The 71,859-nt window shown below is 42.7% G+C and overlaps 1 protein-coding gene across 4 annotated transcripts; it reads left to right on the forward strand.

Moving 5' to 3' along the window:
* Nucleotides 1-1,640: 1,640 nt before the first annotated feature.
* On the forward strand, nt 1,641-56,209 carry CACUL1 (CDK2 associated cullin domain 1; the record flags this gene model as incomplete). 4 transcript variants are annotated; one of them, XM_084245173.1, is made up of 9 exons in its annotated part: nt 1,641-1,980; nt 23,948-24,074; nt 24,980-25,082; nt 42,048-42,143; nt 45,529-45,631; nt 49,626-49,715; nt 50,888-51,026; nt 55,239-55,286; nt 55,750-56,209. In XM_084245173.1, the coding sequence occupies 9 exons, from the start codon at nt 1,641-1,643 to the stop codon at nt 55,784-55,786; spliced, it is 1,083 nt and encodes a 360-aa protein (XP_084101299.1). In that variant the 3' UTR covers nt 55,787-56,209. The 4 variants fall into 4 exon arrangements, with proteins under 4 accessions (XP_084101299.1, XP_084101297.1, XP_084101298.1 ...); XM_084245171.1 differs by having other exon boundaries at nt 55,239-55,282; nt 55,737-56,209; XM_084245172.1 differs by having other exon boundaries at nt 55,239-55,282; nt 55,746-56,209.
* Between the last annotated feature and the right edge of the window lie 15,650 nt (nt 56,210-71,859).

A 71,859-nucleotide genomic window follows, 5' to 3' on the forward strand; every position in this document is an offset into this window, starting at 1 on the left:
CTATTTTGTGACCATGTTATTACAGACACATTTATGTATCTTCCTTGTATATATTTTTTATTATGTAGAAACTTTTCTTATTCACACAGACACACCCTACCTAGAAAGTTTATGGATGACAAACTATCAGTTGTCTGAAAGACTATGAAGTTTTCTTTCTTTCAGCCCTATTGTGCTGGGCATTCTGAGGTTACAGTCTTTTACCCTGCAGCATTTCACTCAATTGTGTTTTAATTAAAAAAAAAAATTTTCCCTTTTTTTGTATTCCCCCCCAAAATTCCAGGACACGTTTCAGGTCCAGGTAGTAAAATAAATAAAAAAAAGTATATACACCATTAATTTCTATGAGAACTGTCTGAAATTAAATGATTCTAAATGATTGGTAACAACTTTTAGTGCAGAATATATTAGGGAAACAGGTAGACAAGCTGAAGCAAATGTGGACACTGAGATACATCAGAGACACAATTTCTCAGGGACTGAAGAGATTCTTCTCCCCACACTAATTACATATCTGGGGAAATATTTATTATCTACTAGCTTCAACGTAATAATCGATTTTCCAAGGCAACTTCCTTATCACCAGTATCTAGAATGAGCAATAAACAACACATATTCTCATATAATATGCTGCTACGGCTATAATTCGAGAACGCAGATCTCCTCTGAGGAAGGGAAGAAATTAGAGCTCATCCTCTTTCTTCCACACCCAAGCCGCTCACGGGTGTTTGTAGTCACATTTGCAAAGCAGCGTACTTGGCATTTCTCGCTTTAAAATGTCTGGTCTCCGTGTGTGGCGGCGTTAAGGAACATATCTCAAATGCATTATTTTTTTCGCTAACCAGCGACGTTTCGCTTTCTATTCTCGTGTTTCTGGGTTTGCATCCAGCAGGCTGAGGCTCGCGGTCAGGCGCCTCAAGGGCCGCCCCGGGCGCTCCCACCCATTTAGAAAGCGCGACCCGGGCCCTCCGGCGGCCCCCGGGCTCCGTCCTCGAGCAAAGGCCGGGCTTCCAGCACCTGTGCGGCGCGAGGGCCCCGAACCCCGAGAAAAGCACCGACAGCGGCCCAGAGACCCCGCCGGGCCGGGCGGCTCACGGCCCGCACCTTCAGCGCCCGGCCCGCTCCCTGTTGTCCTGGTAACCAGAAACACGCATGCGCAGACAAGCTCCCTTGTCACGTGAGGCCGAGCCGGGGGCGGGGCCGACGACGGTGCTCCGGGCCCGTCGCCCCACCCCTCCGGGCGCGGGGCCGTCGCAGGCCGCGGAACCTCTGCCCGCTCGCGTCCGGGCGCCTCCCGCCTCCTGCCCCCGGTCGCTGGGCCTTCGCGAGGCGCGCTCCCCGCACCACGTGCCCGCCTGGCCACGCCCCCGCCGCCCTTTCCAACTGCCTGTTGGGCGCTGCCGTAAAATGTCGTGAGCGGCGCCGCCGCTTTACGGCTGCCTCTCCCAGCCCCGCGCCCGGGAGCGCCGCCGCCGTCAGCGCGTCGCCAGGAGCCGGCCCCGCGGCGAGAGAGCGGCCCGGCGGCCGCTGCCCCTGCCCGCCGCCCGCCCCGGCGATGTGAGTCGAGGCGGCCGCCGTGCCCCTGCCCGGGGTAGAGCCGGGCGGCAGGTGCCTGCGCGGCGGCGGGCGCGGGCCTCAGGATGGAGGAGAGCATGGAGGAGGAGGAGTGGTGCAGCTACGAGGCGATGATGGACGACCAGAACCACAACAACTGGGAGGCCGCGGCGGACGGCTTCCGCCCGCCCCCGCCGGCGCCCGCCGCGCTCCCGGCCCCGGCGCGGGAGCCCCCGGGGGGGCCGCTGCTGGCGGCGCCCGCGGGCGCCGTGGACAGGAAGGGCCCCAAGGAGGGGCCGCCGCCGCCGGAGCCCAACGGGGTGATCATGATGCTCAAGAGCTGCGACGCGGCCGCCGCGGCCAAGGCGGCCCCCGCGCCCGCGCCCGGCGCCACCATCAACATCAACACCTCCACCTCCAAGTTCTGTGAGTGCCCGGCCCGGCGCCCCGGCGCGCGGCGCCCGCTCCTTTGTTCCCGGCCGGGGCTGCGCCCCCCCGCCGCCCTCCCCGCGCCCGGCCGCGCGCCTGGCCCGGCCTGGGGGCGCCGCGGGGTCCCCCCCCGTCTCCGACGCGACCCCGGTCGCCCCCGGCCGCCTCGGCGTGGGGAGGCCCCTCCCCGCCTCCCGCCTCCCCGCCCCGTGAAGTTCCACTCGCGGACGTGGAGGTTTGTGAAATGCGCTGCCCGAGGCCCGAGGGGCCTTTCAGTATTTTATTTTATTTTTTTTTTTTGCATCCAGAGAGAAAAGAAATCTGGCAGCTCGCGCTTTCAGGTTGTCCGCGTTACACAAGTCAGGAATGAGAAAGTTGACCCATATACCTGCGCCTCGCTCGCGCCTCCTGCGGCGCACGCCGGGCGCCCGGGTAGGGGGTGTGGGGGGGGGGGCTTTGGAGACACGTCGATGCAGCGGGAGCGGCCACATCCCGTTGGAAGCTAATAATGTATAAAATTACTTTCCAGAGCCTGCCCTGAGAGTCAGCTATTAAGCATGTTCACAAATCCAAGATTCTCTTGGATGTTGAACTTCAGGTTAGGGGTCCGCCGTGAGGCCCAGCTGCAGGCAGAAGGAGTCAAGACCAGAATCTGTTTTGCAATCTGAAGCTGACCCAGCCAGGATGTATGTCCGCTGCCCCAGCGAGGACAGGAATAAAGTGCTTTTGCTTTGGGTGGGTTGTTTTGGAGGTGGTGGTGGTAGGAATTGACCGTCACAGCCAGGTTTTTCTCTATTAATAACTGCAAGTTTTGAATGGCATCTGGTAAAGCAACTGGCGATTTCATTCCTAGTTACTAATTTTATCCAGCGGTACCAGTAATTGTCCAATTAGTTGTGCAGAGAATGTTTGCCTTGATTCGGATGTATAGTCACAGCCTTACACATTTTCTTGTGTGTGGTTTGGTTGGCCTTCACCGTGCTGCTTCAGTCAGAGACATAGGTAGCGATGGTTGGTCAAATTTACACGCCACTTTTACCACACTCTGCATACATAAGAAACTGTTTATATTACATAGTTTGTGTATTGAAGTTTATGTGATGAAATCAGACTTTGGACGTCTGGCAGGGTGACTAAATGCTGAAGGAAGTTTACTTTAGTGTTAAAGCATAGTTCACTTGGGAAATTCAAAAAACACCGTAAAACTAAGAGCAGATATGTGAAGTTAGTAATAAAAGAAAGACTTATCAAACCAGAAGATTGTTCTGTAAGGATTTGTAAGCTAGGCAGAACTCCGGTAACACCGATGAAGAAAAAAAAGCAAAGTCAATGAGTGAAAAAATGGGGAATGACTACAAATGAAATTTCTTAAAAGAATTTGATGAATTACTGTAGGTTAATTTGAAAGCCTAGGGGAAATGTATAAATTCTTAAAAATCTACAAAGCTGCTCTCAGAAGAAATGGATAACAAATTCATGAATTAAAAAATATTTAATAAGCTGACTTTTAAGGAGAAAACTTTGACACTTTAATTGGAACTGCAGAGGGCCTAATAATAAATGAAAAAGTTCCCTAGCTCTTGGTGTAAGGTGACTTAAAAGAATGTCAGTTTTCTCCAATTTATCCAGTCAGCCAAAATACTATCAAATTTCTAGTTTGACAAACTCAGTAACCTAAATCTAAGAGTTACATGGCAGGTAGGATAAAGTTTATGAATAGTTAAATTAATCTTAAAGATTTGTTTTGGTGAGGTTTTTCCTTATCAAAAAGATCCTGACCCAAGGTTGTAGTAAGAAGATTGTAGTATCAATGCGAGGCAGAAAAGCAGACTGGGAGAACAAATGAAGAGACTTACCTGTGTGTTCAGGAACGGAAGCTAAAGGTGGCCTCATAAATCACTGGACAGATGAGTCATGTTTAGGGAGAGCGCCTTCTGTTTGTAAGAAAAACAAACCTACCACCACAGACAGCATGGACTTTAGATAGGTTAAAGACCTAACCTAAATGTGTCAGGATAAACTGTGAAGTTAATGGAAGATCTCATTGAAGAAGTCCTTTGCCTAGGGACTTGGATGGACTTCTTAGAGCTTCAAAAACGGATAAAGGTGAAAAAGTAATAACTTTGGATATATACAAATTGAAGATTTTCATTCAGCAGAAGCTGAAAGAAGTCACTTGCAGTCACTAAAATTGGCAAGGATTATTATCGAGACAAGGAACTACACAGCAATAAAATGGACAAAAAATACTTCGCAGAAAAAAACAGGCTGAGGGTATTAACTAGTTTACAGAATTGGAAATCAAACAAGCATAGAAAGAGGTGTTTGAAATTATTAGAGAGGTGCAGATTAAAATAGCAATGTGATGTGTACCCCACCTGTCGGGTTGGCAAAAAGTAGAAATCTGTATGGTAACAAATGTGGGGACAGGGGAAAAGAGGATTTGCTAGTAGGACTAACAGCATAGCAGTGGGCGTGTGAGGTGTGAAGATGCTCCAACATTCTGTGGGCTAGTTAACGAATGACAGCTGCAGAGTCGGAGGCTGGGCTGTGACAGTGAAGGTGTGCTTCAGGACTGTCAGATGAAAAGAGCTTCTGGTGGTCTGTTTTTGGAAAAGACTGGAAAAGCATTTGTTAGTGTGATAGATGCACTCTAGGTCCCAGGGAATGTGTTGATCTGTCCTAGTACAGACCCTCCAGGAACAGCAGCTACGGTTGCAGTCTCCACTCGAACTTGATTTGCCAGTAATCCCATTATTCTCCAAGCCCTTTCCCCTCTTTGCTGGCCAGATAGGCTCGTGAAACTGAAACCAGGCTGTCCTGACAGTCACCATCTCTGTGTCGTAAGTCTCTGAAGTTGCTCTCTTCCTATGCAATTTCCAGAAGGGTCTGCTGTTGTCTTGGGTTTATTATTTTGGTAGGAAGGGGCGGACCTAGGGGATTTTAACCATTAGCCCTTATTTCATAGTTGATAGAGCCTTTAGCTGTAAATTCAGGAAAAGCGGGTCGGAGAAATTACGGGCTGGGTCCCTGAATCCCCTGGGCCCGCCGTGAGCGGGATTGAGGCCAGCACACTGTTAATCACTGTGACACCACAACTGATCTCAATGGCTCAGCACAGTGACATTTGGTCCCCAAGGGTTAGCATTGGCTTAGAGCCAGTGTTGAGCAACCCCTGAAAAGCCCAAGCGATTCTTTCTCAAATGCGCAGCCTCCTTGACACGTAGCTGTGTGTTCTGTGGGAAAAGACGAGGAGGAGGATGTTTAAGTTTGCTCTCGGTGGGACTTTATTGAGTCCTCGGGGGACCCCATCCTTTCCTTTATTCCGGAGGCTCTGTGTGTGCCGGCAGGCTCCGTCTGGGGGGGAGGGGGGGATGTAGCGCTCCATTGTGGCTGCTCAGTCAGACCCCTGCTTGATATGCCTCCTTCCCCCCTCTTCCCTCTCCGTTATACAGCTCGTCATACAGCTCGTCATACAGCTCGTGCAATTCCTGCCCGTCCCTTGTTCCTGAGGACGCCATGGTTAGCCGTCACCAAAGAGCAGGCCACTCAGAGACTTCGAGGATAGCCACACCCACTTCATAGCCCAGGGTCAAGTGTCTCTGGGGTGTCAGACTGTGATTCTTACTATCCTGCTGAGAGTAGGGAGCCCCTTTTAATGGCAGTATTGCCCATCTTTAACCCAGAACAAAAAAGGGACAGCCACGACAGCATTTTACAAGGATAGTTTTGCATTCTCCAGTGTACTTACTTCCTTGGTGAAGGGGCTCCTCAGAGACAGTTTAAAAGTGTGTGTGTGTGTGTGTGTGTCTATGTGTATGTCCATGCTGGACATGATAGACATCCTCTCCCTGTCTTTATGAGTCTGGATTCATTCCTCCATGCACTGAGGAATTTTTGATGTCCTGACTTCCTTCTTTCTTCTTCCTCATTTCCTTGCCCTTCCTCTTTTTCATTTCCTTTTTTCTCCTACACCTTTTCTCCTTCCTCTTCCATTTCTATTCAGTAAAGTGTACCCATTTTAGATAAGTAGATGAATGAGGTTTGCTTCATGTAACTGGTGTGGGCAGGCTAAAAGCCCCTTGCTGTCGTGACTGGATGCTGGCGGAAGCCCGGAGACTCCTGCACCAGACAGCAAATCATCCATTCCTCGGTAGAGCTGACAGCATGGAAATCACCACGTTTGTGCAGTTCCCTTTACCACCAAGAAACCCGGGGCGCCACACGGTATGGCGGCGATGGATGTGCCCTCAGTGGGCTTGTATTTCAACTGAATAATATTAAACTTGGGGCATTTACTCCTTTTATAGAAAGCAGCAAGGAAGCCAGGGGGAGACCTTACTTCATCTTTCAAGGTTGTCAGCTACAGAGAGGTCGAGGTGAAGAGCAGTTGGTCAGATCCTGGTGGTCTTTGCACAGTCAGCAAGCCATGTAGGAGTCCCAGGGGCCCCTGGAGGACTCTCTGCAAAGGCGACCGCTGCAACTGAGAGGACATTTCTACCAATGAGATGCTGCTTATGACGTTTTGCAGCCAGTACCCCTGTCCCTGGCCCCAGACACTGACTGATGTCCTTTCTGTTTTACTGGTTTTTGTGTAAATGGAATCATACATTCTATGTTTATCTTTGTTCTTTTTTGCATGCATCAGCAATACCTTTTTGTGACTGAGTTTTATTTTTGATACGCCACAAATTATTCATTAGTTGGCGATTACTTGGATTGTCTCCAGTTTTGACTGCGATGAATAAAGCTGCTATCAAAAATGCACACGGTTTTATGTTGATGTGGTTTTTCACATAATATCACCGGCTTCATCACCTATTACCTGTGTGTTTATGAGTGACTATCAAACTTTTCCAAAGTGGTTGGTTGTACGTAATCATCTCGACCAACGAAGTATGAGAATACCAGGTTGGTTGCGTCACGTTTACTGGAAACTTCTAGCCTGTGGGCTTCACATTCTTGATACTGCTAGTCTTTCTAGAGGGTGAGTAGTGGTATCTCAGTGTAGTTTCATTTTGCATTTCCCTCTTAAACTTGTAGTGGGCTTCATGTTATTGGCCTTCCAGGTGATTTTGTTCGAGTGTGCTTAGATCTTTGGTTGATTTATTGCGTTGTGTGTCTTACCGTGTGGTGAGAATTCATTATAAGTCTTGGCTACATGTTATGCCAGCTAACATGTCTTATCAGTGTTTTCTCTGTGGCTTGTCTTATTATGAAGAACAGAAAGTTTTAAATTTATACCTGCATACTTTTTTGTTGTTGAAATTATTCCTAAAACTTTTTAATAGTTTGTCACTGGTGTTTACGGACTGTTCAGCTAATCAATATTTTTGTCTGCTTATGAAACTGTTTAGTCTTGTTTCTGTTTATTCTGTAGAGTCACTGCACATGATGCCACTCAGGCACTTGGAAAGAACTGGAATGATTGTTACTTGATACCTTCCTTTTTATTGGTGTCTTTTCATGTGTGGGGGGCGTGGGTGGGGTGTGTGTGTACAAGATATATGCTGGTAGCCTCTGAAATAGTGTGTATGGATAGAAAGTTTCAGGTCTTGCATATCATAAAATGCTGCTTTCACATTTTATTTTGTTTTATATTTATTTATTTATTTTTAAAGATTTATTTATTGATACAAGCACTGGGGTACAGGCCAGAGGCTTGGGAGGGTGAGAGAATTCACGAGAGACAGAGCAGGGAGAAGGAGAGGCAGAAGGACCGAAATACACCGCTGAGGGGAGCAGCAGGCGAGGCAGGAGAGGTGTGTGGCGCCATGTGGGAATCTCCCTGGCCCGCCGGGAATGGAACCGGCGCTGCAGAGGCTGTGGACAGTTTCACGGCACTGTGCTCAACTTGCTTGCACCACCGGGGAGGTCCTGCTTTCACATTTTATTGACAGTTTGACTGGCTGTGAGATTATTAACTGAAAATAATTTTTCCTTGGAATTTTTAAAGTGCTGCCTCCTTCACTTTAAGTTTGAAGTGTTACAAAGGAGAATTCAGTTGACTTTTGAGAAAATTTCTTCCATATTTTCTTATATTAATGTGTCGGTATTTTTCTTGCTCTGCTTTTTCTCTTTTCCCTTTTCTTTGAAATTATTAGTCAGATGTGGAATTTTTTTTTAAATGAGTCTGTTAACTCTTTTTCTACATTCTTTTTCTCAGTGGTTTTGGAGCATTCCTTGATTTTTTTTTCCTTATTGGATTTTTTTTAAAAGCTGTATTTTTAATTTTAAAGGCATTTGAATTTCTTCTTTCACATGATAGTGTTTTTCATTTTCTGAATATAGCAAGCTTCTTTTTTTGAACGTAAAAAATTTTCTTCTGTTCTGTTTCTACCTTTTCTTCTGTCTGAGACTTTCTGCAAATCCTGGTGATTCTTAGTTATTAATTCATATTTAAAAGTGAAAAAGGCTAATTGTTGTTCTTTGTTTATAATAAGGGCCTTGTCAGGTGTAAGTGTTGAGATTCACTTTAGGCTAATTGGATGCAGAGCTGCTGCTGTGCTGAGAAACTGTCAGATGTTAGTATATGAATGTCTTTTCCTTGGGACTGTCCAATTTCTTAAGGGAAGACTCTTCCTTTCTGGGAGAATGTTGGGGGTGGGTAGGTGGAGCAGAAAGTAAAAGTGTGTTTCTCCTGGTGGTTGGCATTCCAGAATTAAAGAGAAGCGGGGTGAGATATTTGAGCATCTACTACAAACACACACCTACCCAGCAACCCACATAACTGTGTCTTGGCATCCCAAGCTGTTATCTTTGGTTTCCGCGCAGAATAACCCTTCTCTTTTCTTTCTACTGTTTAGTCTACAGACATCCAACCCCCACCTCCCTCCTTGCAGCACCCCCGCCATTGTATCCTTTCAAGTCTTGAATTTCTCAGGGTCTTGCAAGGCAAGATTAGTTCCTCCTCAGTAGCACTTATAGCTGCCTTATAGCTGCTACTTTAAGGTTAAACTTTACTGGTTTTGATGGCATGGAGAGATTGACTTGTTTAAATCTTACAGGAAATTACAGAATTTTAAAATTGGCAGACCTGCAATTAGCATGGTTTACACCTGTGTAATCACAGTTGAGCAGATATTTTCTATTGGAATTTGAATATTACGGGATTTTGGATTAGCTGGAGTTGAAGCCATAGAGGATGTGTTGATAGCCCTTGATCTTTTCATGCACTATCTCTTATATTCATTTCAGGAGCTATGTCACTGACTCAAGTATGATACTGTAATTATAGAAGAATGTTGCAGTAACTATTCTAAGAAATGTAGATGTCCATCTGCTGGTAGGTTGTGCTGGTTGAGAAGTCTGGATTTCGAGCCAGTAAAACAGTAATGGAATATATTTCCTCTAACGTCTTACGTTATTTTGGGGGGAAAAATGAGTTATTTGAAGCAATACAAAGCAGGTTATATAATTTTATATTTGTAGTCTTACAAGCCCTGTCTGGGCCAAAATGTTTTCCTTTTATTGGTGGGGGTGTAGGATGGGGTGGGGTGGAAAACATAGGAACCCTTTGAGAAAATCTTAATGAGGAATAAAAGAAAAGGAAGACATTGGTGTTATCTAGTTAGTTTACATGAATGTAACTCGTGTTTACATAGATGTGAGAATGTTATGAAGAGTGATTTCTTAATGATCAAAGTAGACCTTTTTTTGTTGTACATAGCTTTTAAATTGAATTATGCAAACTACAAGTTCTAAAACATAGAACTCCACATACATGCACACCTGAAGCTTGGCAACCTTTTATTGTTTTTTTGTCCTCAATAAGAAAAAGATATTTAAAGTATTTGGTAACTTCTTTTTGTTATTAAAGTACTAGACATACAACATGTTGGTTTCAGGTGTATACTGAAATACTGTCTACTACAGTATTTCCCATCAATTCTCAGTAATTTTTCTAATTTCTAGTATATTACCATACTATACACTACATCCCCATGACTCATTTATTTTATAACTGGAAATCTGTATTTCTTGATAGGTCCTTCACCAATATCATCCCAATTCCTCTCCCCTCTAGTAACCATTAAACTCTTCTTTATATCCATAAGTTTTGTTTCATAGATTCCGCATGTAAGTGAAATCATACAGTGTTTGTATTTCTCTGACTGATCAGCCCAATATTCCTCAAGATCTATTCATGTTATTGCAAATGGCAGGGTTTCCTTTTTAAAGGTTGCATGGTATTCCACCATAGGTATATACAACTGTATAACACTTTTGTATTCTTCTATCGACGGGCACTTACATTATTTCCAAATCTTGGCTATTGTAAATAACACTGCCGTGAACACAGGGCTGTTTATCTTTCTGAATTAGAGTTTTTGTTTCTTTCAGATTAATACCTAGAAGTGGAATTGTTGTTGGTAGTTCCATTTTTAATATTTTTTTTAAGATTTACTTATTTTTATACAAGAGCTGGTGTACAGGCCAGATGCATGGGAGGGTGAGAGGATTCAACAGAGACAGAGCGGGGAGCAGAACAGACAAACAACTGAAATACACTGCTGAGCGGAGCAGCGGGTGTGACGGGAGAGGTCTGCAACACCATGTGGGAATATTCCTGGGAATATTCCGGGAATCGAACTGGCGCTGCAAAGGCTGCAGACAGCTTCACAGCACTGCACTCAACCCGCTGCGCCACCGGGGAGGCCCACCATTTTTAATATTTTGAGGAATTTCCATACTGTTTTTTCCATACTGTTTTTTATAGTGGCTGTGCCAATTTGGATTTTCACCAAGAGTACCTGGGGTTTCCCTTTTTTCCACATTCTCATCAATGTGTTCATTTATTCCTCCCTCCCTCCCTCCCTCCCTCCCTCCCTCCCTCCCTCCCTCCCTCCCTCCCTCCCTCCCTCCCTCTCTCAGTGCTTTTTGATGACAGTCAATCTGACAGATATGAGATGATATCTCATTGTGGTTTTGATTTGCATTTCCCTGGTGACTTGTGATCTTGAGCGTCTTTCATGTGCCTGTTGGCTATCTATATGTCTTCTTTGGAAAAATATCTATTCATATCCGCTGCCCATTTTTTAAATCAGGTGATTTTCTTGTTACTGAGTTATATGACTTTATATGTTTTGGATATTAACCCCTCATCAGACATATGATTCGCAAATATCTTCCATTCAGTCGGCTGCATTTTCATTTTGTTGATGATTTCCTTTGCTGTGCAGTAGCTTTCTTGTTTGCATTAGCCCCATTTGTTTATTTTTGCTTCTGTTTCCCTTTGGAGATAGATCCAAAAAAATAAAAAATAAAAAAACAAAGCTATGATTGATGTCAAGGAGCTTACGTCCTATATTTTTTCTATTTTTGTGGTTTCAGCTTTTACATTCAAGTCTTTAATCCATTTTGAGTCACCTCTGCCTGTGCTGTGTGATTGTGGTCCAGTTTCCTTCTTTTGCATGTGACTGTGCGGTCTTCCCAACGCTGTTTATGGAAGAGGACGTCCTTTCCCTGCTGTGTATTCTGGCTTCCTTTGTGATGAATTATTGACCCTAGGTACATGGGTTTATTTCTGGACTCTGTTCTTTTCCCCTGATCTTTGTCTCTCTTTCCTATTTTGATTACTGTAGTTCTGTAGTATAGTTTGAAATTAGGGAGATTGAGGCCTCTAGCTTTGTTCTTGGTAACTTCTTTTATTTTTTTTTTAAAAACAGGGCCGTTCTCTTAGGAGCAACTAATATCTCCTTTGCCAGTATGAAGTTCTTTTCTTTTCTTTTTTTAAAGATTTATTTATTTATTTATGCAAGCACTGGGTACAGGCAGAAGTGCAGGAGGGTGAGAGAATTCACCAGAGCCAGAGCGGGGAGCAGAACGGGTAGAAGGACCGAAGTACACTGCTGAGGGGAGCAGCGGGCGTGGCGGGAGAGGTCTGGGTGCCATGCGGGACCCTCGCCAGCGGCTGGGGATTGAACCGGTGCTGCAGAGGCTGCGGGCAGCTTCGCAGCCCAGCACTCAACCACTGCGCCACTGGGGAGGCCCAAGTTATTTTCCTTTTTGAGAAAAGTACCTGAACTTTTAAAAAATAAAAATAAAGATTTAAGCCCCACTTATTTATTATAATATACTACCTTGCTTTGATTCTGATTTTTCTCTTCCCGCTTTCTTTTCTTTTATTCCCAAAGCAATCCATCCTCCCTCCTCCCCCATTATGCAGGCTTTCTTCTTGGTTTTCAGCTTCCCTCTATTCATTATTTGATAGTCTTCAGTTATCCTCTTGTGCTGGGGGAGCAGAACATTGTCCCAAGTGGTAATGTTTTGGCCAGCACAGATTTACTAGATTGCTTTTGGTAGACAAACACAGTGGGGTAGCCAGAGTCATTGTTTTGTTTTGTTTTGTTTTTTTAAGATGCTGTAGGGTAGGTAAAAGGTATCAGGCTTTTCTGCCCTCCCGCCAGTAGGATAGATGAGGGAACCCTGTGGTCCTGAATGCATGCCTGATGGCGGGCACCTGGAGTGGGTACACCTGGGCTGAGAGACTAGACTTTTAAGGGCAGCATCACGGGAGGCCTGCCAGCCTCCCGGCCCCTCAGCACCCCTGCCTGCTGTGTACCTGGTAAACCCCAATAAAAGCCTGCAAAAGCCACTGAGGACTCTGACTCCTCCTTTACCTGGTCTGCTGGATATTAGAAAACCTGCACTGTGGTCTTCCTGCCCTTACAGATGGCATATGCTAGCCAGAGTTAAATAGAAAACCCAGAGTCTCACCCCATTCTGTCATATTATCTATTGTTATTAAATATAGTTAATCTAAGAAGTCATTGTGTTTGAGGTATAATTTAGCCAATTAAATTTTACTTGCGTCATAATTACCATAACTGTATCTTTAAGGATTCCATTCTAAATGAAAGCAGCTCTTTTGGTGGGCAGAAGTATATGGAAAAGTAGTGAGTCTTTGATATGAAGACAGTCTTCATTTGACTTTCCATTTCAAGTTGTTCAGAATCAGAAATCATGTGCTAGCAATTGATGTGGTTCTCAAACTTTAGCAGCCATAAGAATCAGCCTGGAGGGCACACACATTTGTGTATCATGTCAGTCATTATGTCTGTCCCCCCCTCCCTTACTTATTCAGTGATTCTGAGTTGCACCTGGCAGTTTGCGTGTACAATGAATTTCTAGGTGATGCTCATGCTTTTCTGGGTATCACAAGTGGTTGAGAACCACTTACATAGTGATCAGTGTTTGCAGCAGGCCAAGAATGAAATAATACTTGCTATACTTTCTGAATGTATACTCCCCTTACAAACAACAACAAAAACAGCTCAAAAGGACTATCAAATAGGAATTACCTGGTTTGCTTTTACCTGTGTGAAATAAAATAGGCTTTAAGCTTTAATTCCAGAACTAGTAAATAGTATGCTTTGGACTGTTTTTATATTAAGCATTTATTTTGACTCTTATTGAATTAATTTACTTCACATCTGTAATTGAGTACCTGCCATGTGTGAGTCACTCTTTGGAGCTGGGGCTTTAGCAGTGAATTTCTCTTCTGGGGGCCTCTGACTAGTTTGAGGGAGATTGGTAATAAAATGTCAAGTTTTGGTAAGTTAGATATATTGAACATAAATATTCCTGCTAAATTGTATAGCCGTAGTATTTTCTTATTTATTGGCAGCCTGATAATATTTCCTGAACTTTAGATCCAGCTATTCCACGGGCTTTAGACCTTATTTTAGTAAGGGTCAATTAAACTATTTTCTCAGTAGTACTTATGCCACATGAACTTGATCTTCCAAATATGTGTTTCTAGGGTTAAGCGTTTGAACTTGAATGTCTCTAGGGGCACTACATTCTCCACTGTGTTGACTTGTTCACTTTTATCTTCAGAAGGCCTGCTTTACTAAATGCTTATGTTAATGGCCTGGGTCTTGTAAGCATTTGATTTTTTAATGCCTTTAAACAGTTTAAAAAGTAGTGCATTATTTTCAAACTAGAAAATCTAATATAAAATTTCATGCCATTTAGTGGTGATGTTAGTGTTCTTTAGGTTGCATGCTTTATATTTCTTTGGGTCACTGTGAACTTTGTGGGCAGAGTTGAAAGTGATTATATTTCTCTAAGGAGGATCTAGTTTTAAAATTCAAGATGACACACACACCCGCTCACACACACTTTGAGGTTGTATGTGTCAGATGTTAAATAAGCCAAACCAATTGTAATTTTTTTTTTTAAATCAGGGTGGTTACTCTTCAGGTTGAGGTTACCAAGGAAAGGTTCCTGGTTATCATTTTAAGTGTTAACTGTAGAATATGATGAAACACCTTCCTAATCTTTGGCTAAGAGTGTATACGGTTCATTCTGTTCATCAAGCTATAACCAATACCATAGATGTTTGTCTGTGTTCTGCAGTTCTTTTGCTATTGTAATGCAGATTGTCTGGTCTCCAGAGAAGAAAGCCTTAGACTGTTCAGGCTGCTGTAACAGATTGCTGTGGACTCAGTGGCATATTTATTTCTCACAGTTTGGATGCTGAGAAGTCTACGATCAAGGTGCTGGCAGATTTGAAGTCTGTTGAGAGCCTTTTTCCTGGTTCATAGAAGGCAGTCATCTTGCTGTGTCCTCACAAGGGGCCATTCTGGGGCTCTCTGGAGTTACTAATCCCATGTATGGGGGCTCCACCCTCATGGCCTAATTACCTCCCAAAGGACCCACGTCCTGATACCATCACACTGTAGGTTGGAATTTCATCATGAATTTTGAGGATATAGACAATCCCTAACAGCTGGCATGAAAGGCCAACTGAACTGACTTCCTGGTTATTTTTCAAGCAAAAAATATTTGTGGAAACAGATGTATATGGGTTTAATGTATATGTTTGAAAATAAAGCTTTTTTTGGATGTGAAATAGGCTTTAAGATTTTCTGTGGTGATCCATGCCTTTTTCACTTGGGTTTTAGTCTTTTCAAAGATATTTTAAAGCTTATGAAAGACACTTGAGAGGCATGGGCGATCACTGCTTCTGGAGTGGGGCTTTCACTTCGAACTTACAGCTGTAGAGCTCAATATTTTAGGTTTTTTTCCCTCCTTATCTTTGACTGGGTGATTTGCTAAAGTTGAAGTCTGTGTTTTAGAAGTAAAAGTCCCCCTAACTGTATCCCTGGAGCTTCTTGAACTTCGCGGCCAGGCAGCCCACATGTCTGGTCTACGCAGTGCCAGCAAGCATCTGGCAGGCTCATTGTGGATTTGGGCAGATGGGTCAGCAGAGTTTCGGAGCCTTCAGTGGGTTTTACAGGCCTTTAATGCTCTCTCAGGGAACTGGGTGCATAGGCACACCAGGCAGGGAGGCTGGCAGGTGTCCAGCAGTGGGTGTGTGTGTGTTGGGGGTGGTGGTGGCAGGCTGGCAGGCAGGCAGCCAAGCCACCCAGCCCCACAAGAATCTTTACTACACTCTTCTCTGGGCGCTTTGGCGTTCTCTCTCAGGCGCGTGGCCTAGCTGCTCATCCTCTCATGGCCAGTTTCTGACAGCACTGCATCTCCCTGGCCTCTGGCTCAGGTGTGTACACGCATGCGTGTGCACCCATACCGCAGGTGTTCACAATGAGGTACATGTGCCCCAACCCCACACTCTCAAGTGCCTTCTGTATTAATATGATCAAGGCTGCAGGTGATCCAGGCTGCCAGAGGCTAGTGGCGTAAAAAGTCTGATGAACCCATTTACCCTACATTTGGTATTGAAGTTTTCTTTCTGAGTGTCACTTCCCTGCTTAAATCTCAACTCTCAGTGTAGAGCAGGAAAGTGGCGTGGTTTAGGCGATACACTGGTAAGGGGATTCAATAACCTAGACTCTCTTTTTTTTTTTTTTTTAACTGTTTTCTTTGAATCCTTTTTTTTTCTTTTTTTTAATAATAAATTTTATTTTTATATTCCCCATACAATTGCAACCCCCCCATTCTGACCCCAATCCCTCCCCTCCCGCCCCCCACCCCCCAAAAAGTGTCTCTGGTTCATAGTTGTTTGTTGATTTTGATTTTCACTTTCTTATAGTTATTCATTTTCCTGGTCCCTTATTTAAGTTTTCTAGATTCCTGCTATGAGTGAGACCATCCGGTATTTTTCTTTTTCTTTCTGGTTTATTTCGCTGAGCATGATCCCTTCCAGCGCCATCCATGTTGCTGCAAATTGCATGTGTTTATCTTTTTTGAACGCTGAGTAATATTCCATGGTATATATATACCACATCTTCTTGATCCAGTCATCTATTTTTGGGCATTTGGGCTGTTTCCAAAGCTTAGCTATTGTAAACAGTGCTGCTATAAACATAGGTGTGCAGGTGCTCTTTGGAATTGATGTTTCTGTGTCCTTTGGGTAAATACCTAGGAGTGGAATTGCTGGATCCTATGGAAGCTCTATGTTTAGTAGGTCAAGAAATCTCCACACAGCTCTCCATAGTGGTTGGACCTGTTTGCACTCCCACCAACAGTGCAGGAGAGTTCCTTTTTCTCCACACCCTCGCCAACATTTGTTGTTGCTAGTTTTTTTAATATGTGCCATTCTCACTGGTGTAAGATGGTATCTCGTGGTAGTTTTGATTTGCATTTCCCTGATTACAAGTGATGTTGAACATTTTTTCATATGCCTGTTGGCCATTTGCATTTCCTCTTCAGAGAAGTTTCTTTTTAGCTCTTCTGCCCATTTTTTGACTGGATTCTTTTCTTTGTTGTTGTTGAGTCTCATCAGCTCTTTGCAGATTTTTGTGATCAGTCCTTTATCATTAGTGTTGGGTGCAAAAATGTTCTCCCAGTCAGTGGGGTTTCTCTTGTTTTTGTTATTGTCTCTTTTGCTGTGCAGAAGCTCTTTAATTTGATGTAGTCCCAGCTGTTTATCTTTGCCTTCACTATCACTGCTTTGGGTGATGTATCTGTAAAGATGTCTTTGATGTGCAAATCACGTAGTGTTTCGCCTATATTTCCTTCTATATATTTTATGGTTTCAGGTCTTATGTCTAGTTCTTTAATCCATTTTGAGTTGATTTTTGTGTATGGTGTGAGGTAGTGGTCAAGCTTCATTCTTTTGCATGTAGCAACCCAGTTTTCCCAGCACCATTTATTGAACAAACTTTCTTTGCTCCAATGCATAGTCTTTGCTCCTTTGTCAAAGATTAGTTGACCATGGATCTGTGGGTTTATTTCTGGATTTTCTATTCGATTCCATTGGTCTGTATGTCTGTTCTTGTTCCAATACCATGCAGTTTTGATGATTATGGCTTTGTAGTATAGTTTGAAGTCTGGGAGTGTGATGCCTCCATTCCCTTCTTTCTTTTTCAGGAGAGCGTTGGCAATTCGGGGTTTTTTGTGATTCCATATGAATTTCATCAATAATTGTTCTATTTCTTTGGAGAATGACATTGAAATTTTGATTGGAATAGCATTGAATCTGTATATTGCTTTTGGTAGGATGGCCATTTTAATAATGTTTATTCTTCCAATCCATGAGCAGGGGATGTCTCTCCATTTCTTTGTGTCTTCTTCTATTTCTTTTAACAGTGTTTTATAGTTTTCTTTGTATCGGTCCTTTACCTCTTTTGTTAGATTTATTCCCAAATATTTGATTTTTTTTGTTTCAATAATAAAAGGGATGGTTTTTTTTATTTCTTCTTCTTCAGATTTATTGTTTGTGTATAGGAAGGCTACTGACTTTTGTGTGTTGATTTTGTATCCTGCCACTTTACTGAACTAATTGATGAGTTGAATTAGTTTTTCCGTGGAGTTTTTGGGGTTCTCTATGTATATTATCATATCATCTGCAAATAGTGATAGTTTGACTTCTTCTTTTCCTATTTGGATTCCTTGGATGTCTTTCTCTTGTCTTATTGCTCTGGCTAGGACTTCCAGTATTATATTGAAAAGCAATGGTGAGAGTGGACATCCTTGTCTTGTTCCAGATCTTAATGGAATTGCTTTCAGCTTTTCACCATTGAGAATGATACTGGCTGTTGGCTTCTCATAGATGGCCTTTATGATGTTGAGGTATGTTTCTTGTATCCCAAGAATTTCAAGGGCTTTTGTCACGAATGGGTGTTGCACTTTGTCGAAAGCTTTCTCAGCATCTATTGATATTATCATATGGTTTTTATATTTCCTTTTGTTGATGTGTTGGATAACGTTGATTGATTTTCGTATGTTAAACCATCCTTGTGTCCCTGGAATGAATCCTACTTGGTCGTGGTGAATTATCTTATGGATACATTGTTGGATTCTGATAGCTAAAATTTTGTTGAGGATTTTTGCATCAGTGTTCATTAGGGAGATTGGCCTGTAGTTTTCCTTTTTTGTGTTGTCCTTACTCGGTTTTGGTATTAGTGTAATGTTGGCTTCATAGAACGTGTTTGGTATTGTCTCTTCCTTCTCAATTTTTTGGAAGAGTTTGTGAAGGATAGGCACCAATTCATCTCTGAATGTTTGGTAGAATTCGTTTGGAAATCCATCAGGTCCTGGGCTTTTGTTTTTGGGGAGGTTTTTGATTACCATTTCAATTTCGCTGCTTGTAATTGGTCTGTTTAGGTGTTCTATTTCTTCTTTATCTAGCTTTGGGTGGTTGTAGAGTTGTAGGAATTTGTCCATCTCCTCTAGATTGTTGAACTTGTTTCCATACAACTCTTCATAGTAGTTACTGATTATTCTTTTTATTTCTGCTGTGTCCGTTGTGATTTCTCCTCTTTCATTTCTGATCCTGTTTATTTGTGCTTTCTCCCTTTTTTCCTTTGTGAGCCTGGCTAGGGGTTTGTCTATTTTATTGATTTTTTTCGAAGAACCAGCTCTTGGTTTCATTGATCTTTTGGATTGTTTTTTTAGTTTCAATTTCATTTATTTCTGCTTTGGTTTTTATTATTTCTTTTCTTCTACTGGTTTTGGGTTTTTTTTGTTGTTCTTTTTCTAGATCTTTGAGCTTCGAGATTAGGTTGTTTCTTTGAGTTCTTTCTTGTTTCTTGATGTGAGCTTCTATTGCTATATATTTTCCTCTTATTACTGCTTTTGCTGCGTCCCATACATTTAGGATATTGGTGTCCTCCTTGTCATTCAATTCAAAGAATTTTTTAATTTCCTCTTTGATCTCCTCATTAGTCCAGTGGTCTTCCAGTAGTGTGGTTTTTAGTCTCCATGAGGTAGGAAAGTTCCTTGCCTTCTTTTTATGGTTTATTTCTAGCTTGATGCCTTCATGGTCAGAAAAGATGGTTGGTATGATTTCAATCTTGGTGTATCTGTTGATGTTTGTCTTGTGCCCCAGTATGTGATCGATCCTGGAGAATGATCCGTGTGCGCTTGAGAAAAATGTGTACTCCGTTTTTTGGGGGTTTAGTGTTCTATAGATGTCTGTTAAGCCCAAATGCTCTAGGTCCTTATTTAGAGCTTTAGTTTCTTTACTTATTTTTTGTCTTGTTGATCTATCCATTGTTGATAGTGGTGTGTTGAAGTCTCCCACTACATATGTGTTTTCTCTGATGTCTGTTTTCAGAGATGACAACAGTTGTCTGATGTATTTTGGTGCTCCTTCGTTTGGTGAGTATATGTTAATTAGTGTTATTTCTTCTTGAAGTATTGTCCCTTTGATCATAATGTAGTGACCGTTGGGATCCCTTTTTATTTTTTTGAGTTTGAAATCTGTTTTATCTGATATAAGTATAGCTGTTCCTGCTTTCTTTTTTGGTCCATTTGCTTGTAGGATTGTTTTCCATCCTTTAACTTTGAGTCTATTTTTATCTTTTGTAGCTAAATGTGTTTCCTGGAGACAGCAAAAGGTTGGGTTTTGTTTCTTAATCCAGGCTGCAACTTCTGTGTCTTTTTATTGAAGAGTTTAGTCCATTTACATTTAGGGTTAATATTGATATGTTAGCATTTGTATTTGCCATTGTGTTTGTCTTTCCTTTGATTTTATTTATTCTTTTAATATCTTTTTTTTCCCCTTGCCTTCTTTCGTTGTTATTCGTCCCTCTGAGGTTCTGGCTTTAGGATTCCTTGTAGTATTTTTTGGAGTGGGGGTTTATTGGTAATGAAGTTCCATAGTTTCTGTTTGTCTGGGAAGGTCCTTATTCTTTCTTCATAGAGGAAGGAGAGCTTTGCGGGATAGAGTATTCTTGGTTGACATCTGTTTTCTTGGAGTCTGTTGACTATGTCCTTCCACTCTCCTTGCCTGTAGTGTTTCTTCAGAGAAGTCTGATGTCAGCCTGATTGGTTTTCCTTTGAATGTTATTTGTTTCTTCCCTCTTGTCAGCTTCATTATTTTTTCCTTGTCCTGGATTCTTGGGAGCTTCACTATTATGTGTCTTGCTGTATTTTTCCTTTCGTCATGGAAGTTTGGTGTTCTTCTTGCTTCTTGTGTATCAATTTTCAGCTCCTTCTTCACATTTGGGAAGTTCTCTTCAATTATCTCCTGGAATATTTTCTCTGTTCCTACATCTCTCTCCTCTCCTTCTGGTATTCCTATAACTCTTATATTTCCTTTCCTCATGGTGTCAGATAGTTCCCGAAGTCTTTCTTCGTTCTTTTTCCTTCGTACTTCTCTTTCCTTTTCTGTTTTGGTTCTTTTTATTTCTGTGTCTTCAAGAGAACTTATTCGTTCTTCCATTTCATCTATTCTGCTTTCATTGCTTTTCCCAGAATTCTTTAGTTCTTCCATTAATTCTTTGATCTCCTGCATTTCTTTTACTTCCCTCTTTAGGGACTCAATTTCATTCTTCTGATCGTTGATTATTTTTCCCTTATCATTGTTTTCCTTTGAGTTCTGTCATTTTTTTAATCATGGCAATTTTAAATTCTCTTTCTGGAAGGCTCAGAAGTTCTTCCAAGTTACTGTCGTTGCAATCTGGGGGCTGGTTTTCTTTTTGTGGTGTGCTTCTTCCCTGAGGAGTTGCTATGTTGTGTGTGGTTCTTCTACTCCCTACTGTCTGTTTTCTAATTTGCCGTATGCATTGGGACACTGTGTTGCTGGGACTGGCCGGCATCTTGGGTGGGTGAGCTTCTCTGCTCCCCTCTGGCTCCTCCGGGAGCCATCTGTCAGTTTCAAGCCGTCTTTACTGAAGAAAGGTCCCTGTTCTAAAATGCCGATGTGGGGACACACTCCCCTGTGCTCCTGGTCTGCCCCGGTGGTGGGTTCCCTCTCCCCCTCTGGGCTTGGACTGCAGGCCAGAGGTGTTCTGGTGTGGGCGAACTTCCCTGGCTCACCTCTGTCTCCTGAGGGAGCCTTCTGCAGGCAGTCTTTACTGAAGAAATGTCCCTGTTCTAAAATGGCGATGCGGGACACACTCCCTGCGTGTCCAGTCTCAGGCACACTCTTCTGCGCGCCTGGTCTGCCCCGGCTTTGGGTACTCGCTCCCCCTGTGGGCTCAGACTACTGGTCGGCAGGGGCCCGGCGTGGGCTAACTTCCCAGCTGGCCACTGGCTCCTCCAGGAGCCTCTGCTGGTTTCTTTGAATCCTTCTGAAAGCAGAGTGGCAATACTTTGGAGCTGCTGTGTGACACTTCTCAGTATCTCCCCAGCTGGCTCCCCTGTTCACAGGACAGCAAGCTTCAGGCTTGGGAGGTTCGGCCGGCTTTGGCACCCTGGTGGAATTTAATAACACCGCATTTATTTCTGTATTGCTTTCTGTCTAATGACAAATGATATTGATTTTATTTTTGATGGATTTCTTTTAAAAAAAAAAAAAACAACAACAAAAAACTCCAGCATTTTTAAGCACAAAGGGGCAGTACTAGGAGGCGCCCACAGAGGGGTGGGCCAGCGAGACAGGGAAGGTCAGCAAGCTGGCGAGGAAGCCAGCGCTGTGGGTGACTGGAGCATCAGCCCAGTGGGGAGTTCTCGGAGTCAGTGTAGCACCTGGCCCTCAGCCTGCTCCCACCTGCCGGCCAGGGGCGATCCTGGGGTGTTTACACTGAATTCTCATCAGGCGTATTGCCACCATGCACTTCCTGTGGGCAGAGCAGCCCTGGCAGCTGGAGAGAATGCCGTGGCAAATAATGGTAGGTGTTGACAGTGACCTTTGTGGACAGAGTAAATGGGTGGGGCACCAGCAGTTTCTGCTGCACCCCAAATATGCTAAGCTTCGCCTACATTCTCCTCTTCTTGGTAAACAGCAACCCCATCTTTTGATGCTCTGGCCAAAAACTTCAGAGTCACCCTTAACCCCGTCTCATATCTCACATCCAGACCACATCTTATTGGCTCTACTTCTAAAATGTATTCAAAATCTGACTTTTCTTCTGGCCCTCACTTCTACCACATGGTTCAACCCCCCTCCTCTCTGTCCCCCATCAACCCCACTGCCTTCCAACTTAGGGTGCTCCTAACATAGCGCCTGGAACGAGCGATAGAATTACACTGCACACATCAGATTGCGTCGCTGCTCAGCTCGAAACCTTCCAGATGCCTCATCTTACTCTGAGTAAAAGCCAGGCGTCGTTGCAGTGGCCTGTAGCCCTCCGCTCGCCGCCTGCCGCCTGGTGCATGTCTGACATGTGTGCGTGCGTGTAGGCCTGTGTCCTCTGTTCTTGGCCTTCCATGCAGTCTGGATGTTCCTTTCTTTCCCCTTCCCTTCCATGCAGGTTACGGGATTCGTTCGTAAACTAGGTTTATTTGTCACAATTTGCATTGTATCTTTACCACTACATCCTGGCTGATTTTTAAAATGAAATTTTCCTCAGTAAATCTTACTTTTATAGTGTGCAGTTCTCTTGGTTTTGACAACAGCATGGAGTGGTGTATCCACTATCATGGTTCCATGCAGAGCATTTCATTTCCCTGAAAACGTTCCTGTTGCAGGGAAAACCCTACAAGGAAACTGCCTTTCTCCCCACTTTCCAGCCTTTATTTAGTGTCACATGAGATCTTAGCCTTTTCGGCCCGATTTTTCTCCTAGCAGAATGCATTTAAGGGTATTCATATTGTGCGATCTTACGAAGATTACTGTGTAAACCAGCAGTTCTTTACTCAAATGTCCTTTAGAATAAATTTATTAAAGCCAAAAATGAAAAAGTGAATTGATTTAAAGAAAAGTGAACAAAAATGATAGGGGCGGTGTGGTACGTAGGAGAAACATCTTGAGTAAGATTTGGAGATCATCAGTGTGACACAGACACGCTAGGGGAAGGCTGATTTATCTGCTGTACCTCCACCCGTAATTAGCCATCTACTCTGGGGAAGGCAACCCTTTGTTCTTCAGTTTCTGGTAAAGTGATCAGTAAAATACCCGATCTGGCTGTCAGCGCCTGTTTCCTTAGGAAGTGATGGCTCATAAGACACCAGCATCTGTGGGGCTTCGGGCAGCTCTGTAGCTTCAGCATTCTGTTGCGAAGCAGCTGGTCTCCAAAGTTGTTAGGGTCAGCACTTAGGGATGCTTTCTTAACATGTAAGGTGCTTTATTAACCTGTAGTGAGGAAATTAGAGCCAGCCGGCAGGAATGAGGTAAGCCTCCAGCTCAAGGCCCTAGTTCACGGAGGTCGTTCCTGCTGGACTTACCAAGCGTGAGATGGAGCGAGCCTGAGTGGGAGCTGCGGTAGTGCCTGGGGCTCCAGTGGTGCGTGATAACCTGCGAGCTCTGGCAGCCGCTTTTGTTACTGTGGCATCTGGACTTGAATGCCCATAGTTCTGTCCTTAGGTAGGTCTCAGTGAGAGAGAGTGATTCGGGGGGTTCGAAGCTTCCCAGAGTCTCACTGTGGTTCCTGGACGAGGCCGTCTTGTCACATCTTTGACAGTCTGTGCGTGTTTGAGACACCTACTGCTAATAGAAACTTACAGGAACCCTCAAGGAGACCACTGATGTTTGCTGATTTGGTTTTCGTTTTTAAAGATGGACAGACTCATAGTAATTCCTTTTTAAATCACAATTAATGACTTCTTAAAATCTTTGATCAGGTTGCCCTTTTGTTTTTAAATTGGAAATTGAGTTGTCAATGTGAAATCAGTAATGTTTTATTTACATGTGACCCATAGTAATATTTATTTTACTTTTTACTTGTAGTAATGAATGTTATAACTATTGAAGATTATAAGAGCACATACTGGCCAAAATTGGATGGTGCCATAGATCAGCTTTTAACCCAGAGTCCTGGTGACTATATCCCCATATCCTATGAACAGATATACAGGTAAGTCAGAGTTAATTTGTCTGGGTTTGAGAGGGTATGTTGGGTTCTTAGCCGCTTGAAATAGGACAGTATGTATGCAGAAAACATACAATACGTAAGATGAAGCTCTCAGCTATTTACAAGTGGAGGTTTGATTAAAACTGTTTGCTCAAAATTGGTTTTCAAATCAAGATTTGAATTAACCCCACTCAGACTTCTTCCCACTTCACCCTGCCACCCGTTATAGAAAATAAAAAACTTTGGGCCTCCCCAGTGGCTCAGCGGTTGAGCGCTGGGTTGCGAAGCTGCCCGCGGCCTCTGCAGCGCCGGTTCGATCCCCAGCTGCTCCCCGGCCACCGGAGGAGGGTCCCACATGGCGCGCAGACCTCTCCTGCCGCCCGCTGCTCCCCTCAGCAGTATGCTTTGGTCCTTCTGCCTGCTCTGCTCCCCGCTCTGGCTCTGGTGAATTCTCTCACCCTCCCGCGCTTCTGACTGTACCCTGTGCTTGTATAAATAAACATATAAATAAATCTTAAAAAAAAAAAGAAAAGAAAAGAAAAAACTTTGGAGGAGAGTGAAAAAGGCAAGAATGACAGTGAAATAGATATTTTTAGCTTCCAAGGAGTCTCTAGCTTAGTCTGTTGATGTTTATCGACACAGTTCTAGTTTTGGTTATTTGTTCCCAGCTCCTGGTAAATGAAAGCAGCACAATAGGGAGGAATTGGTGTGTGTTGTGTGTGTGTGTGTGTGTGTGATATCAACTTAGTGACGAGGAAGAAGTGACAACTGTTACAGCTGTGATTGGTCTCTTAGTTTAAGCCTGAAATTATTTGACCTGTGCTGTATATGGAAAGTGTGCTTTTACCTTGGGTGGAATTAAGCACTTTAACGCTAACTTAGTTTTTCTGTTGTTTTTCTCCCTGTAGTTGTGTGTATAAATGTGTATGCCAGCAGCACTCAGAACAGATGTATAGTGATCTGATTAAGAAGATAACTAATCACTTACAGAGAGTTTCAAAGGAGCTGCAGGTAAAGAACTGATTGTGTGGGTTTTGCTTCCTTGGGATCTTCGACTGTTTGGAATTTGCTTATGTAATATATATATATCTAGATGCTGTTTAATTTGATTATGATGTAAAATTATAAATATTTTCTAGGTGAATAGTGATCAAACTGTCTAATCTTTGGAGTAGATTGTTAATATGAAAATTTGATGAAAATCATGAAAATTTTTAGATTGAATTTATTTCAGACTTTAACTGATTCTATTTATTACCGTGATAATGTTTCTTTTATTTTTTCTGTTAAGTTCAGGATTTGTTGACTTTTATACTGTAAATATGTATGTTAATTTTTTTCTAGAACCTTTTTTAAAAATTTGAAGAGTGGATTACCAACTAGTTTCTAATATTTGCTAATATAAAAACTGAAGCCAACATCTTGTTGATAAACCCTCTAAAGATGACCGTTATCCCAGCTGTAAAATCTGGGGCAAATTATGGAAAATATTCTGTTTAAGGAAGTACTGGGCCTCTTGATCCCCACTCCACCCCTCCCCACCTCAGAAAAGTTTCCAGTGCTTGAAGGTCAGGTACTATCTTTATGCCAGGATCAGATCACATTTTAGTGCTGGTGTAGAAATGACAGATGTGTAGAAGTCACCCAGCGATAGATAAGCAGGGCCCACACCTGGCAGTCCCACAGCAGGAAAGGGTGCTAGCAGTCTGAAATCATCGCTTCTAGCAAGTGCTGGGCATGATTTGGGCTTGGATGTTGTTCATCTATCTTGTAAACTGATGTGTCTTAATGTTAACCCCAAATGATTACTGTACCAACTAGCTTTTTTTTTTTTTTTTTAAATTATAGCCAGTGCTGTGTTTTACCATAGCCAAGTAAATTTTTTCTTCACATTTTTGTCTCTAAGTACAAACATATTTAGTGCCTAGGCATTGCGGATAACTTTAGCTGTAACTCAAGATTGGTGCATTTTAACTTTGAATGATCTGCTTACCAATTCTTCATCCCACTTTCTCTCTGAATTCCCACATTTGTATAATTTATTGTCAGATCCTGTTTACTTCCTATTTCTATCTTTGTTTTTGTTCTCTACCGTCCATTTGGTATTATCCAGTTCAGGCCACCATCACTTCATATATTTTACTGAAATGCTCATCATAGCTGGTTGCTCTGACTTATTCTTGGATTTCAGTCAGAGTGACTGTTTGCCTCTCTGCTCCTGCATGCTGAACTTACTTCAGGTCGGTAGACATTTCATGGGCTCTCTCACCTTTTGGCCTTTGCCATGTTAACTTGACTGCTTGGCACATTCTTTTTTCCCCTCTGCCTTTATTATTTGGTGAGCATGAACTCAGTCTTTAGGCTACACCTTAGACATTATTTGTTTTGGGAAACATCTTGTTCCCTCAAGTCTGGGTTTGGGGTCCCTCTAACACCCACTACATTTTTATAGTTCATCATGTATTATAATTTCTTGTTTACCTGTTTTCTTTATCCTCACACTCTACCTCCTATCCCTCCTTACTCTGTTCTGAGAGGGCAGAATTTTTCTGTCCTTATTAGTGTGTTATCATTACCTAGTCCAGTCCTTGATACTTACGAGGCATTGAATACTTAGTGAATAAAATGCATATTGAATGTCTACAAATAAATATTTACCATTTGTTGGATAGTGAAAGGTGTTCTTGTAGGACTCTGAGTGTGAGTGTGCCTTTAACTTGAAGCTGGGAGGTCTTTCAGGTGCAGGCAGTACCAGAACTTTTATTTCCGTAGGCCAGCAAAGACTCAGTGACCTCAAAAAGGACTGTTTTAACACTGTTTTGCTATTATTGAAATGTCAAGGATTCTTCTAGAGCAGAAAGCAAGCCATTTCTGTTCAAAATTATAAGGATTAAAAATGTTACTTGTCTTGCTTATAAAAGTTGTCTGTGAAATGTGAATTGGAGCCACGTAATGTGCATCAGACCTGTGCTGTGCCTTCCCTGTGGGCCATTCATTTGACTGAGAGCAGGGTGATGTGCTGAATTTGTCATGTTGCGCTTTCTGCTTGAGTAGATTTTTCTTGTATTCAGTTTTGTAACACTGAAAGACCTCTTTTCATTCTTATGGTTAGAATATTATTGTGAAAATCTTTTAAAAATTGGGGGGCTATAGCATTGTATTATCAGGCTCAAACTAATTATGGTTTGGGAAGACAGGGGCTACATTTTTTGGCATGAGTTTTCGAAACCAGTTATCAGTAAGTTGAAGGTAAACTGTTGGACACACAGGATCTCTGAAATTCGGAGTGTTTCTGAGCTTTTGGAAGGGGTGGATTCCCGTCAGTATGTGAGAGCTTCCTCATTCTTTAGCATGAATGTGTAAAAGTTGATTGTACCTGACATTATCGATGTCTCTTAATTCAGTCACTTTTGATTGATGGATATTTAGGTTGCTTCTGATCTCTGTCAGTTACTAATAGTACTGCAGTGAGTAATCAATCTTGTGAGTAATTTATGAGGGCCACATGGGGGTCTCCAAGACTTGTACCTGCGTGTACTTCTGCCAGTTATGTATGTATCAGACTGCTTGTTTCCCCGACCCTTACCAAGGCAGTGGACTGTGAAATTAAATAACCTTCGTTTTATCTTAATGCAGGAATAATTCTTATTAAAAATTAAAACATAGCTAGAGAGTGATATCTCGATGTATGTTTATTGGTAAATGTAAAAGCAAGGTAAGATATAAAACCAGGAAATTTAATTTTCAGAGTCACTGCATGTCTCAGAATTTAGCAGTATGGCTTGTGAAAAAAATCTTACTTCACATGAACCTTTTTGTCAGATTATAGAGTCTAGCTATTATTAGGTAACAGTGGAGTGGACAAAAACATGGGGCACTGGGCTTTTTGTCTTAAGTCTGCTGCCCAGCAGCTTCTTGTGATTAAAATGCTAATATCACCTCCTGTAAATTTTCTCAACACCAGATGAAGTGGCTTTGTAAGTTTTAAGATATTTTTCTTTTACTTCCTGCTTGGCAAAGGCCACTTCATTCTTTTTTCCAGGCATGCACCCATTTGTGTTGTCTTCCTGGAGCCTTTCTTTGCACTGCCCTCAAAACAAAACAGAACAGGCAGTTGGAACTTCTGCTTCTGTGTACTCAGCATCTTGGCAGTAATAGCTCTGTTAACTCTATAACACAGCCGATTGTGCTACGTTGTTTCTAAAACTTCCATGTCTCCCCATTGTACAGGTGATCCTTTGAGGCTAGGGACTCTGTTTTGTCTTTTAATCCTTAGTACCTGACCCAGTTACACCTCAGCAACCGCTTATTGAAGGTTGGGCAACCGAAATTTGACCTATCCTGGTGGAAAGGGTGGCGTAATTAGCCTTGTATGACCACTAATCTTTTTGTTTTCTCAATGCTTACTCATTTTCTTACTTTATTGTTCAGTTAATTCAGTTCATTAATTGATTGTAACAAGTATGTGGTATAATCCCGGGGAAATCTCTGCTTTATAGAGGCTTTCAGGTAGTTTCACTAGGATGAAACAATAATACAGGCCAGGCCTGGGGCCCAGAGCAGTGTTTCTGGGTGGAGCCTTTTGTTGGCAGCTCTGAGTTTCAAAATGAAGTACTGTTACTGTGAGCTGAAACCAGAATGTGGCGATGAATTGCCTTTGGCAGATAGTCAGAAATTTAGCGTTGGGGTTGTTAAATCAATGATTTGGACCTTCAGGACGGCAGCCTCTGTCTTTCAAGGGCATCTTAAAATAGCTGCTGGTTTGTCTAGTTTATATTTCAGTGTGACTTCTCTCTCACAAGGTGTATGTTCTTGGAGAGGCTGAAGAGTTTATGATATAATCTTCCCTATTCCCCAGTTAGTCACTTAAAAACTAGAGAATACTGTTTTTGATATTTTAAAAGATTATTTTAATTTGTTCAACCTAAAGGTTTGCATAAACAGCATAATCTAATTGCTGCCTCTTTAAAAAGAATGTGGCTTTCATTTTGGAAAGAATAACTTTGCCATCACTTCAGTAACTTTGAAAAGTTTTTATTGTTTTTAAATTAATAAAAACATGTAACTAAACTACATGTAACCCCACTCAGTTTTCTGCTTACTGTTATTTTTCGTACTTGTACATCCATACTTTTTTACTTACTGTTTTACTCACTATGGGATTGTTTGAACTGTGACAGTATATTTTGCCTTAGTTTTTAAAAAAATCTGCTTCCCTCTTTGTGCTTAATCCCTCTATATTTAAGTGTGATAATGAAATTCTCTATTTTATTTTCCCTTTTTATGTCTCAAAACCCTCCAAATGTCAATTTCCAATTTTTTTTTTTGATATAACAATGAACAATAGAAATAGAACATGATAGAGGGAAAATTGGCTAGTTTAGTGAATGATATTCTGGTTAGTTTTGGAGACTTTTAGCAGTCACTGTTCTTTGGGTAGGGGTCAGACTAGGGTGTCCAAATGCCTTGGGTTTCTTCTTAGGGTACCTCATATTCACGTCTGACTTTACTTCTTTATTCAAGTCAGTTTCATTCTCAGACTTGAGGTTTCACATTCATCTTTGACCCCTTTTTTCTCCCTCACTTTTCTCTAGGTGAGAGTCAAAGTGGATAGAAATCTTTAATTTTATTGGGTTCTGCCCCCTTTTGTTCCCATTGTTGTCATCCTTTGTGTGTCACTTATTACCTCATGCTTGCACTAGTGTCATGTTCGCCTAAGTGGTTTGTCTTTTAGTCTTTTGGTTGAGTAGTCTTCTAAAACTGTTAATTTGATGGGCATACACTCTTGTTCAAAAACCTTAAAAACTCCCTGTTGCCTTTCTCAGTTAATCGAAGTGGATTGCTTGGTCGCTATAAAATACGGAGCTGGTTGATTGGTTGTAGGGGTTTGCTGCGGGAAACCTGATGACACAGATAACACTTTCCTGTCCACATATGCCAGGTACTCTTTTAGGTACCACTGTAGATAGATCTTGATAAGACTGAATGATTTAGACCAACCCTCCAACTGAAAACAATTTTAAATAATGGATCCGGGATCTAATAAAAAAGTAGAGTTAATAGGACCAAGATCTGGAGAAGAAGGAAACTCAGGGGGACTACCTCTGAGCTATTTCTGTACTGGGCAATCTTTTATTCAGAGACAGAGGCTATTAGGTTGAGAAGTTTAATAGAGCTTTAAGGGACTGAGAAGGATAGAGACAGGGTACCTTAGGGAGTGTAGGCCCAGGAAACCGAAGGCTCATACCCAAGAACGGTCAGAATAACAAGTTAGAGGTGAAACTTGTAGCTGGTGCCTGATTCCTAACTGGAGTCAGATGGTGTGGGTTTTCTAGTGCCTCTAGATGCTTGCTGGAAGCTAAGGTAAATTATCTCCGCAAAAAAAATAACATCCTAGGCATCAGTTTGTTTCCACCATTTTTCATGAACAGTGCTTGACACAATCAGAAATAACTAGTAGTATTAACAGTAGGTGATCATAAAACCAAGAGAAATCGTGACACATCTTTAGACACGATTGAGAGAATTCATTGCCTATAATCTTTCACTTTGAAGAAACAGGGAAGAATTGTCCTTCAGATACAAGGAAAATGTCCCTAGGTAAAGACTTGCAGAATCAGGTAAGAATGAAGAAAACAGAAATTAAATAAGTGATCGTAGCATGAAAAATGATGTATAAAATGTATAAAATTAAAAAAATATGGAAAAAATAATGTCAAAATACATGACAGTTGCATATAAGTTGGAAGAGAGTAAATGGATTTGAAAATGTTCTGATGATCTCTCATTGTATAGGAAGAAGTAAGAGTACTCATTTCTTTTAGGCTATGGTAAAACAAGAATGCGGTCTGTAATCTTAGGGTAACTACTAAGAGGACAGCAAATGAAAATATAATTAACAAGATAAAAGGGAAAATGGAATAATTTAAAATAAGCAAAGAAATCAGGAAAGGCTAGAGAAAGATATCCAGAAAACAGATGGGCCAGTGGAAATCAGTTAAGATAGATTTAGACCAGTTTATCAATTCTTATATAAGGGTTAAAGACTGTTGCATTTCAAAAAGTAAACAGTTATAGGACTGAATGTAGTACTGCACCCTTAATAAAATTTGCTAACATGAGGCATAAGGAGACAGAAAGATTGTAAGTAAATGATGGAAAAGGGTATACCAGTAAGTATTAGCCAGAAGAAAGATGATACAGCTGCACTGCTACAACAAGCAGTAGATTCAGAGCAAAGGTGTTAACTGGCTATAGAGAGAACCTTTTAGTATGACAAGGTTCAGTTACTAGGAAGATGATGATTCCAAATTTGTATATATCCAATAATATAGCCACAAAAAGAGCAGAACCCAAAGGAGTAGCAAATCTACTATCCTAGTGAGACATCAGCTCAGAGTTCAGCGTGAATGTGAGGCTCCATAAGAAGAAACCCACGGTGATATGCCCATTGGGTATTTGGACACCTTCGTCTGACTCTTCCCCAGAACTGTGACTGCCGCAACGGACTTCTCCCAAACTAGTCAAGAACATGATTCACTGAACTAGTAAACCAGTTTTCTCTTTCTTGTTATCCTACTCATTAGTATATCAGAACATCAGAATTGGAAATTCACATTTTGAGAATTGGAATTCACACATTCACACGGAAAAGGAAGAGTAAATGTTGGAAGTCAGGAGAATGATAGTTGTGGTTTGTGGGAAGGGTGTACTGATCATTTTAATACCCTGGAAGGTGATGAGTAATAGGCGAGAGAGAGGAAATGAGGCCCAAACCTTGCTAATATTTCCCCTGTACAACTTGCCCTGCCATCTCCCTAATGTAGGGCCTTTTTGGTAGTTGCCTGAAAAATAGAAAAAGATTGCTCGTTTGCTTATAGGCCCGGCACTTTCCCTCTGTCCATTTGGTTTATTTTTTAGATTTACCATGTCATCCATTTTTTTAACCTGCTGACTGTCCATTTACCCAAAAATTTGCAGAAGCCCATTTGCCTCCACAAGGGTTTCCAGGCTCTACGCACTCTAAACCCAGCAAGGCGGTCTAACCATATTTTGCTTTATCTTTGTGTCTTTATATATATATATATATACACACACACATATATATATATCTTTGTGTCTTTCAAATATCTTTAATTTCAAACATCTTTGTGCATTTTCCATGGTTTCTCACGGTTTCTTCTTTCCTCCTCTTTCTTTCTCCAAAGGGGACATTCTCCTTGTCTGTGAGGGTTCACTATTCCTCATAGGCTTAATCTCTTCCTTTTCATTGCTTCTCTGTCACTTTATTTGTGTTGTTGCTGTAGTCTTTAGCACTTTGGCATATACTTAGTTACTAAGGAGGATGTCACCTTTGTGACACTGAGCTTCTGGAGGGGGTAAGAATGCTGACTTAGTGTGGTTTCCTGAGCCCATTGTCTTCTGAAACTAAGTTGAGTAAGCGCTCGTGCTGGTCATAACGCTGTTGACCAAGTGTCTCTAATGCTCTTCCGTCTGAATATGTGGTAAGATTGTGCTTTTCTAGCCCACGGAAGTTGAATTGGCTCAGTGACTGGCTTTGGCTTGTGAATGGTGAGAGTGCACCCAGAGCCGAGCCTGCGAGGTTCACTGCAATTCCCCATGTTCCCCTTTCCGTGCCAGCGTTCCGGGGTGGAGGCTCCTGAATGTGGGCCCCTGAGTAAAGCTAAGAGGGAACAGACTTTCCAGATGGGCTTGGAATATATGTGTGAAAGATAACTTTTCTGTATTTGTTTTCCTGATTTTTAAAATTTTTTTTGAGACGCAAATCACATATCCCAACATTATCTTGTAAGAGTGTGTATCTCAGTGTGTTTTAGTGTAATCACAGAATTGTGCCACCATCACCATTAATTTCAAAACGTTTTAGTTACCCCAGGAAGAACCCCCAAATTCATTAGCAGTCACTCAGTTTCTTTCCTCCCTCCCTCAGCTGCTAACAATCACCAGTCTCCTCTGTCTCTGGCTTTGCCTGTTCTGGACATTTCACAGAAATGGAATCAGACAATATGTGGCCTTTTGTGTCTGATTTAGTTTAGCTTAGTATTTTTCAAGGTACATCATGTTTACAGCATGATTAATACTTCATTCCTTTTTGTGACTGAATTCTAGTCCATTGTGTGGTTATGCTGTGTTTTGCTTATCCACACTTCATTATCTTAAGTCCCTGAGAATTTGGGGGTGGTTTTTGTTGACTGATACATCAGTCAAAGAATTTGAATTCAAGTTTAGAATTTGAATTTGACAATATTTAGAATACACTGTTTTGCCCCACTACATAAGGATAATTGAACTTAATGGACATAAGCTCCTTTACTCATAAAACTGTCTTAAATGACACTCCCATATTTTGATTAGTTTTGTGTAGATCTGAATTGAAGCTGTGTGGACATTTTCGCTGCATGTAGTGTTGATAAATTTATTGTATGTTTTAATGTGCTTTATCAAATTGAGAGTATATATTCACTTTCACCAAATAAAAATATTCTCATTTTGACCCAGTAATACTAGCCAGTAATCCACCAGCAAATGTGTTTCTTCCAGCAGGTTCTTTGTCCATGATTTGTAACTTACATTGTACATTTCCCCAGTAAATAAAGTGTTTAATCAGAGACTTAGTTCCCAGGCCAGGTAAATAACGATTGTAGGGAATAGCATCGACAGTGCACCCTGCATTCAGTGTCCTGAGGAGAAACCACAGAAACAGATGAAAGAAAATGGTAGAGCAGTTTCTTCCTCAAGGCTGAATTTAGAAGAGTTTAAATGAACATTTATCAGGTATTTTGATTAAAATGAATTAAAATTTAAGCCATTTATTAAAATAAGATTAGTTTTGATTTTCTTAAGCTAAATATATCTTGGTTGAGTTATAGTTTGATTCTCAAATCAATTAATAATAGAAATTAATAGAAATTAAACCACAATCAGCCAACATTACTTAACTTTGAGTCACTTCACAGACACCAGATTACAAATAAAAATGTTACTGCCGAGCTACATTGAGCCAGATTCTGTTGCTGTTTGAAATCGGAGAAAGGGTTGTGTTGCTATTTGTGTTTTGTCCAGCGGGTGGCAGCATAACTCAACTAGTGTCTTGTACATGTCATTTTGAAATTTTATTTTAAATGACTGTGCTTTCTGTATCTGTTGAAACACAAGTGTCTGGGCTTTTTTTTTTTTTTTTTTAAAGATTTTTCACTGCATGAAAAGTATGCTTTTTGACCCCTTGCTAGAGTGAAGGAGATCTTTAATTAGGGAGATTGCTGATTGCCTTTCTATATATATTTTAAGTAAAATGAGTATCATTGCCAACTGGTAAGTTGTGGATGTTCTACTGAAATTTTTTCTGAATAAGCTATTTGGAGATCTATTTTTTAAAATCCAAACTAGAACTAACACAGTTGTTATGGCAAAGCTGTTCCTGTCTCACCTTGCCAGTCCTGCCTCATTTTCCCTTGTGTGTATATGGGGCTGGGAGTGGGCAAGTTGCCTGCACTTTACTGAGCTGCAGTATACTTTCCTTTTGAATCGTGCAGAAACTGGAAGGGGGGTTTTCTACCCCTACCACAGTGGTAGCAGACCTTTGCCTAATGTAGGAGACCTCCCCATCCTGCCCGCTCTCCGATGGTAGGTAGGTTTTTCCTCAGGTCACCAGACACCAGGGTGCAGGTGCAACTCTGGCTCTTCCCTTTAGCAAATGGCTTTTGCTTTGTATCTGAGCAGGTCCAGGCCATGGTGTGGCTGCTAATCACCACCTTTTTGCTCGTGGAGGGCCTGGAGTGTGCGTGGACTTCATTTTCTCCTGCTCCATCCTCAGACCTTGACAGACCTAGCACATCTGTACCAGGTGAAGATCTCTCTCACTGCCCTTAACCTTCTCTCAAAGACCCAGTGGAAACCCAAGGAAAAGGGCTGAGGAGTTTGTGTTTGTCCCCCTTGTATGGAGGCTCCAGGAATTCTACGCTGTCAGTCCACAGTTGGCCTCTAATGACTCAGTACAATTTCTGTTGTTTTCTTACCATTACGGCTGCCATCCAAAGGAGACGCAGTTCACATGTCCCTTCTTTCCTTAGAGGAGCTTGTCCATCTGGAATTCATTTCACCTGTTTGGACATTGCAGATGTAAAATACAGAGACCTCAGAAAGTGGATCACATAAGTTAATAGCTTTCTCTTATCATGAGGATAGGACTCGTGTTCTCTCAGCTCTTTGCTTCCTAAGTGGAGGTGGCACTTCATCTCCACCTTTACAGTCACTGAACTTGGTAACAGTCAAGAAGCTAAAGTCAAGAAGTCAAAGAAAATTTGCCAGTAGTCTTAACTTAGTGTTAAAGTGTCAGTGGATTGTTACTCATTAGTCATATTGTTAGTCATATTGTTACTCATTTCAGTGTAGTCTGCAGCTGCATTGTCACTGGTGTCCAGCGGTGCCTGCCCAGTGTTGTGTGGTAGTTATTCCTCAGCCTGCTCTTGAATCCCCCAGCCTTCCTTCAGAGCTGCTCTCATTCTTTTGAAGTGGGCTAAGGCGGTGGTTTCTAAATGCCAGACAGCTGCTGGACCAGCTTTTTTTTAGAATCCCCTGAAGTTCTCATTAAAAATACACTGCTAGAAACTTTTGGAGTCAGGTCTTTGGAAAGTAGCAAAGGAATCTGCATCACTAGTAAGGCCTTCAGTGACTGGGAGACCAGCATCCCTCGGGATCCACTGGCTTGTGGGTGTTAGTCATTATTAGGAGGGGAGTCATCTTTTGGTTAAATAAGATCATGTTGTTGCTGAAGCCACTCAGCACATTTGCACCACAGAAGTGCTAGTCTGGATTGGAAGTGTCCCTGCAAAGTTGGACAGAATAAACACAAAGCACAGTCTAAGGAGCTAATGAAGAGGAGCTGATGCTGTAGACAATGGTGTATCCACACAGTCATTCAAATTATATTGTAGAACTGTATTAGGCCTGGGGTAGTCATGTTGTCATAAAATTAACATATATCTAATAAGTGTAATTGACCAATCCTCCTTATCTGGCTTTCAAAATTAAAGATAACAAGCTTTCTTCCTGTGAAGTTTTGGTTTATATATGGGATCTGATCAGTGTGCTTCCAAAGCAATGTATATGTGTGTGTGCACCTGCGTATAAATATATAGATAGTTAGCAGGTTGACTCTTTAAAACTAGGTGCCAAAAATTACTTTGTTCTTATGTAGTAATATTGTCATCGAGTTTTGCCTTTTTTAGGTTTAAATTTTTTCTTTAAAATACTGTCTACAAGAGGGCCTCCTCAGTGGCACAGTGGATTGAGCGCCGCGCTGTGAAGCTGCCCGCAGCCTCTGCAGCGCCGGTTCGATTCCTGACTGGCCAGGGAGAAACCCACATGGCGAGGCAGACCTCTCCTGCCTTGCCTGCTGCTACCTTCAGCAGTGTCTTCAGTCCTTCTGTTTGTTCTGCTGCCTGCTCTGTCTCGCATGAATTCTCTCACCCTCCCGCACCTCTGGTCTGTACCCCAGTTCTTGTATAAGTAAATAAATCTTTAAAAAAATACTGTCTGGAAGAGAATACCTATGAAGTTACTCATTGTAGCATTGCGCTAACAAAAGATTAGCAACGAGTTATTGATATGGGGCCAGTTTAAATTGATTGTACGTTCAAACATTGTACTTATATCACTAGGTTTCTTAAAGTTTGCTTCAGAGATCTCTGAGGGTTCCCGAAATCCTTTCAGGGAATCTGCAAAATCAAAACCATTTTTCTGGTGCTAGTAATACTAGTTGTCCTCTTCACTATTGACTTTTGCTCTGATGGTGCAAAATCAATGGTGGGGAAAATGATTGGTGCTTTAGCATGAATCTTCCTACACACTCAAACTAGAAAATAAAACAAAAACAAACCATTTAGAATGTCCTAGATGAAGCAATGAAATTAGTTTTGCTAAATTGTGACTTGAGTATACTTAAAAAAATATCCTGTATCAAGAACTGGAAGCTGCATGCCAAAGTACAGTAATTGTTTTGAGAAAAAAACACTTGAATAGTTGTACAAGTTTTTTGTTTTTCTTTTAAAAGACTTATTTATTTATTTATACAAGCACTGGGTACAGTCAGAAGCGTGGGAGGGTGAGAGATACACTGGTGAGGGAAGCAGTGGGTGCAGCAGGAGAGGCCTGCGCGCCATGTGGGACCCTCGCCGGCAGCTGGGATCGAACCAGCACTGTAGAGGCTGCGGGCAGCTTCGCAGCCCAGCGCTCAACTGCTGCGCCACCAGGGGAGGCTCTAAAATAGTGGTACAAGTTTAGAGCTAAACCAGTTGCGTTTTTCTCCTGTATAACATTCTTTATTTGAAAAAATGCTTTCTCAAAAATGAATGATGTTTGTTACTTCAAGGAGAGCAACTGACAGTAGTTGTTGCCAGAGATAAAATTTGAGCTTTGAAATGAAAATTAGAATTTTGGAAACCCATATCTACTGCAATGACCTCAATAGCTGTCCAGTACTTATAAAGACCCTTCTGGGGAGACTGGTAGTGATATTAGCAAAATTAATTTTTTTGATGTTGAAGAGTGAAATGTGTCATCATTTGGATAAGTCAGTGAGTCAGTATTTTCCAAATGTCCAATTTGTGATGTTATAAAATGTATGTGTGAAAGATCATTCAAAGTAGGAGACCCATGGGGCTCAGTGTGACAGAGTACAGAGGGCTCATTGATAGTTTCAGATCTCATGTTGCAACTCACCTTTAAACAACCACCACACATCAAATTTCACAGTATCCACAATTATCTGAAAAGGCTATTAAAATACGCCTTTTCCGGGGCCTCCCTGGTGGTGCAAAAGGGGTTAAGACGCAGCACTATGAAGCTATCCACAGCCACTGCAGCACGAGTTTGATCCCTGACCAGGGAGCTACCCATATGGCGCAGCAGACCTCTCCTGACTTGCCTGCTGCTCCCCTCAGCAGTGTATTTCAGCCTGCCTATTCTGTTCCCCACCCTGTCTCTGGTGAATCCTCTCACCCCCACACCTCTGGCCTATTACCCCTGCCCCTTGTATGCATAAATAAATTAAAAAAACAAACGCCTTTCCCCGCTCTGTATCCATCTGAAGCTAGATTTTCTTTATTTTAACCAGAACAACACATCACAACACATCACAACGGGTTCAGTGCAGAGGTGGTGTGAAAATACATGTCTTCTGTTCAGCCAGATTAGAGAGACCTGAAAAAAATATAACAATAATACCTCTCTTTTTAACAGTTCTTTTTGTGTTTTGAAATATGTAGTTATTTATATATAACTATAGTTTATAGTATATGTAACTATTTTAACATTAAGCTGTTAAAATGCAATGAACTTGTCATTTTACAATGCATGAATACATATTTTTAAAACCCAGTTTTAATTTCTGATACCGTAAATATTCATAGGCATAGCCCACATTATAAAAAATAACCTTTTAGAAGGAATCTTCAATTATTTTTAAGAGTTAAAGGGTTCCTGGAACCAAAATGTTTGAGAACTACTAGTATAAAACAGTCTCCAAGTTATATTGTTAGGAAAAGTACAGATCTTTGTACTTGTATGACTTTCTTATATATATATAAAATTCTTCTGGAAGAATATAAAGAAATGAAATGTGGTTGGTCCCAGAAAGGAATGAAAGGTAAATTCCTTAATATAAACCCATTTGAACTCATTTGAATTTTAAGCCAGATGAGTGCATTAGTCATTAAAAGAAAAAAAAGAAAACATTCTTACCAACTTTATTACAAATTTCAGGGAATGGAGGTCTGTTGTGAAAAGTTGGAGCAAGTTTGGAGTAATGGTTATTTTTCTGGCAGTTTGATTTTCCTTGTTTTGTTTGAGAAGAAAATTAAGCTTGCTTATTTTAAGGGTAAAAATATTTAATTTACTGGGAAGCTGGGGAAAAGTTTTTTCATTTATTGTCCAAGGCAAATACATTAATATTGAAATAATGTAAATCAAATAGGTAGCAATTTCCCCAGTGGCCCAAAGTATACTGCCCTTAAGTTTTAAGGAGGGACAATATGATTAGTTTTTTAATAGCAGTTATTCCTAGTAAATGGTTGGATTTATTTTAGTAGACTGTTATAACTTACAGGCCTGTAGCTTAAAATTTTTGGAATAAGAGCTGCATGAAATGTGGAAGTAAAAAATTAAAGTTCTGACATTTGATTCACTATAAAAAGTACTTTTTAATACTCATAACCTTTGAGGCTTTGGGAATTATTAGAAAAGAATAACTAAGGGACTCAATTTTATTTCTTCTGTCTCCTGTTAAGTGTGCCTTTTGATCAATACTCATGCTTTTAACTTTTGGAAAGTATCCTTTTAAGAACAGGGGAAATTATTTTAATGCAAAAGCCCTTCAAATTTTTCTGTTTTTCATGTAACACTTCTGAAACTTGTTTCTTTGAATAATGAAATAACATTTCCAGAATTCTTTGAAACCATTTACAGAAAGGTATTACTTGTGATTCTGTTCATAAGTTATAGTTAAAAGTTTACCCATAATATGAAAGCATTTCACCCAGTTTCTTTAATAAAGAATTTGTTAACGTAACCAAAAATGCCTTTAATAATTGTAATGGTTTTTCCAGATCCAAATATAGTTTGGTTCCAATAGGAAATGTCTATATAGTGTTGATGGGTAGTCAATTCAGAAAGCTTACTTACTTTTACTAGTTACTTATGCATGTATATTGTTGGACATTTTTCAGAGCACTTACACATTTTTTTCTTTGTTCTTAGCACTTGGATATAGCACAATTAGCATTTTTTACTATTTTAGGTATGGAGATTGAAGTGAATTGCCTAATGTCATAAAGCCGCGTTAACAGTAGACTTAAGCAGGCTAGATTAGATCTCGATTTTAAACAAGACTGTTCTGTTGTGCTCCAGGCTCTGTTGTCTGTGCTGGGGTTATAAAAACTCAGACCTCCAGGGACTTGGGGTTTCATGGTGACACCACCCAGTGGGAGAGGTGATAAGTGCAGTGGTGCTGGCGAAGGACCAATATCTCAGTGAGTTTTGAGACAGTAACACACATTTGCAGCATGAATAGGAGAAGTTAGCCAGGTCGAGTCAGTCAGAAAGCGGGCCTTTCAGGTAGTGAGAGTTTTGGAGGCCACAGCCCGCCCACTGGTGCTGTTTGGGAACCACTGGCCTCTCTCTGGGGCCACTGTGCTGGGCTGCGGGTGTGGGTGAGCGGGATGTGATAACAGCGAGGCAAGTGGAGCACCTTGAATTGGAAGTTTGAACTTTTTCCTAACGGTTTCAGGGTTTTAAAAAGAGTGTAAATGGATGGAAGGACTCAGATTGGCCTGGGTTTGAGCCTCAGTTCTTGCGCTTACTGTCTGTGGGGACTATTTCTGAGCCCCAGTTGCCTCATGTGAAATAGAAATAAAGTTCAACTTGCAGTCAGTTAGGAAGCCTAAGACAATTAAATGTAAAGGAAGCATCTAGCATGCAGCAAGCCTGCAAGGAAGTATAAGTAGTGGAAGGTGAATTAGGAACAAGGACGGTCTCTTCACGTGTTGTGAGCTGTTGAGTAGGACTGAAAACATTGTGAGTGAAATCTTATTTCAAAATAGTATTGGAACATGTGGGCATTTCTAGAATAGTTTAGCTGAAATGGTTTTGTAGTTTCGTATATATAAATTTAATATTTAGGAATCCTTTAATGTGGCTTTTCCTTACATTCTTATTTGAAAGCAAGTCTTTTATATAAGATTATCCTGTCAGGTTGAGGTTGCAATGAGTTAATACATAATTGTGCAGAATCAGTTCTGTTTGCATGTTTTGGTTTATTATTTCCTGATACTCTAATTTTAGACAAATTACTTGCCTATTTGTATGTTTCTTCAGTATTAAAATGATAATTAATTTGGCTTTATGAGAATAAATTTTTTTTGAGAAGAAATACTCCCTGGAATTTTTTTTTTTTTTTTAAATAAAATACCTTGTCTTACTCTACTTGGGTTGCCACAAACTGGGTGGTTTAAACAACAGAAACTTACTTCCCATAGTTCTGGAGGCTGGGAAGTCTAAGAGGCGCCAACTCATTGGTTTCTGGTGAGAGCTCTTCCTGGCTCTGTTGGCACATGGCCTTTCCTCTGATGGTGTGTGGGAGAAGTTTTCTGTTGTCTCTTACTGTAAGAACACTAATCCTATAGGATGAGGGCCTCACTCTTACTACCTTGTTTAACCCTAACTATTTCCTTACTCCAAATACAGCTGCACCGGGGTTAGAGCTTCAACATAAACATTTGGGAGGGTCATATAGGTTTAGTCCCTTACATACAATAACATTGCAGGTGTTTTCTTTTGATGGTTTTGTGACTTGGCATTTGGTAACAATGAGCTAAGTGCCAGGCATGTATTAGGTGTATTTTACTGCTCTCCAGAACTGCAGCTATATATGGATCATTTTAGTCCTGACTTTCTAGCCAATAAATAATGTTTATAATTGGTTGTAGAAGTGGCTTACAACCGAGTTAGTATAGAACTCAGAATATTATTGTGCTTAAGATGGTTCTAAAAATTGAATAGCCATTTTAATAGTATATTAAGCCTGTACCACTTCGTTTAATTTTTTTCTCTTTATCCAGGTCCAAATATAGTTTGATTCCCATAGGAAATGTATGTGTAATTCAGTGATGATTTTGAAAATTTTATCATTTATCTTAATTCACCCTCTTACTCCTTCAGAGAGCAGCCCTTTTAATGGTATGGTTTTCAAAAATAGCTGAATCAAACCTCAGATTGGTATAGCAGATTTGGGAACAAAGTAGACATCCTAACTAACCTTAAGGATGTAAACCTCCTTATTTTCTCTGTGAGTTTCAGTATAAATTATGGATTCCTTATAATAAGACCATGCATTTTAGGTTGTGACAGAAGATCTTTGTATCTGGTTTCCCAGAATGATCACATTTATGTTTTTCCTCACAGGCCAGCCCTCCAGATCTCTATATTGAAAGATTTAATATAGCTCTTGGACAATATATGGGAGCATTGCAGAGCATTGTGCCTCTTTTCATATATATGGTAAGTTAGAACTGTTTCCAGCTTCCAGATACCCAAGAGTACTGGGCTAAGCACAGATGGATGCAGAGAATTAAGTGTATTTTTCTCGTGCTGTGTATTATGTTAGAAGTGGAAGTCTATTTCAGTAATGTTTCATAGTGTTGACATAGTAGAACTATTTACCCTTTTTCTCTTTGAAAATTCCACCAGTAACATTGCTGACTAGGTAATTATTAGATAGTAACAATCAGCAGTCCCCCAGTGAACATTTATGTAATTTCTGCCATCTGTGCTTGGTCCTGTGCTTGGGAAAGAAAAGGTATGTTAAGAATGGTTTCTGGTCCTCAGAAAGTAGAACATTGAGACTTGTATCTAAAAATATGATGTATGACAAATGCCAGGTAAATCATTCCATAAAAATAAAGTATAAAACATGCTTTCATTCTAATGATTGATTTCATTTGGAGGCTTGTGCGCTGAGTATAGTTTGTGGACTTGATTTCATTGGAAGCCCCTCCCTTCACCCTTTTTAAATAGTATAAAGTCACAGAATCTAGGTTTCATTTGAATGGCGGGCCCTAGAAACCACTGTGCCATGTCTTTGTTTATTAGTTTAGGGAATGGGATATTTAGACTGATCCTGCTTCCTGTAGTAAACATATTATATGTAATACCAGTTTTCAAAATGACTTATTCCCCACAAGATACACTTTATTAAAAAAAATAGTCTTTTAAAAATTAGATTGAAGAAGACAAGAAACTGATTCATACTTTCCTGTAGAGCCTTTGTTAAATTTTATGGTAAGATCCTAAGGTTTAAAAATTTGCTTTCATTTAAAAATAAACTTCAGACTTATTTTTCCAGCAAAATTAAAGTAGGGCATCTTAGTTTGTAAAATGAAACTTAACTACATCTTCCAAAGATTTAAGAGCTTGAATCTCATTTCTAGTTATTTGTGAAAATTTGTTAAGTAAATTGTTCTCATTGTTCAGAAAATAGAAATGTCTTGAACTTTGACACTATTTTGTTGGAAAAGTTTATTTCTTAAAGAAATAGTTTGGAATGTTAACCTTATACTCAGCAAACTGTCCTTTGTAGTCACAGTAATAGAAGAATTTTTTCCCCCAAAAAGTAGCTGGGGAAAAATTGTAGTAAATTTGCAAAACACGACAAAGGTATGTTCTCCTTGGTAATTTGAAAAGATTAACAACCCTAATTTTGTTGAAAAGGTGGACAAAAAGTGTAGGTCACAGAAAAAATACAAATGGCTTATAAACATGACAATACATCCAACATCTTAAAGACCTACAAAATGGTTAACTTTTTTAACCTCTTTTGGTTGGTGAAATTGAAAGTTGATAAAATCACCAATTCTGGTGGCTCTAGAGAAACAAGCTCCTCACACTCTGTAGGGATCTGTAAGGAAATATAAGGGGGTGCCAACTGGTAAAACCTCTTTGGAAGACTTTCTGGCATTGTTCATTGTTAAAAATGTACAGACTTTTTGACTCAGAAATTCTACCTCTAGGAAGTTATGCAGATAAGCTCATAAATATATGTAAATATATGTGTACCAGAATTATGCCGCATTGTTTTTAATAGTAGACTATTGGGGAAAATCTGTATTATTAGCAAGGGACTAATTTAAATAATTTATGGAAGATACAGTAGGAAAATATGCAGTTAAAAATAATGACCGCTATATGCTATTAGAGAAAGAAGTCTTCTCTTCAAGATACAATATTGGGTAAAAAAGTAAGATGTAATACAATGTTATATTTCTTCATTAGCAAGTATTTTCTTCTTTATTGGAAAAAAAGCCTATCCACAGGTATTCAAGTCACATTTTAGAAGGAGCGCACAAATGTTCCCCAGCATGAACGGGGCCATGGGGCATGGGACTCCAGGTCTGCTGCGGGAGACTTGTGTGTGCATGGTTTTATTTTGTCATCTTGTGCATGTTATTTTTACGATTTTTTTTTAAAGGAAAAAAAAGGTATGTTAAAAATTGAGAGAATCAGCAACTTGTTAACCTCCCTCTGTGTTTTCCACTGGTACACATTGAGTTAACATCTAAACGTGAACAAATTCAGTCTTCTGACTTGGCAGTCATTCTAATCAAGATGCTCTTGCCTGCAAGAAACAGAAAATTTGATTTAAAGAGATTTAATAAAAAAGAAAAGTATTATCTCTTGTAATAAAACTCCAGGTATAAGGCAGGCTCCAGGATTGGGTGACTGTGGCTCCACAGTGTTACCAGGAACTCAGGTGCTTTTTTCCTTCTTTCTTTACTGTTCACAACATCTGTTCATCTTCATTATATATAAAGTGACTATAAAATGACTCAATCCTAGATTTTTTTCTGTCTGATTGGGCCACCTTGGATCACGTGTGTACCTTTGCACCTAAAGGTGGCCCCTAGGGAATGCCATCAGCTGAACGACTTCAACTAAGCATTCACGTGAGGGACTGTGTGCTGGGAATGAGCAGTGCCTGTCTGCTGCCTGCTTCCAGCCAGGACTTTGACAGATGGGGGTGCCTTCTGTAACTACTTCCTGTAAATGTGGTAGTGGTTTTTTTTTTTAATTTAAATTTTATTTTTATATTCCCCATACAATTACAACCCCCTTATTTTGACCCTAAGCCCTCCTTTCTCCGCCCCCCACCCCCAAAGAGTGTCTCTGGTTCATAGTTGTTTGTTGATTTTGATATTTTCTTTCTTATAGTTATTCTTTTTCCTGGTCCCTTATTTAAGTTTTTGTGGTAGTGTTTTTTTATTTAAAGATTTATTTTCTTTATTTATGCATACAAGAACTGGGGTGTAGGCTAGAGGGGGGGAATGGGATGGGAGGATTCACCAGAGACAGAATGGGGAGCAGAACAGGCAGATCTACTGAAATACACTGCTGAGGGGAGCAGCGGGGAGACAGGAGAGGCCTGCCGCACCATGAGGGTAGCTCCCTGGCCAGGGATGGAACTCATGTCGCAGTGGCTGGTGATAGCTTGATTAGTGCTGAGACTTTAACCCCTGCACCACCAGGGAGGCCCGATTCAGTAGTGTTTTTAAAGAGAGTATTAAGTGCCTGTAGACAGTGCAGCTCCTGTATTTGTACATCCCTGTATGGTTAATTCAATTTAAAATGATTTAATAAACAAAGCTGTTATCCCCTGTAGCAAATGAGGTGTCTTTCTGTGTTCTTCTGGAGGGGCGGGGTTCGTGGCATCTTATCTTTATGTGCTTTTTAATCCCACGCCAGAAGACCGACAGGGGCAGCATTTTCATTATTTGATGTGTAGGTTCTAATTGATGCCTTAATGTTTTCTTAAAATAATTTTTAGTGCTTCAGTTGATTAGACTTAATTTCCCCCAATTGATTCACTGAAAAACAATTTATTTTCTTTCAGAATAAGTTTTACATCGAAACCAAGCTTAATAGAGACTTAAAAGATGACCTTATAAAGCTGTTTACGGAACATGTTGCAGAAAAGCACATTTGCAGCCTGATGCGTAAGTGATCAGCCTCTTTCAGGGGTGAGAGGACATGAGGACACTAGCAGTGATTTTTTTTTTCCTTTTTTGGGGGGGGGTCACGGCATATTCGCATATAAACCCCAATGTTGACATCTCTTGATTCATACAGCAAGAAGAGTTGAGCCCAATTCTACAGAGACACTGAAGAATTGAAATGGGACTTGAAGGTTCCCCAGTGAACCGGGAGCAGCTTAGCTCCAGGGCATTGGACGCTGCATCCATACCTGGCCTGATGCTGGCCACCTTTTTTTTTTCTGAACATGGGGAAGATATTAGGAGTTCCTAGTATTAGTGGTTCCTCTCTTTGGATCCTAACTTTGCTACTGATATCTCTAGGATCTCAGGGTTCCCTATATGGAACTGTAATGTAGAATTCTCTCTAGTTTTCACTCTTTAGTGAAAAGACCCTTGTCTAGTCTGGCTCTGTCATTTACTGACTATCTTAGGTAAGCTTCTCAGCCCTGGCCTGCTGGCCCTGGACTTTGTGAAATGTTTACCATGCCAGTGTAGATTATTAAGTATGCAGAATAAAGTGTCAAGTTCAGTGTTTCCTCTTCTCTTCCTGGACTCCCTGCCTCCTCACAGTAGGTAGCATCTTAATTTTCCAAAATCCAATTAGTAATTTCCTTCTTGACTTCAGATCTCTTTGGAATGTTAGTGTTTCATTTATTATTGCTGTGTAACAAATCCCACCAAAGCATGGTGACTTAGAACAGCTGTTTATTTTATTTATTTGACCTCAGATATGCAAGTTTGAAATCAATTTTTACTATGCATTAAATATGCAGGGTTCAAGGGGTTCCTCTGCTTTACTAGCTTTGTGACTCGACTGGGATATGGGGGACTTTCACAATGGCTCATTCAAGATACAGCAAATGGAAACTGCTAGCCCAGAAGTTGGCACAGTGTTATTTTTGCTGTATCCTGTTGGGCAGACAGCCACAGAGACCAGATTCCAAGGGAGTAGACATGGGGGACACACTTCTCAGTGGGAGGTGTGTCAAAAGGTTCTTGAGGACGATGGGTTAAAACCAATACAGCAGGACAAAGTAGACACCCTCTCTGCTAATAACTAATTAGTGCTCAAAGGCCCCTTCTCACCAGTTGTTTCATGAATGAGGACAGTGACTTCTCACAGCAGATGAAATTAATTTTCTATTCTCTCCTTGATATACTTGTTTTCATACATTTATGATTTTACAATAAAGTAGATTCTACTTCTGGCTGTTAGTAAAGTTGTTTACTTTTGAAATCAGTATTTGCTATGCATTAAACTTTGAAAAACAGCGGAAGTATTAGAATCTGCATTTATCAAAGTATATGTAATACTGTATTGAGGATTCTGCACAAATATGACAAAATAGGTCAGTTAATGGTAGACATTTCCTGAGAAAATGTAACATGTCAGCTTGCTTGGAGGGTTTTCATGAGTCCTTTTCAGGTTTTAGCCTCAGGAGTTATCTTCTGCTTTTTACTTTATTTATTTTTGAAGATTTATTTATTTATTTATACAAGCATTGGGTACAGTCAGAAGCGCGGGAGGGTGAGAGAATTCACCAGAGCCAGAGTGGGGAGCAAAACAGACAGAAGGACTGAAGTACACTGCTGAGGGGAGCAGCGGGCGGCAGGAGAGGTCTGCGCGCCATGTGGGACACTTGCCCGGCAGCCAGGGATCTAACCGGCATTGCAGAGGCTGCGGGCAGCTTCTCAGCCCAGCGCTCAACCACTGCATCACCAGGGGAGACCCCGCTTTTTACTTTAGACCTTAATTTGAAATTTTTTTTTCTTTTTCTTTTTTTTTTATTTTAACATTAATCATTTTTTACAATTTGAATTTTTTTTTGAGTTGAGAGTTAATTTTAATATCAGTTTTGATTTTAAGAATCACTTTTTACATTAATAAAAGAGAGAAGGCCTGGATGTACCTGAGGAGTAGTTGAAAGAGCAGAGGAGCTTAGTTCCGGGCCTAGTCCCGCTATTAAAAAGCCAAGTGACTTTCAGCAAGGCACTGAACATCTCTAAACTTTCATTCATAATATGTAGAGAAAAAGGTGTACACTAGAAGTTCTCTAAGGTAAACAGCCTAGTTTTAAAACTACTGACTTATAATTAAGAGTGAGTGGAATTGTTGGAGGATCCTTGTTTCTTTATAGTTTTTGGAAGAGAACAAAATTACTGTTTTTGGAAGAAAACGGTTACTAAGGATAATGCTTTGTATCTGTTCACATGTAACATCAGCATTTTAGTGGTGGCTGGTGGACTAAAAAGAATACAGAATTTTGAGTGAAACACAAGTCCTTTGATCCCTTCTATACCTGCTGGGTCTGTGTTTTTGTTTTGTTTTGAGTTTCAGTTTCCTTACGTGAAAAACAGAAAGGTAAATAATAGTTTGCGAGAAAGTATATCTTAAGTAAAGCTTACGAGATGTAAACATATATATCTAGCCTAACACCTGTTAAATACTGAGTACATATTTTCTTTTTTCTCTCAAGCTCCATACCCCCAAATTCCCATTTCTTCTTCCTTAAAATAGGCCATCAATAAGAATCTCTTCAACATTGTTTTCCTAAAAAGGGTGGAGAAGATTTTAGTGAAATGTTACACCTTCTCAACTCTAGTAATCTTTTGCTATTGAGTGTAATTATTTTCAGCTAATTCATCCCAAACTAATATATATTTTTTGAATAATTCAATTTCTAAATTTAACTTAGGGGTTGTTTACAAATGTAAATACTTGATCACATAAAGATTTAGTGGAACAGATGTTCTGAAAAACAAATGAATGGCCAAAAAGCAGGAGGAGGGATTAGTGGAGAGAGCCTGGGTTTGGGGCATATGTTGAAATTAGAGAGAACCTTGAGAGAGACTCTCAGAAACTAACATTTAGAATTTCAATTTTTAAACACTGCATTTTAAAACATTATGATTATCTGAAATGCTTAACACTGATTGTTCTTAAAATTTTTGCCATTCAAAATGATAACCGTCTGCCAGTGATAAAATCCAAAGCAAAAACTTGAACGGTCCCCTCTGGCCTTTGTGGTATAAACTTAGGTGTAATTCACGTTGTATGTGTGAAAGTATAAAATCATTGTTGGTTACATGAGATGGTGTTACTGTTGTTAAAGACATTCACAGAAGAAAATCAGTTTGTTCAGTTTAAAAAACATAAAGACTTAGAGTTAAAATTATGCAGATTTTTGGTTCATAAAGTGCATACCTTAGAGAAATTAAAAATGGTTTTGTATCTGTTGTTATCTAGAATATGTTACCTACAAGAATTATTTGTACCCACTTAAAATATTTTATTAAATTTGTCGTGTGGCAGTCGATAACCTAAAAGAAACTGTTGTCGCTTTCAGTCAGTCACGTGGTCACCAGAGTGCTGGAGTGAGCCAGGTGAGCCCACGTGATCGCTGGTGTTTACCTTTAGTGAGAAGAAAAAGTATATGTATCCGTGGCATTTGGAAAAGTGCGTTTCTGACTGATCACAGTTACTAAAATTACTAATAATGGTGTCTTTCAGAAAAATCTGCCAGCATCAACTATGGTGTTTTAAGGGAAAGAGGGATGATTGAGGGAGTTTGTTTCAAATTCTAGAGAACACTTCATTCCCCAAATGAATTTCTTTTGAATCATAAACTTAATGGGAAGCATTTTTTGGCTCACTGACTAAGTCCATGAATACCATTGCTTTTAGGCAGCTTTACTTATTTTCAGATCCTCTGATATGAATCGTATCATTCCAGTAGTTTCAGCAGAACTGCACAGTTGCTTGTTTGATGGAGCTACTGCATTGAATTAAGGAAAAAAAACAACTTTTTATAGAGTATAAACTCTTAGTTTGTCCTCTTGGGCTGTTCTTTTCTTACACTTGCTTATCCGTCAGCCTTTGGGAGAAATAAAAATAGAGAACCTTGACAATAAATGTTAGATCATGTTTATAACCCATTTTCTCTTCATATTTCAGCTTTACTTTTAGAAGCCCAGTCAACACCATTTCAGGTCACACCTTCAACTATGGCAAATATTGTGAAAGGCCTGTACACGCTCAGACCAGGTAAACATTTTTCCTTTCTTTGGGGGTTAGACTTGTTTCTTTATGCAGTTCCAGCCTTATCCAAGAGGACAGTGTTTCCCTCTGTGTTTTCTGATGTGTAGTGGTATTTGGATTTGCTATAGCCATAAAATTGAGTAGATATTCATCATTGTGAAATGTAAACTCAGGGCTGCCTGCTTTTCTACTAGTGTAAACCAAGTCGTTTGGGAAATAGAAGAAATAATTTGTAGGGGCACTTTAGATAAAATTCAGGGTCATGTCTAACCCTTATCTCTCTTTATTCTGGAGTTTCTCCTTCACTTCTGCCCCACACTGCACCTGTTCCCTGGCGGACACATTTATAGCTTGATTTTTTAGGTTTGTGATGTAACTTGCATAGAATCTGGTCTTACAAATTTGACAAAAATACTTTGGAATAAAGACAATCCATCTTTGTCATGTCTGATACAGATCTTTTTCTTCGACTTCACTTAATGATAAATGAATGTTATTTTTTTTATAGATTACTCTTTGGATCTCTTCTCTTTTTCTTAAGAATTTGGTAACCATTCATTTATTTTTGTTGTTATACATTCTTAGTTTGCTGTACTTTAGCATGAGTGAAAATAGATTATTATTTCAAAAGTCCTTGCCAGTTAATCTCTGGTCCTTATATTAAACGTTTATTTCTTTTTCCCCCCTGCCCCCAGGTTTTTGTGGTATTTCTTTTCTTTTTTTTTTAGTTAAGTCTACTGGTAACTTTCTGTTCCGTTCTCTACTTTGATCATTAGATTGTTTTAATTAGTGCTTAGTAGGGCTGTATTTCCACAGATTCCCTTCCCTCCCACTGAGAGATCCTTGCTTATCTTGTTCGTGTCTTCCTCTATATTTACATTGTTCAATAAATAAATAAATCTTTTTTAAAAAAGATCTATTCAAAAATTCCCTAAGGACTTTAAATTTTGTTAAACCACTAAAATGTAAAATATCTGCTTTCTTTACACTCTACATTCTTTTCAGAAAAGAAATTTAGCTTTGTTGTCCTCTATCAGAATGGGATTGCACTCATTTTTCCCCCACTTATTTTCATTTGATGTATATTTTTGTTCTTTGGACAATAGAAAGCTTTCCCTTTCCATTTAATTTAGTTAGTCTGTATGACTTCCTTAATGAATCTTTTCCTTCCCTTACAGAGTGGGTTCAGATGGCTCCAACTCTATTTTCTAAATTTATTCCAAACATTCTCCCTCCGGCAGTGGAATCTGAACTTTCTGAATATGCTGCTCAAGATCAGAAACTTCAAAGAGAACTTATACAGAATGGGTTTACGAGGCAAGTGTTCTTCTTCCTCTGGCGACAGAATCTGTCCGTTTCCTCTGCCCATTTGGCTCTGGGAGGGTGCAGGGGGCTTAGTGACTGTCTCAGAGTAAGGGTACGCTGCGGGAGTGGCCTTGGCATCCTTCTGTGGAAGCTGGGTTTAGATTTTATGGGAGTTGCTCTTCACAAGTAGATATTAAAGAAGGGTTTCTTACTGAGGCATTTAGGCTGACCAGCCTCCAAGAGCTTTTCCAACTTTGATCCTCTCATATTAGCTCTGAACATTTGGGAAAACATAATGTACCACTTCTATGGTCAATTATAATGTGCTTTTATGACTACACTAGTAAATAACTAATTTTATGACTAAGCTAGTAAAGAGACTTAAGATTCTGTTTTTCATATTTTCACTTTTGCCTTAAATTCTAGTTTCCTCTTCTTTTTTTTTTTTTTTAAGATTTATTTATTTATTTATTTTTGCGAGCACTGGGTACAGTCAGAAGCGCAGGAGGGTGAGAGAATTCACCAGAGCCAGAGCAGGGAGCAGAACAGGCAGATGGATGAAGTACACTGCTGAGGGGAGAAGCAGGTGGCAGGAGAGGTCTATGCGCCATGTGGGATCCTCGCTAGTGGTTGGGGATCGAACCAGTGCTGCAGAGGCTGTGGGCAGCTTCGCAACCCAGTGCCCAACCGCTGCACCACTGGGGAGGCCCTAGTTTCCTCTTCTTAAAAAAGGAGGATAGCTCTATCCAGATAAATTTTCCATCCTTGGCTAATTTTTCTAAAACTTGCAATATAGTATGATGTCCATATCCCGGAGAATCTTGCGAAGTACATATTTTGTGAAGTATATATTTTCAGCTGATATAAATGATACAAAAATTTTGTGATTCCCAATGGGAATTAAATTAGCGACTTAAGCATTTACTATGAGAATTAAGTCTACTTCAAAAATTACTTTGATGGGCGCTTCGCACAGCGTGGGCCTCCTAAGGTGACTTTCTCATATTCCTTGGTCCACTGCTCAGCTGGTCCAGATTGGTCAGAAGGGGGCACTCACCCTAGTCTCAGCAGCAGAGAGAGCGTCTGCCTGTGCTGACTCCCGTGCATGGACTCTCGTCCAGCCTCTGGGCTGGATTGTTTTGGAAAAAACGTCCACCAATCCAGACAGAATTGAGAATGTAGTCCAGACTGTCTGACAGAGACTCTGTGACTGGCTGTGCTGCTGTGAGGAGTTCGTTTTATGGTTTGTACCTAATCAGTCATAGGATTGCTGTTCAGACTCACAAACTATTGTTTCATTTAAGGTTATGTTCTGTGTTCGTGCTGTAGGGAGCCCTGAATAGGCAACAGACAGCTTTAATGTGGATGTACAGAGTGAGTCTTTGACTGAAATGATGTGTGAATAATGTGAAATACCTGGTCTTGTACAGTTAATAGATTCTTGTTTGAGCTGAAGTTCATGTGAAACATCTTTAGGTGCATGGAAATATTCATGTAATGTGGGCTTGTTTCAAAGCTAGAATTAATATGTAAACTAAGAGCAACATTTTCTTATCTGTTCCCCTGCATGATTAAATGGACTATTGGGGGTGGGGGGTGGGGAGCGGTCAGCAGATTGGCTTCTGTCGCTGTCTAAGATCCCCTTCCTGAAGGTAAGCTTATTTGGGAACATCTAACATGTTTGCCCTCGAACCATCCCCGTTCAGACCAGCTGGGGGTCCTCTTCAGGGTGTGCCAAATCATTTTCAAATGTGTTTTTCTGAATAGTAGCTACCTAGGTTTCTGGAACAAAATAGAATCATGTAGGGGTATTGTTGCTCTTTTAGCTGAGAAGGGTCACTCTAGGATTGGTGCTTTTTGGTTTAGTACAAGGGTTTTGAGGTCAGTTTATAGTTTTTTAGACATGTGGCTTTAGCTGATTCCTGTAGCAACCTTACATATACATCACTTACTTTTTTTCTTCTTCCGTCCTGCTCTTTTCACATGTATGTTCTGTTCTTTTTGCACATTCAGTTTTTATTTAACCTTTGGGGGATAGGAATGAAGGTTGTCTATACAAGTTGAGGCCCCAGATATAAAATTCTGTATTTTCCCTTTTGATCTGCATTAACTGGTTTCTGAATGTTTGGTGAATGTCAATTCATGAGGATACTAGTATAAATAATAATATGAGTCATTCAGCTGGCTTTGCAGTTCAGTGAGAAAAAATAAAAGCGGCTTCAGGGCTGTTCCTTTTCCAGCACCTTAAGATGCCTGAGGCTGGTTGGTTCCTGGTAAATACACAGGTTTTTCTGTGAGTGCTCAGCCTAGAGAAACCCCTGAGAGGCCATTCAGTGAGTGTTCTTTCTGCCAGTCACTGAGACTTCTCGCCTCGCCCAGCAAGAGGTCTCTGTCCTTGTCATGAACATAACCAGAGAGGGAAAATGAGAAACTTTGGTAGTCTGAAAGATTATTCAGAAGTAGGAAGTAATTACTTGGGCTAGCATTTTAATAATCCAAATGTAGAGGCTGTTAGTCACTCACTTGTTAATGTAGCTAGTAATTACTGCCTACTGTGTACAAGACATAGTAGTAAGATGGGTAAAATTCCTGGTTTTTTAGGGAGTTTATGCTCCAGTGTCAGGAGATAAATGATAAACATATGGACATATAATTTCAAACAATACTGAGTGTTATGAGGAGAACAGCAGTCTGGAACAGAGAGTACCCAGGGCACGTGTTTGGGGATGCTCCCCGTGACCTGGTGATGGGATGCCTTCTGAGGCAGAGTCACTCCAGCACGGGTGTGGGTGCCGAGGAGATGTCCGTGTGGCTCTCTAAGTGAAGGGTGCTACAGGCAGAGAAGGTCGTAAGTGCAACAGTGATGACATGTCCGAGGGACAGACGGAAAACCAGAACAACTGATGTTCAGTGAACAAAAGTAGAAAATAAGGGTGGAGAAGTAGGCAGGAGGCATATCTCACAGACCTGGGAATAGAAATTTTAATTGATTTTTAACTGTAAAGAAAGCCACGAAAAACTTTAATCAGAGGCATGAAATAATCCTGTTTTTACGTAAGATCACCCAGGCTCTTGTCTGAACTAATCGTAGTAAAACTCATAGTTGTGGAGGGAGAGAGGAGAGTGACTTGGATCGAGACGGTAGGTATGGAGCTGATTATATTTGGGGACAGAATGCCCCAGAGTGAGGGAACAAGCGAAAATCAAAGATGAGCTAGGAGTTAACCTGGAGTTGTTGGGTGGGCAGTAGCGCCATTTATATAGGAAGACTGGGGAGAGTGGAGTGGAGTGGAGTCAGCGTTGTACTGGCCTTGGTGCATTTGCAGTACATTTAAATCATCCCTTGCGGTGGGGATGGGCAGCTGGCCCTACAGGTCAGAAGTGTGGGGGGAAAGCAGAGCTGGAAGTGGAAATCTGGGAGCCTCAGACACATGGACGATGTTTCAGGTCGCACACCTTGTGTGATCTGTGTCCTCGACTAAGGAGAATAATACACCTGGATAAGACAGGGTAGCTGAAGACAGAGTGTTGAGCAAAACCAGAAGTGTTTCAGGAAGGAAGAGATCAACCATGTAAATACTGGTAAGAGAACCAGGAAGAAAAAGATAGTGAGTTAGCATTTTAGTCACGTTACCTGCATTATTCTCTGAGAAACTGAATAGACAATAGTAGATTTTTCAGGTAGCCTAGGACCTGGTCAGACCTTGCTTGTCTCTAGAACCAGAACTTCTTTCTATGGCGTTGGAAGATGAGCTGGGTAGTATATGTAAAGGTTCATGTTCTTCTTCCTGCAAGACAGGTATTCATCTACGGCAAGAATCTGTGGTTTCTCAGAGACTTTATATAATTTCAGTCTCATATTAGGGCTTTAAGAGGAACATTTTGAATTTTCCTATTTGAATTTGCCCTGGTATGTGCAGGTTACCAGGTATGTTGGTAACAAAACCAGGTTTATCTATAAAGACATGTTAGTCTGAACCTATTTCTCCAAACCATATTTGTAGATAATCTCTCCTTCATTTAGTAACTTTCTCTATTAAAGAGACAGCATTCATTAGCATATTCAGGTTGTAACAGCACAGCCTACATTTACATTTGATGGATATTTAAAATAGATTGTTAGAATTGAAATACCTGCTATTATCTGCTATTATCTTCTGATTCGGTATGTGAAGATGTGAAGATGTCAGTCAGTTTTGTTGACTCTTTTTTTCTTATTCCTAGAGGTGACCAATCCCGGAAGAGAGCAGGGGAAGAGTTGGCTTACAGTAAGTAATGTTGTTCCTTGACATTTTTGGGTAGTTTTGTGACGTAAGCAATTACTGGTGGTGACTGTGCAAATGAGTGTGCTGGTGTCCCACTCTTCGCCGTGGTGTGCGTCCCCGGTGTTCACTGCTGTCGTGAAGCACTGTGTGTGAGGCGTGTCAGACAGCACTACGTGATGTGGCAGCTCTGATGTGGCGCTCAGGTTGTTGTCCAGAAGCTACTGGATTTTTTAGTCTCTACCAGAGTGGGATAGTAACCCAGTCTCAGTTCCTGATTTACCCCCTTTCATTTCACTTAAAATCACATGGTTTTGAGGATTTGCCCTTTTTTTTTTTTTTTTTTTTTTTTGGTATCTTTTGGGGGAGGAGGAGAGGGGTGAGAAATACGCGTTAAGTAAACAGATTCCTACCATTATCAGCTGCTGTCTGCTATTCATACTTTTTCTTGTTGCAATGTTTTTTTCAGACAGCTCATCAGCATGTGCAAGTTCCAGAGGGTACAGATAGTGAATGTGTTGAATGTACTTTCCTTCCTGAAGAGAGGACACACTGGAGCTGCAGAGACTGGGCAGAGCGCAGTGGGGTCCTACAGACGCTCAGGAGCTCTGCCACACGCTTTTCTTGGAAGAGGATGTTGGACTTCATACTTTGGTTTGTAATTTTAAAAAACAAAAAAACTAACAAAAAAAAAAAACAAAACTGTTGCTGCTAGACTTGGGGATGATTTTGAAACGGGACACTCTTTTAATGAGTTTATCTACAGATTCTGTGAGGAACAGACGTCTTGAAAAGTGACCGTGGCTAAGTGAGACCTGGCAGCCAAACTCAGCAGCTTCCTCCAAAAATATAACAGCAGAAGAATCTTTTTTTTTAAGCACTTGTTTTGTTCATTTGTGGACGTGGCACTTCGGCATATGGGTTCCACACATCAAGATACCTTTTGCTTTAAAATCAAGCCGATTGTTACAATACAGTATTTTTCACCCATAACCAAAACAAACCCATTTAAAAGAGTTGGTCTTTGTTTAGCATTAGCAAGTCTTGTTAAAAGAAAATGCTAGCTCTGCTTTCGCTCTAACCTTTCCCCCATCTGTTCACAACTTTTTTCTACTCTGTGCCTTGAGCTTTGTGCACTTTGCAACTCTGTGACCATGTTGTCAAACTCAAAGGCTTCCTGAGAAAGCTGATGGCATCACAGACTAGCCCGCCGCTGTGCCAGGTGTCTAGCAGCATGCCACATGGGAAAATGGAAACGTGTTGCATGTTGGTCAGATCCCTGCTTCACCGAGCCCTGTCCATGTTCACGCGGGGACCGTCGAGTCACAGGATGTGACTTCACCAGCCGCTGCCATAGCGCTGGTGTCAGGGGAGGTGGGGCCTGAGCGGTAGAGCTCCCTTTTAACCCTGTTGAGCACGGCCCAACAGCGAAGACTGGTTCCTGTGATGCTCCAGGAAGCAGATACGGTTATTAAATCCAAATATACTCAAGGGTGTGGGATTCCAGATCCATTTCATTTTAAATGGGTGAGATAAGTACTTAAAAAGAAAAGTCTGCAGTCTGCATCTTTTAAACATCTTATTTGAGATAATAGAAAAATAGCACTGCTGTTTTAAGTCTCCCTTCCAGCTGTGGCAAAGCTATATTTTCTGTTTTTGTACACCCACAGTGCTACTTGTTTTGTTCCTTATAAAAGACTCTGAATTTTATTCTAGTTGTTTTGAAAGGCAAAGAAAAATAGGAAGATGTGACAAGAGAAAAATATTTTTCTTCTCAATTTTGCTTGAATCTAAATTGGGCGTATGCTTGACTCTCTTTGGTAACGTCAGATTTTACTTACCTCTTCAGAGAACTCGGGGCTAAGAAGATAGACCAGGAGAACTGTGTCCTGCTTCTGCTTTGCTGTTCAGTTTGTCCTGTGGGGAGACTGGGGGTGGAGTGGGAGAGTTGGAAGTATGATATCGGGAGCAAGTAAGGCATCTAAGAACAGAATCCTCTATTTGTGAAATTATTATTCAGAGAAGTAAATGTAAAGGGTGTCAGATTTATTTTTTTAAGTACTTAACTAGAGTTGGTAGATTTTTGGAGGACTTTGAATTGTACTTCTTTAACTCAGCATCTTGGATTGTATTGATAAACACTTAATTACTGTAATAATCTATACAGGCTCTCACCTGCCCTGTATGTTTTGATTTGCTGCACCACTAGCATTCTAGTAACCAGGAAGAATTCCATTTTATCATGAAATCCAAATTTTACTTTTCTCAATGGAATGCTTGCTGCAGGCTTATAAATAGTATCTGCAACTGAAGTCTCTCCTTTGTGGTTTTAATATTTCCGAGAGGAATAAAATTGAAACATTTCTTTAAATATGGATGGATTTTTCAGTATCGTAATAATATATCCAAATGCTTTTTCTGGAAGAGAGTATTTTTTGGGCCAACACCAGAACTTTCCTTATAAAAGCACTGTATTATGTGAATTGGCATTAAAATTTTTGGATGCTTTTGCATTATTAACTTAATGGAGAAATATTTTACTTTTGTCTTATTATGTATGTGTTAACAAAAAGCAAGCAAAGTTAAGACTGCAAAATGGAGTTTCTCTAAATTTTTGCACAGTGACTATAGCCAGCATTGGGCCCGGGGTTGGTACTGTGAGGCTGTGGCTGGGAAGAACACGCATGCTCGCCCAGCACGTGTGCCCTGGTTGTCACTCATCCTGGCCCGGGAGGCACCTGGCGGTGTGGTGAAGATCTTTTTTTCAAGTTGAAGTTGACCGTGCCTATTTAATTAGAACGCACCAAAATTCTTAGTTTGCAGCATAAGAGAAGTAAGATTTGTCCTCCACTTCGTGTTGACTAAGTACTAGCCAGGAAGTATTTTTCTTCTCATGTTTGTTTGTATTCTACTTGCCAATACCTTGTATAGTTTCTCCACCCCAGTTAAATGTTGGCTTTTGAGGGGTCCAAATCATCCAAGACAGAAAATCATACATACTGCAGGTTGTGTGTCTCCTTAGTCACGAGGAGGTGATTGGGCCGACCCGACCGGAGTGGATGTGCAGCCTGTAACAAGCGCCTCCAAAGAAAGCCAGTCTGGGCATTTGAAAGAGTGACTTGAGAACGTGGCTGGGTGATTGTCTAGAGCAACGGTACTTCTTTTACAGTTTAGCCTTAAGCTTCAGTCACAGTGTCATTTCATGTCCTGTTGTCACAGCTGTGCCCTTACCTGACAGGAACTGCGTCTTTGTTTTCTGTGGGGCAGAAAGCCAAACCTGGGGTAGCAGCTAGCTAACCTGATAGCTCCTAGGTGGAGTTAGGAGCTCAAACCTGGATGAGTGAGTTGTGCATTATTAAATTTTGTGGGAAAGTTACTTTTTTCTCCTCCCTTTTACAAGTTTGAGGCAGTCCCCTCCCCTTCCTTCAGGGTTACCCATGAAAACTGATGTCTGAGTGAGATTGCAGAACGGGCGCCCTTGGTGAGCCCCGCCTGTGTGGAGCTGCCTCCCCCCTCTGCTGCAGGCCATGCTTTCTGTTGGATTGCAAATTTGCACACATTAAGAATTCCTCAGGAAGAGTTTGCACGTGCATCACCTCCAATATTCTGGACTGACCGAACAAGAGATTTGAAAGATTCTTAGCACAAGGAGAATGCCGCAACGGTGGTCTGAGCACAGGCTGGAGACTGGTCACTATGGCCTGTGGCCAGCAGGCCCCGCTGGCTTCTACGGTCCCGACTGTGCGGGCGCACGGCTGTCCCAGTGGTTGGCGCACCTGACCCCCCCCCACCCCCCAGCAAGCCTTTCGGAGTCGGTCATCTCAGTGAGGCTGGCTGTGTTTTCTTCTGTGTGTTTTGTTTTATTGCAGTTAATTGTTTCCATGATTATTATGCAAGCGGCATTGCCCTTGAGCTAAATCCAATTGTTTAATAAGCAGCTGTTATTAAAATAAGCGAACTTTGTTTTTTAAATATACACTAATCTGAGGTAATAAAAAACTTTACAACTATAAAGCAAAACTAAAAACCTATATTAGCTAACCAGTCATTGTTTGAATGTTTTGATTTTTTTTAAAATGATGTCGTGTTGAGCTTCTTAAGCTCAGGGTATTATGTTTACTTTAATCCAGGTCTAGGCTTCTTAAGGGAACGTTAAAATTTAAGATCAGAATGTGACTGACACCTGTAGGAGGTTTAGAGGACCTTTTTGTTGTGATTACTGTTGTTAGTAAGATTGTGTAACGGGAAGTTCACATTTATCAGAAGTTAAAATAGAGTTCATGGGGAACGACTCTGCCGTCACTTTCATTACCTTGGTGATTTGCCCGGTTTCTGGCCGCCAGAACATCAGACCCCTGTTCTCTCCCGACGGAAATGATTCCTCCTCTGTCCCCACTGTTTGTTAACTAAGTCACTGACGTTTTCCCTCCTCCACTGTCCACAGCCCTCATTTGAGCCTCTTTGAGCGCAGAGGGGCAGAGTGCACAGGCTGTTCCTGCTTATTGGCAGGGTGACTGGAGAGCAGTGAAGGGTGCGCTGCCCCGAGGTCCGTTCTCCCTGGCCTCTGGCGTACACTGCCCCCTGCTGGTCGGAAGGTGTCTTCATTTTTGGTTGGATGGCATTGTTGAGAAAAATGTTCATGGCTTACACTTTTGGGACATTCATAGTGTGGCTCTGGGCTGAATTCTGTGGTTTGAAAAAAATAAATATTTTGTATTGATTCTCACATGTCATTTCAATGTTGTGATATGTACTACATGTAATACGACTGGATGTTCTCTTAGAGGGTAGGTTTTGTTGAGACAGGTGGTAATTTCATTGCTCATTAGTCCTGTTTGTCAGCAGAACAGCCATGCTATTCAGGAGAAATACTCAAATGTGAAGTCACGGGAAGTGATGGCTAGAAGCAGGAATGTTCACGAAAATGGGAGTCCAGAGAGGCTTGCCACCCACCAGCACAGCCAGGCTAAGGATGCAGCAACGAAGTCTAGCCCTGGTGTGCTTGTTCACTGGACAGCACGGTGGCGCTTAGAACAGGGTGTTCTATACGTCAGCGCTTTTATTAGCCCAAGAAAACAAAGTGGTGGATGAGACTCTTACTGACCTGGGATTCAAAAACCACTGACTTTATCTCTGACCTTGAACTCCTGATGGATTTTGAATCACTCCTTCTGTATTAGGGTATATACCATCACTTTAAAACGTTGTGGTTAATGAAATAAATCTTGTACAGATGTCCTTGGCCTTGTTATGTTCATACCTGATTCACTGGAATTTTGCTGTAATACAGAACATAGGCTTCTGTTCCCAGTACATTCACAGCACTCCCTGAAGGACAGCCGCTCTCCGCGCGGCCTCGTCTGCTGGGGTTAACTAGCCCTCGGTGCGTGTACGTCTCCACCCCTGTCCCAGCGACTGAAAAGCAGACATGTTCCATATACATAGATGTACATTTCTACGTACACAGTTTCTTTTATATACCCTGGTGCGTTGTGGGCCTTTACTCAAAACTTCCGTAGTTTTTTTCTTTTTCTTATTTTTCCTCAGTTGACCCTGCTTTAAAAAAATAGCCCTTCATGTTTCCTTGCTATGAAATTAGTAAAGGCCCCTAGGTGTTTTGTAATCTTACTCGATAATTTTAGTTTCTCTAGCTGTGTCTTTATAAGTGTCCTCTTTGACAGTGTTCTCAGAATGCCGTTTCTTTTTTCGTTGCCTAAGTTGTCTTGTAGCGATGTCTACTCTTTCATTACCGCACACAGCAGGACTCGGCAGCTTTATCTTTTCTTTTTCTCTGCATTTAAACCACCTGACCGTTTCCTTCAACTTTGAATTTTTTTTAAGCCAAGTAGGAGCTATTTAAGCTCTCTCCCTTCTCTTAGCAAAATTATTTTACTGAGTACAAAACTTTTCTACTAGAGCCAGTTCTTTTTTGTGTACTCTTCTGTGTGTGTTTCTTCTGTTAGCTTGTTTCTCGACCCGAAATTCCAAAACATTACGATTTTTTAAAAACATGTAGTAGAAAGAATATCACACGTAAAATCAGAGAGCAAAAGTGTGACTCTTGGCTTAATTAGTGTGCTCCTGGGTAGGTTATTTTTCTGAAGCTCTGAGTCCCTGTATTAATATGGAGCCCACCCTCTCCTCCCTTTCCCCCAACTACTAGTGATGGAGGACCTCTACATAGGACAAGAGGCTTAGTTTACCAAAAGAATATAACAATTCTAAACTTCTTATATTCTTAGTCACGCGCCAAAGTGACTGATATACCTCAAAAATAAAAGGCCACAACTACAAGGGGAAATAGTCTACCAGGGTGATGGACAATTTCAACACACCTCCTTCATTAATAGGTCATGCAGAAGACAAAATCATTATTAGAGGCATGGAAGATTTAAATAGAAGAACTAATAAATTTGATCTCATGGAGAAATATATCACATTAGCATATATAAGGTATGCTGTCATACACAGAGATAACATTGCACCCTTCAATAAGAAAATAAGCATCTTCTTGCAAGCCAAATCTAACAAAGTATAAAAATGATGACCAAATTGGATTTATCCAGGAATGCAAATTGGCCAGTAGTAGAAAATCAGTTGTTTTTGATGGGTGCCTATGTTTATGGGTTAATGTATGATCAGATTGTCTACAAAAATCCAGAGAATCTTCAAGTTACAAGACTTAAGAGTTTATAAAGTTGGGGCCTCCCCGGTGGCGCAGCGGATTGAGCACAGCTCTGTGAAGCTGCCTGCAGCCTCTGCAGTACCGGTTCGATTCCTGGCCAGCCAGGGAGATTCCCACATGGCACGGCAGACCTCTCCTGTCTCGTCCGCTGCTCCCCTCAGCAGTGCCTTTGGTCCATCTGCCTGTTCTGCTCCCTGCTCTGTCTCTGGTGAATCCTCTCACTCTCCTGTGCCTCTGACCTGTACCCCAGTTCTTGTATAAAATAAATAAATCTTTAAAAAAAAGTTTATAAAGTTTGCTGGAACAAATCAGCGTGTAAATACCAATTACATTTTTATGCACCAGTTACAAGCAGTAATAGTTTAAAAATTTTTTAAATGTAATTAAGAAATACAATTTACTGTAGAAATGAAATAAAGTACCTAAGAATAATTCTTACTAAAAGATGTATGAACCTTTTAATGAGAAAGTTTTAATTAAAAAAAATTATTGACCTAAATAAATGGAGAGACTACGATGGACAAGAAGACTCACTGTTACCTAGGTCTCAGCTCTTTCTCTGAATTGGTTAAAGGGTTGATACAGTTCCAACACAAAATCCTGTGGTTACTTGACCAATTAAGCCTAAAATGTAAATGGAAGAACAAAGGGCCAAGGATTCCAGCACATTCCTAAAGAATGAAGTGTGAAGGAGACTAGCACATCCAGATTATAAAGCTCACTATAAAGTATAGTGATTAAAACAATGTGGAATTGGTACAGAGATGACAATTGGATAAATAAAAAGGACTCAAGAACTTGGGACTGACCAATTCATGTACATAAAGTTGATTTTTAAAAGGGCAGTCATTGCAGATCAGTGGGGAAGAGAATGAATTATTTAATAAATGGGGTTTCTGTAATTGACAAAAGGGGAAAAAAAATGAATTGAACTTCTACCTTGCACCAGACACAAAAGCCAATTAAAGTTACATAGGAAAGTTAACATTTTAAAAACTCTTAAGACTGTGTCAAAGAATATGTTTGTGACTGGGCAAGGGAAGACTTCTGTGAACAAAATAGGCAGTGCGAGACATTCACTTAGAGATGACCTGACTACTCAGTAAGCACTAATTCTTACCATAAGGTGTAATAATAACAATGTGTATGTTAATTGAATACAAATCAATAATAAGAACAACTCAGGGGAGAAATGGACAGAAAATGAGCAGGCAAGTCACAGAGGAAGAAACCGGAATGGCCCATGACCATGGGAAGAGGTCTGCCCTTACCAGGAGATGCACAGTGGAAAGAAACACTATTTAGTCTTCATCATTTCACAGCCACCAAAATGTCAGCAGCCAAAGAGAAAACAGCAACAATTGAAGAGATCATGACAAGAATGTCTTCTGCTACTGTTCGGCGCTACCACTTTGGAAAACAGTATTGTTTAGTGACGTTGAACACAGCTAAGTCTCTTAGGCGGGATTTATGCTTTTCGAGAAACATGTGCTGGATGGTGACACCCAGGAGGCGAGCATAGGAGTGGTCACATGGCATTATTTATTCCAGCTTTCTGGTTTTTTTTTTTTTAATCTTTTAAATTTATATGTATTTTAAATCATTGTTCATTTTTGTACAACATTGGCTTTCTCTTCACAAGGGCGTTATTTATAACAACCAGACAGGAGGCAAGGAGAGAGTCATCTACTGGGTGAGGGACACGAAGGCCACGGGGCGTGGGGCTCTGTAGCCCAGTCAGTGGCGTGTGGAGCTTTGCACATCACAGATCCTGTTGAGTGAGAAGCAAGTCAGGAGAATAATAGCCTCTTGGGTACCTTTATAGAAAGTTCAAACACAAAAACTCAGGATGTTCGTCAGTAGTAAAGCTGTGAAGCTGCTAGAGAATGAACACTCCGAATCCTGGCCTCCTGGAGGGTGGGGGGCTGAGGGCCGGGGAGTGGATCGGGAGCACTTGGTAACAGGAACATTTTGCCCATTGTAGCCAGGTCGGTTCTTGAGTTCATATGTAAATTCACTGCAAAGCCAATTCAAATGCCAAAGGGTATTTTTAAATATAAATGAAAAATACATATGGAGGCAAAAACATGAAAATAAGAAAAATCTTCATTGAAAGGAGAAAAAGGAACTTGCTGTACCAACAAACAAGTAGCATTTTTTTTTAAGTGCAATAAATTACATTTTCACATTGGTGTAAAAAGAGACACATTGATGGAAAATAGTTTAGAAAACAACTGAAATACTTTCAAGAATTGAGAATATGATAAAGATGACTTAAAAGTCATTCTGGCCTTGATGGGTTATTCAGGAGGCGGCGCTGGTGTAACTGGAGAAAATGATAATGGATTCTGTCTACGGTGCACCAAAAGTCACTCTAGATGGACTCACAATTTACAGGGAAGTTTCAAAAGCTGGACATCATTAACGTGTTCTTGGGGGTGGAGAAATGTCTTCTACAGGCAGGGCAATAGCCTGATGGTTTTTTCCTCCTTTGCATTTTCTTCCTAGAAAGGGAGCCGTCTCCCTCGATCCCAACCCCCAGGCCCCAGGATACCACGCCCCGGGGTCCCTAAGCCTCCGGCCCTGGGGCCTCCATGCCCACCCCCCCTCAGCAGCCCTGCCCATCGCGTGCCCGCAGACACCCCTCCCGGAGCCCGGGTCAACACCGTGTAATGAACTGCAAAACACTTGCGTCGCGTTTCTCCTCCAGCTGACCATTTGTAAATTGCTTTTGCCTGGTGCCTGACAGAGTGAAAAATGCATTTCCCATCTCCAGGGAGCAGGTGTACTTCGGTCACGGCCAGCAGGGTGAGAGCCAGGCTGCCTGGGTGGCCGTGGCAGCGATGGCCCCGCGAGGGGCTCTGTGCGCACGCGGCGGCTCTAGGCTGGGGTGCACAGGGATGAGGGTGACCCTCACCAGCTGCGCGGATCTGGAAGGGGCCCGCCCCCGCCCCCCCTCACTGTCCTGAGCAGGACCTGAGTCGCGGGTGTCATTTCTGTACTTAGGCATGACAGGCTCTAGCTAGCCCTGGTGACAAGCGCTGTGTCACCTCCTCCCGGCCGTGGGGGGCGCCCACCCACTCTGCTTTCTAGGCGAGGACCCCACCGGGGCTGTCGGCCTCCAGAGGGGCTTCTGAGACACTGGGAGGGGGCAGCAGGCCACACGTCCAGCACTCCCAGGGCTCCCTGGGACGTCGCCCCCTGTCCCTGCACCTGGGATGGTGGCACCATGGGGTCTCCTTGGGGCTTCACCCTCTAAATCCCCTTCCTTTCTCCACACCTCCCCCCACTGGCACAGGGAAATGTGAGGCCGGTGCTGTGTCTGGGGGTGCAGGGATCTCTCTGACCTTGAGCATGGGAGCTGGTTAGGGCGGTTCTTGGGGGCAAGCAGGTCTCAGTGTGCCATTGACAGCAGCGTGACGCCCCACCCACCTCCCCACCCAGACGCTGGCACCTGCAACGTGATGACTGAAGTGAGTTTAAGTGCCTTTTTTTTTCTTTAAAGGTAAGCAGCGCTAATCACGTCGTAAAGGCTGCAGAACGGCAGCCCTGTCAGCCCATCTTCTAGCCCAAGTCCCTTATTCAAGTTGCCTTTTAACTTTCTCATCTTTGGGCTAAAATTAGATTCCTGTTTTCTCTAAATGCAATAAACGGCCCCTGAGCAGCCTCCACGGAGGAGATCAGCCCATCTCCATGGTAATCAGAAGTGTCTGCGTCTCTGTCTCCGGAGAGCCCTGCCTCGCCCGGACGGAACCCCTGGGAGCAGCCGGTGGCCTCAGTGCCCGCTGTCAGCTGTGTGCTGGCTCTTCCTAGACGCATCCCACGAGGGAGCTGCGAACGTTTTCAATCCCATTTTACAGATGGTTAAGAGGGCGCAGAGAAATTCAGTGTCTTGTCTATAGTCCCTGAGCTGCCAGGGGATGGAGCTGAGTGCACCCCGGGTCTGTCCCCAAAGGCTGGGAGCTGAGGCCTGGGCAACGCTGCGGACCCGGGAGTGGCACCAGGAAAGGCGATGCCACGTCCCTGACATCTCAGGACACTATCCAGGCGCCAATCGTCTACCCCCCAAATGCTGCTCAGACAGGCTCCCTGGCAGCTTCCCCTGATTCCAGCCGAAAAGCTACTGCCTCTTCCTGGCGACCCTGGAAGTCTTGTTCTGGCCGATGGCTCTGGCAGGCGGGCAAAGATGTGATTTATAACACAGAGGATGAGTTAGCACTTCACTGGGAAGTGTGGGCAGCAGCCTCTTCTCAGCAGGAGGCCAGTGCGGTGGGCAGGCAGGGAGGGAAGTTCTCTGAGAGGAGGCTTGGGATGCTCGGTCTTTCAGGGAACGCAGGGCCTGTTTTCTGGACTCACGGAGCTCTCAGGCTCCCGAGACAGGGATCTGGCATCTTGGTGGCTGCTCAACCCTGGGGAACCTATTGTCTGCTGACCCCAGTTAACTGGGGATGGAGTTGGAGCCCCCAGCCCTCTGCAGTCAGGGCTAATCAATATAGGTTAATGGGTATAGACAGGGATTCTTGATTTCCTCAAATATGGAATATGAGTGGTTGCTCTGGCAACCAAGTCTGGCTCCATTCAGCATCCAGGGGGCGGGGACCGGGCGCGAGAGGAACTTGGTATTATAGGCCGAGTTTGGGGACTAGGAGCGCAGACACCAGGCCACGCCTGTGTGGGCTCAGGGCCTGAACTCCCGGCCAGCGGGTGGGATGGGAGAATGGGCTCATACAGGGGACTTGGAGGTGGAAAGCTGGGGTTGTCATTCGAGGGTGGTGTGGGGGCTGCCTGTGGAGCCCAGGATGTGTCCTGCTGAGAGTTGAGGGACCTCCTGGCGTGGGAGGGGGGCACTGACTAGAGTCGGGAGGCAATGGGCAGAGTCTCCCTTTTGCTCCCTCCACCCTTTGTACTCGTGGGGCACAGGAGAGGTGTGTCTAGCAAGCCCTCTCCGTAGATGTTAGGGGGGGACCCCAGAGCATGGGGACAGGAGCCTCTGGCAGGCGGAGCGAGTAGGCACCAAGGCATATCACCAGCTGCTGGAATCTCTGCAGACACAGTGCTGACTCCACATGGACAGTGAGACGCCACCGATGCCAAAGGCCTAGTCTTCCAGAGCCAGGGGAGCCCTCCTGCTCCTGATAGCAACCCCCCATTTCTGGAGCACGATGTTTCGCTCTTTCTGTGTAGGTGCCATTCTGTTTCTCCCCCTCCCCAGGTAGCTCGACGTGGCTCAGGCGAAGCACGGGTCCAGGCTGGCACGGCCAGCAAGCGTGCCAAGTCCACGCGGCCTGGCTCCAGAACCTGCACCCTCGGCCAGTTCTTTGTTGAGCATCTATTTTGTGCCACGCGCTGTTCTTGGAACCAGTGTGGGTGCTACAGCTTCAGGCCTGGGGCTCTAAGGTCGGCCCACCCCACCCCTCCAACCCCCTCTCTGGGGAGGTGGACAGGTCCTTGTCGGCCCCCTCCCCCAGCACAGAGGAGTAAGTGCCGCCACTTGGGCTTGTGGAAAAGTACAGATGATCAGCCTTCAAAAGCCTCCTGTCAGGCTGAGACAGAATAATTGCAGGGACGAGCACGACACTCCCAGTGCCCACCCCCCCCCCCCGGCCCTCCCCTGCACCAAGCTTGCCAGGCGGCCAGGAGAAGCAGCGGCCCAGGTCTGGCCCGCAGAGGGGTGGGTGGGCTCTGGCCCAGGCCAGTGGAGATGCTGAGTCTCCCCAGGGGGGCGCTGGGCTCTGGCAGTGGGGCTGTGGGGGATGGTGTGGTCTTGACTGACCTTAACCCTCCCCGGAGCCACCTCCGAGCCCACAAGGAGGTAAGAAATGCCTGTCCCACGTGTGTGTGTGTGTGTGTGCGCGTGCGTGCATGTGTGCGTGTGTGTGTGTATGTAAGTAACAGGCTCCCCCCCCCCCCGCTCCTCCCTCCCGTCCCCATTCTTTATTAAGTACAGCCGCCATCGCGCAGAGGCAGCTTCCCTTCTAAGCCCACCTGAGCCCTGTGGGCGTCCTCGCTCTGCAACCTGCAGGTGAAGCTCCTCCCCGTCCAGCCCTACAGAGCCTGGTGTGGACGGGGCTGCTGGTTTGTGGCTGTCAGCCTCCCATGATGGAAATCAGTCCCAAGTGACAGCATCTGTCTCAGCTTGGAGCTCCCGGGTCCCCCAGAGAAGGAAAAGGGAGAAGAAGATGGAGAGATGGAAGCCCCAGGCAGGCCAGAGAGCCGCAGGGCATGCTGGGCCCTGCCCAGTCGCCATTGCCCGGGAGCCGCACGCAGAGAGCTCACCCCAGGCCCGAAACCAAGCTCCTTAAGAGCTCCTGGGGGGATTCCTTCTCCCTCCAGTTATAGAAATGTAGCTGGCATGGGCCCTGGTCAGTGGTGCTCCCCTGCGCCTACGCGCCTCCTGTCACAGCCACCGTTGTTCTGGCTGCGAGGGCGTGACGACATGTAGGACCTGCTCTCCCGGCGAGTTTCCAGTGCACGGCCCAGTGATGTCAATGTGGTCACCACGCTGGACACCAGGTCCCCAGAAGCCAGGCGTCTTCTCACTGGACGCGTCTGCCCTTTGACGGACACATGCTCCTGGGCCCACCCCTGGGGCCCTGGCGCCCGTCATCCTATAGTCTGCTCCACGAGCTTGCAGGTTTTAGATTCCACATGCGGCATGTAAGGGACGTCGTACGGTTTGTCTTTCTCTGACTTATTTCACTTAGGATAATTCCCTCAAGTCTATGCATGTTGTTCCCCAAAACGGGATTTCCTGCTCTGTGTGTGTGTGTGTGTGTGTGTGTGTGTGTGTGAGTGTCTACCCTATATAGACATTACACATGTCACGTTGTTTGTCCATTCCGCTACTCAGGTCATCCCCAGCGCTGGGCTGCAGTGAAGATGCGCAGTGAACACAAAGGAGCAGGTGCCACTTCAAGACAGCGATTTCGTGGCTTGAACCTGTGCCCCAGGCTGGAAGCCGTGGCTCTGCACTAGCACGTCTCCAACAAAGAGCAGTAGGAAGACCCTGGGGACCTCATTTACGGTGCAGATCCCGATTCGGTGAGTTTGGGGTGGAACTCAAGAATCTGAACTCTACGGAAGTTCACCAGCCAATTTGCCAAGGGACCACTTTATCTACAGAATCAGATTTCCTGTCTGCTTGGGGGGAGGCGATGCTTCATAGTTCATTAAGGGAACCTTCACGTTGGCTTCAGATGTTTCATCAACAGAAACTCAATTATTAGCTTTTCCTTTCAGAAGTTTAGCATTTAGGTTCATGTGAGACATTTTCAATTCCTTTAGATAATTTGCTGTTTGGCGAAATGATTCTCGGTGAGTGGGCTGCTGGGCTGCTCTCGGCGTTCCTGGAGGGGTCTCTTGGCTGGGCTGGGGCAGAGGAGCCACACAGATGGTCTTGGGTGAGCCCCCTAACTGGCCCAGAGTCCCCCAAACTTACCAAGCTCTGCCTTTACTTCTTTTACATGTGGGACATCTACTGCTAACTGTTTAAAACTGAATATTTTTACCTAAATGCTGCATCGGACAGTTGAGAAACATGACGCGCAGAGAAGTTAAGCTACTTATGCAAGGTTGCACAGTCAGGCCCTCAGACTAGACAGACATTGCAGGTCTTACAGTGTCAACTCCCTGGCAGAGCCCAGTCCCTGGCCGAGCCACCCCAATGCTCCGGGTTCACCTGACCCGCTGCCCGGGACTACGGCGTCCCCTGGCGAGCTGGTCCAGAGCCCACGCCACCGCTGCCTAGCTGCCAATTCCTTCTGCACCTTGTGCCTGCCTTCCTCGCCTGGGGAGAATAGCATCAGGACTGGCCAGAGATACACCCAACATTAATCGGGGTGGTTGTGGGGGCTGGGGAGCGGTGGGGGTGCCTGGCACACAGTGGCTGCTTGGTGCGCTGTTCTTTGTGCTTTCTGGGAACGGGCAAGAAGGGGAGCTGGTAGAGGCAGCCCCTGCGCAGCAAGAAGGGGCCACAGCCCAGGACATCACAGAACGGAAGGACTAAGCTGGAGTGGTGGTGCCGGCAAGTGGCAGGGGCCAGTACCCTGTTTTCCAGGCTGGCCCTGCCCTCCTGTCTTGGGCATGCCCGGGGTGGGGGCTGCAGGGCCCCGTTTCAAAGCCCTATGACTTTGAAGGCACCAGGGCAGGGAGCTCAAGCTGCCTCGCACCCCCAGCCTTGTCAGTGGCTGCAGTGCATGGGGCTGGGCCGCTCGAGCCCCTGAGTGGACGTGGGCTTTTCTATTTCTGAGATGCCTGTGCCAGGGAGGAGGCAGCGAGGGCCACTTGCCTCACCATGATTTGAAAAATCAGCTGGAAAACAGTCAGAGCTCCCGGCTGACTCAGCGCCATTATCCCTAATCATATTGAAAAGCACTAACCTGGGCCAGTTTCCCATGGCAGTGCCCGAGAGAATGGGCCGCCTGGAGGGAGGGGGCACAGTGGGCTCCCTGCACGCCTGCTGGCCCCCAGCCCTGGACAGGGAGGCTCCTGGCCCGGTGGGACGCGTGGGACAGGAGGGTGGGGTGGGGAGCAGGGTCTGCCTGCATTCCTCAGGGTGTGGACTCGGCACTCAGGCTGCTCCCGGCCACTCCCCGGGCCTCACCTCAGCCAGGCTGGGATTTGATTCTCAGGGCGTCCCTGCTCCAAGATGTGAGAGGCCCCTTTGCACATCAGCAAGTCAACTTCAGAACCATTTAGAATGCGCTAGCCGTAGGCGTGGCAAGTGATGAGGGAGCCCCAGAGACGTTCTCTACACTTGACTGAAAAAAGCAGGCTGTGGCCTCCCTGGTGGCACAAGGAGTTAGTCTCAGCACTGTGAAGCTGTCTGCAGCCTCTGCAGCACAATTTCGATCCCCGGCCAGGGAGCTACCCACATGGCGCAGCAGACCTCTCCTGTCTCCCCGCTGCTCCCCTCAGCAGTGTTTCTGTCAATTTTCCTGTTCTGTTCCCCACTCTGTCTCTGGTGAATCTTCTCACCCCCCACACCTCTGGCCTGCACCCCAGTTCTTGTATATATAAATAAGTAAAAATGTATCTTTAAAAAAAAAAGCAGGTTGTGAAACAGTGTGCAGAGTGTGTCGTAGCCGGGCGGCTGTGACACCCCCACACGCGGGGCGTAGACAACAGGTAGTTATTGTCTCAGTTCTGGGGACTGGAAGCCACAGGTCGAGGTGCTGGGCCGGTCCTGGCTGCAGCTGGTCACCACTCCGTGTCCTCACATGTCCTCTCTCTGCAAGCTCCTGGGGTGACCTCATTCACCCCGACTACTTCCTCAGGGGCCCTGTCTCAAGTACATCCACCCTGGGGCTGGGGCTGGGGCCAATCCACCGTGGGGGACACGGACATTTGGTCGATGGCACAGAGCGAACCCTGGACCAGCTGCCCAGTGCTCTGTTAACCTGTTGGGTCACTTGGGTGAAGAGAGGGGCCTTCCTCGAGTTCCTGTTTCCCTTCCTGTATTCTGGGGCGATCATACTTCTGCCGCCCACCTTCTGGGCCCATTATAAAGATGAAGAGAGCGCGCGAGAACCTGGTAAACGGTGAGGGGCCCCAAAATGAGAGGCCCGCTGTGAGAAGGGATGGCTGGGAAGGTCGGGGACCCGCGGGGAGTCCCTCCCTCTCAGGCTCACCTCAGGGTGGGGGCGGTTACGGAGACCCCTGCAGGCCAGCCTGCTCCTTCAGGACAGTCAGTGTTCCCGGCTTTCTGACCAGCCGGCCTCTTCCACTGAGAAACCAGCAAGATCATTTCATTTATGCTGAAGACTTCCCAGTTGGTACCAGCGCCCCAGGCCCACCCGGACGGGGCGCCGCCTCACTCGGAGTGGGAGGCCACAAAGGCCGTGCTCAGAGTCCCTGGCAGCTTCCGCGGCCCCTTCGCCACGAGCCAGCGCGCCTGGAG

This window comes from Talpa europaea (genome assembly GCF_964194135.1).
Source record: "Talpa europaea genome assembly, chromosome: 10".
Classification (NCBI taxonomy): Eukaryota; Metazoa; Chordata; class Mammalia; order Eulipotyphla; family Talpidae; genus Talpa; species Talpa europaea.